Source organism: Pinus tabuliformis, chromosome 7, assembly GCF_031772625.1.
Source record: "Pinus tabuliformis cultivar Carrire ecotype Pingquan chromosome 7, CPIR1, whole genome shotgun sequence".
Taxonomy (NCBI): Eukaryota; Viridiplantae; Streptophyta; class Pinopsida; order Pinales; family Pinaceae; genus Pinus; species Pinus tabuliformis.
In genome coordinates, this window is record NC_142293.1 from 1,239,695,105 (window position 1) to 1,239,767,193 (window position 72,089).

The following is a 72,089-nucleotide window of genomic DNA, read 5'->3' on the forward strand; positions in this document are numbered from 1 at the left end:
TCCTTGCTGCTTCCTTGATGTTGATGATGATATAAAGAATATAAAACTTCTCTTTGATGAAGATAATTTTCTTCAATAATGATCCTCGATCTCACACAGAGGGATATCCCTTTTGATGGTGAAGTCTTGTTGATGAAGATCAATGATGATTTCCTAATTATGTTTTCTTTGTAGATTTTGAATTCAAGATGATCTTCGCTTTGATGCATTCCTAGAGATTTGATCCTTGAGTGTCCCTTGATAATATGCCCTTCCTTGACTTTGTTACCTTAGCTCTGATACAATGTTGAGAAATATATGGCATCAAGATTAAGTGATTTCTCTTCTGTTAGTGATGCTTGTGAGTGCTTTTTACTTCTTAGATTAGGATCTTCTTTTACTTAGATTATCAGTGTTCTTCTTCATCAAACAATTACCGATGCATAAAATTTCATAAAGAGACAAGAGACATAAAATATAAGCTATCAGCCAGGCCCAAAACCTCTCCCTCTTGAGAGGAAAACCGAAACAAATTCTTCTTCTTATAGATATTCAATTGATGAATACCAAGACCAAGAATCTTGACCTATTTTCCACTCTAAGACCAAGACACAAGCTCCCTTGATGCGATCCTTAGTCAATGATAGTCAACCTTCTGCTCCTTTCTTATTTTCGGCTCCTCTTCAACTTCGACTTCATTTTTACTTCAGACTTTCGGCCCCTTTAAATTAGGTCCACAATCCTAATTCATAAATCCTAACATATGCACAATACCCTCTTATTATGACTTGATTCCCTTCTCTTTAGTGGGATATATTCTCCTTGGAAACTCGTCTAGAGATATACCCTTATCTTCTCTTGCTTTGACCTTTCTACAATACTTCAGCCTCTTCTACAACATAAACAATCCCCTTTCCTTGCACGTGTGAGTGATGTATAACCCTAAAACAGACCCAAACAATCCTCGCTCTTCCTTCCTTCCTTTATTTGGCTATACGACTTCCTTCCAAGTGATCCTCACACTTTTTACTACAGTTTTGTACTTGTCCGAAATTTTGTTCTGAAATGAAGATGTGTTTCCCTATTTATAGTTGTTGTAGCCTCACAATAAGCTAACTTTAAAGAGGGTGAGCCAACATGTCCTTTAGTGAAGATCTTTTTATTCCTTTTGAAGCCAGCTTGAAGGGAGATGCTTGTGCTTGTTTTGGAGGGCTATTTATACTTATCTAATGACTCATACAAAATGTAATATGCTCAAGAAGGGTCCTTCAAACATGACATAGTCTCAAATTGACTTTTATGACTGGATGACAAATCCTAAAGACTCACAATGGGTGCCATTACTAAAAATAAAATTTCTTGCTCATGAAACCCGTGAGACAAGCATTACAATACTAATTTTATTTTTCTTCTTTTCATCAATTACATAAAATCACAATTACACATGTCATTATGAAGACCAAACTTAGTTACATTTTTCAACAATGCTTTCCTTGTGGTTTGTGGATGTATGATCCTTCACCCAAGTACATAAGATCCAGATACACAACTTACTATCAATATCTTCTGACAACAAGAAAAATAAGCATTGTTGTGTAAATTTGAAGTGCATAAACACATGGTAATAAGTCACATTTTATTGCGAGAAATAATTCTATTATAATATAACTTATGTTTCATGTATGACATCAATCATCACATACTACGCATGATGTACATTTAACATTATAAAATGAAAAAAGGAAGTAGTGACAACGTAAATTACACATCAATGCAACCTAAATGCTTCACGATTATTACACAATATTGTTTGATGGTTATTTCCATGTCACCCAAATGCCTAGTTACACAATTAAGTTTCTTATATCTAAATTCAGTAGTTATAAACTTGTACAAGAATCAAAATCGCAACACTCAAAGGGGTTATATTCACACATGTTCTTGATTTCCTCTGTGTAACTTGGATGTCCTAGTTGAGCCAAAATCATGAGCATGACTATGATAAGCATTTTCCCAGAAGGAACAGAAAATTTATGGTGCTATCTAGGACCAATAGCATGTCTTCTTATTCCTTAAAAACACGATATTAGAGCCAAAGAGCTTGCTAAAACAAGTCTAGTGCACCTACTAACTAAAGCAATTTATATCTTCCAATGAAAGTATTGAAAAATGCAACTAGTGTTGGTCTTCATAATGGTATTTGAGTTGTGATGTAATGTGGTTGTAAAAAGAAAGAAAAAATATTTTATTATAAAAGAAATTGACTTATTAAAGCATGAGTTTCATGCTTGGATCAATGTTTTTAGGTCAAAGTCTTCATTGTAGGCTTCTATGGTTTATGTCAAGTGTCCTTGTCAATGTCATAATGTAACAACCCCTTCTTGGTGTTATAGACATTTTTGTGCCTTACAACATGAAGCATGAAATGTCCATAATCTAAGGGATCCAAAGTCCCTAAACATGTTGTTCCTACCCCTAGAGGAACAAGGTCAGCAAACCACAGCACCGAATATCAGTTCTCCACCTGAAAGCACTCAAAAAAAAGCTAATTCTGGATCATGTCAACTGCTCCACTGAGCATCTGCGCTGAATGTCAACTGCTCCACTGTCTACCTGCGCTGAATATCAACTGCAAAGAAGGCTACCTGCGCTGGGCGAGTTGGGACATGTGGCACAGTCATTCCTCAAGGTGTCAATGCCCAGGAAGCTTCCAAAATGACACTTGGATCAGGGAATTCGACTGGTGATGAGTAAGAGGATCTAGATCTCCAAGTGGAAGCAAGAACCTCCAAGTGGACTCAAGAACTGAAGAATAACTGAAGTGGGAGAGGACACTAGTCAGCTTCATGCCAGCTTCAAGCTGACTCATCCTTTCTCCAAAACTCCTATATATAGAGCTCTCTCATGAGGTCTAAGGGGACTGGAATCTTGTGAATGTAAGGAAGTGTTGTTGGTTTGAGTTTAGAACTATTGGGTGATTTGCTTTGAAGGAGGTGAAGAGGAGATTTCTTTCTGCTGGGAGGTGATGCTGGATTGGGCCTTTTATGGTTGTATCACTTCCTGAACTTTACTTCTTCCATTAATAAAGCATTTGAGGTTCTTCTATATGCATGTGTCTCAATGGTGTATTGTTATACTTGTATATTTGATTTATTCTAATCCTTGAATCAATTATGAATGTATGCTTCTTGTAGTTTCCCTCTCTTACCATTTTGCAGGATCTTGGTGTAGCTGGGCCAGTGAAAGAGCAAGGAGCTGGGAGCAAGCAGTGAGGAGAGAAGATTGGATCAACCATTAGCGAAAGACATCGGTTAGTGGATCTCTTTCTCCCCTATTTTACTTTCATAAAGAAGAAATCTTAGATAGCTTTACTTCGATTGTTGCTGAGGTACTATCACCCTTAGAGTGGGATAGGGTCATTCCGTATTGGATACTTTTCCCAACAACACTTGGGCATTATCAATCAAGAAACAAATTTATTTTCATGTAAAATAGGTTATTTAGGCCTCCACCAAGTCGGCTTCAACCTGCACAAGTCGACCTAATTAGGGAGGCATAATCCACTATAAAAGGGCAGCAACTTGACCCATTTGGAGTACATCATCATCAAGTTCGATATGTAGTAGCTGAAGGCAGAAAAATGGTGAGAATTTCAAGGAAGAGGAAGAAAACCCTAGTGAAGTAGAAGAAAGTCTTTATTGGGCAAAAAGAGTCAAATTCTCTCTCTCTACTCTCACACGTGCGAAATTATGAAGCTGTTAGGGAGGTCGAAGTTGTTGGGCTGCAGTAGGGCCAAAATTTTGAAGCTGGGAGGGCCAAAATTCTGGATTGTAGTGGGGCTGAAGCTAATGGACAAGAAGAGACTACTGAAGTTTGTTGAATCATCTTGGAAGGCTGACTTGGTGGAGGAGGCAGGTCTTTTGGTCAGGTCTTAGGTCTTGGTCTATTTCAATTTGATTAGTGGAAGTGTTTGATTAGGTTTTCCCCTAGAGAGGGGTTTTAGACCCGACTGAGTGCCTACATCTGGTGTCGTTGATCTTCATGTTTTGTTTTGATGATTGTTTGATTAAACAAAGATAGAAGAACATAAAGAGAAGATAATAAGTCCACAAGAATATTACATGTAATTATCAATATAAGAGAATCTTTCTGTGTTGATTTTATATAACAATGTTATGTTCTATGCTTAAGAGCAATTTACTTCAACTTTTCTTATTAGCCCAATATCAATTTCCAGATTAGAAATCACATTAACATGACAATAGATGTAGATAGAACATAAATAAAAACAATAGAAGACAAGCCAAGACAAGAGGACACAAGATGTGGCACATGGCAAGGAAAAATCACAATGTGGGGAAACCTCTTGATCAATTCTTCGTATTATTATTCAAAAGTTCAGTAGAGAGAGAGAGTACAATATACAAAATTCACTTGCCCAATCACAATCAAATCTGTCTAGTCAAACTGCAGTCAACAAGATGCCCTAACCAAAAAGTCAACATTGGTCAAATCAATAGAATTACACCTCCAAATCAGCTTGGTCAAACCCAGTCAAATCAGCCCAAAACAGTCCTGAAAATATCAATCAAACTTGATTAACGCAGAGTCAAACCTGTGGTCAACATTGGTCAAACATATCAAAATACCTCGATTTCTGTGCCCAAAAATGCGGTCTGCCCCAACAAATTTTCTCCAAGGAAAAACACAATCAAACATTGTCCATTGTTTCCCGATCAACGCTGGTCAATCCTTCTGCAATTCGATCAACACAAAAAACAAAAAATTACAGACTTGTCCTTCGCATGTGTGGAGGAGAGACACTGCCTAGAAAGCAATACACCCAATTAGATGAGGGGAGAGAGAGAGAATGTGTGTGATAAATGATGTCCAAATGAGGTAGATGCTCCTTCTATTTATATGCAACGTTGAGGGTGAAGAGACGTGTCTTTTGGGCTTCCGAGCTTACATTAGATTGTTGATCGACCTTGACAATTTGTCCACAGAAGAAATAAATTCATAATTCCATTTATATATGTCATAATGAGATGATATTTAGATCAATCCTACGCCTTTCGGAAAGAGGAATCCAATAAAAATATTAGTTGCATAATATGAGCTATCTAAGGTGGCGTTTGGCCCTAGTTGCCAAATTTAACACTCCCTCTCAACTAGGGAGAAATCCACCTGCCAAACCATATGATAATCTGTACCATCTCTGACATCCCTGCTCTATTATGCTTTGTTCTACTCTGCTCTGTTGAACCATGAAGAAGAAATGATAGAGAATGTGTCATACCATTCTCCATTGACCCAAATTTAGTCTCCAATAATTGAGAGTGTACCATACTACTCTCCACTGACCCGAAGTCAGTCTCCATTGATCCCAAATCAATATCAAACATCTTAGCATAGGGATTATGGTAGTACACGATGCGTCCATCGGTAGTACTATGGTCCCTATTCTCATTTCCCCTACTCATTGGCCAGATGAGAGGTACTTCCTATGAGTCGCGGACTACATGGTTAAGATGTATCGATAGGAGAAGGTGAACCACTCATCCTGCTCATATGCCATAGGAGAAGGTGAACCACTCATCCTGTACATCGTGTACCACTAGGGGAAGGTGACCCATTCACCCTATGGCCACTCATCGCACCAAGAAGTACCCCAAGCCCCTCGAAGCAACGAAAGCTCAATATCCAAATCAAATGGCACCCTCACAAGAGGGTCTCTCCACAACTCCAAGTTGTTCACAGAAGGTTGAGAATTTGACCTTCCCTAGGGGCTTCGTAAGAATATCTGCGATCTTATCATCAGTCCCAATATGACATAGTCTTATTGCTCCCGGTTGTACCATATCCCAGATAAAGTGGTACCTGATATCAATATGCTTGGCGCAGTCATGAAACATGATATTCTCAAAAAGACGAATCCCACTTTGGTTGTCACAGAATATCGCAGTGGTATCCAACACATGTCCAAACAACTCACTAAAGAGCTTCCTCAACCAAATAAGTTCACTGGAGGCCATACTAGCAGCAATATATTCGGCCCCAGCAGTGCTCAAAGCAACCTACTTCTGCTTCCTGCTCATCCATGATATCGAAGCAGAACCTAGAGAGAAGCAACATCCCGATGTGCTTTTACAATCCACCACACTACCAACCTAGTCAACATCAGAATAACCATGGAGCCTCACATTCTCGACAATGTATCTTAGTCCATAGGTGATTGTGCCTCGGAGATATCTCAAGATATTCTTGGCAGCAATCCACTGTATGTGATGAGGCTCGACCATAAACTGACTCAATGTATTCACTGCAAATCATATGTCCGGACGGTAGTTCACTGAGAACATCAAGCCCCCCACAAGTTGATGATACTCAGAAGGATTTCCCAAATCGGGCCCAACAGCACTTCCGCATAACTTCTTGAAGTTAAATTCCATCGGAGTAGTCACGTTCTTGCAATCCACTATCCCAAATCTTTCAAGTAGCTTCCCAATGTATTTTCCTTGAGAAAGGAAAATTTCACTTGGATTTTGCCAGGCCTCCAACCCTAGGAAATAATGCATCAGTCCTAGGTCCTTCATCTTGAATTCAGGTCAACTCCCTCTTACATTGATGAATGAGAGGGTTTGCACCTGCCAGAAAGAGATCATCCACATAAAGTACCAAGATGAGAGGTTTGTCATTCTCAACCTTAAAGTAAAGGTTTGGATCAACTTCACTTCTTGTAAATCCCAGTTTCATCAGATAGCTGTTGATCCTCTCATACCAAGCTCGGAGAACTTGCTTCAACCCATAGAGGGATTTCTTCAATCTTCTAACATGTGTCTGACGATCTTGAACTTCGAGCCCCTCGAGTTGTTCTACATAGACTTCTTCCTTAATTGAACCATGCAAAAAGGCGATTTTGACATCCATCTGATGTAGGTTCCATCCTTGCGAGGCAACAAGGGCTATAATCAAACGGATGGTGGTATATCAGGTAACTGGTGCAAATATCTCATCGTAGTCCACACCTTCCTTTTGAGAGAAGCCTTGAGCAACAAACTTGGCCTTGAACTTTTCAGCACTTCCATTAGCTCCATGCTTGATCATAGAGCCATTTCGAGGTGACAACAGATTTGTCCTTGGTCTAGGGACCACATTCCATCATTTTTCATAAACAACTCATACTCTTCGTTCATAGCATCCTTCCAAACTTGGTGCTTCACAACTTCTTCGAATGTGAAAGGCTCAATTTAAACAATGGTGCTCATGCTAGTTAAGTACCCTTGGTACCTATTTGGCTCCTTACTTTCACGAAATGTCCCCCTTGGTGGAACACATTTCTCGACATTTTTGAGAGTTTCCCTCAGCCATGAGGGTCTCCCTTTTGAGGAGGAGGGTTCATGAAGAGGTGGATCAATGGGATCCATTGGTCCTTCAACATCGGGCATCGAATCATCCAACCGTTCTCCCTATTTTCCTCTATCTGCTTCTTTGTCCTTCCTTGGAATAGGAAGGTTACTAATCTTCCCACAGGAATCATCTTCATCAAAGGTGACATCACGACTTATCTCCACTTCTCTTTGACCAGGCACCTAGATTCTATATGCCTTAAAAGTTTCACTGTAGCACACAAATGTTCCTTTCTTCCTAGATGCATCCAATTTGTTTCTCTTTTCTTTCATCACATGAAAATATATGGGACTACCAAAGATTCTAAAGTGAGAAAAATAAAGTTTCTTACCGGTGAAAACTTCTTCGAGAGTTTTGGAGTCCAACACTTGATGAAGGCATCTATTTTGAACATACATGAAAGTGTTGGTAACTTCCGCCATAAGAACTTCAGAAGGCTTTGATTATGAAGCATGGCATGAGTGGCTTCTACAATAGAACAATTCTTCCTTTCAGCAACACAATTTTGCTTAGGAGTATACGTGGTAGTAGTCTCCCTCTTAATGCCAGCGTCTCTACAATAGCAATTGAACTCATTTGATTCATATTCGGTTCCATTATCAGTCCTCAATATTTTGATATTCTTCCCTCTTTGATTTAAATTCAACCAAGGCTTTGAAAGAACTGAACCATGAGAATACTTCGTCCGTCTTCAAGAAATATATCAAGTTTTGTGAGGGAAATCGTCCACAAAGATAACATAATATAAATATCCTCCCAAAGATGTCACAGGCATTATACTCGATAGATCAGAATGAACCAATTGCAAAATGATAGTAGTCTTGATATCACTTGAGGGGAATGGTCCCCTTGTATGTTTTCCTGATGCACATCCTTGACAAACACCTTCAAGTTCTATTTTAAATTCAGGCATACTTGTCACCATCTTCCCACATCGGGTAGAGCCTTACAATGAAGATGAGCAAACCTTCGATGCCATAGTTCAAATTGAAGAGATGTGTCACAAGACATAGCTCCCAATGGGCTTCCTTCAACTTAATGTAGGTTGTCAACCCTGAATCCAAGAGTAAATGCTTCTTCGAAATTTCTATTCAAGACACGTACCTTTCCATCGATGAATGCCACCTTGAATCCTTTGTCCTCCATTGCCGAGATAGATACCAAGTTCTTCTTTAGATCGGGTACATATAGTACTTCTTGTAAATGAATGGTATTACCTTGATTCCATTGAAAAGTAACATTCCCTACTCCCTTCACGGGATAGGTGGCATTGTACCCAAGAATGATTTCCAAATTTGTATCATTGTCTATCAGATTTAAAAGAGCTTCCTTATACCCAGTGAAGTACCTTGAGGCACCACTATCAATCAACCAATTTCCCAAGGTATCCGGAGGAGAGGCAATAGACAGGGCAGATATAAGATAAAATTCTTTTTGCTTGTTATCTATAACATTAGATTCATCATACCTAAAGTTTCTTGATCTTTTGGGAGGTCGACCATTTCCATGTTGAATAGCGGGAGCATTCCTTTTTCCTTTGTTGTTGAATCTACCATTTGTTTGATTGTTTTTGCCCTTGAAATTGTTGCGGTTGCGGTTGTCATCATCATAAGGTGTATCCCTTCTATTAAGACACTCCCTGGCATAGTGACCAAACCTATTACAAATGAAGCATCTTCCCTTCCTTCCATCTTTGAATCATGATCTTCCTTGACATTGCTTCTTTGAACCTGCATTGTTCTTCTTTTTAGCACGAGCGGAAAATGCAGTAAGTTCATTCCTATTTGAAGACATGTCTCTCTCCATCATCCTTGTTTCTTCTTGAGTGCATCTAGTCAACAATTCATCAAAACCTGGAATCTTGTCATTGTTGAGGATAGTAGTATTGAACACATGCCATTCATAAGGGAGCCCCCCAAGGGCAATGAGAGTGAGCTCCCTATCAACAATAACTTCTCCAATTGAAAGAAGATTATTTTTTTATCTCGGTAATCCTCATGAAGTAGAATTGGATATCTTCACCTCTTTCTTTCTTTATGTCCTTCAACTTGTTCTTGAGGAAGAGAAGTTGGTTTGCATTGCTAACTTTGAACATGCCAACCACCCTGTGATACATCTCCTTGGATGTGTTCAAATCCGATATGTATGCAACCGAATGCTTTTTAATAGAATCCCTAATGATCTTCTTAGCTTTGACTTCACCTTTCTTGTACTTTGTCTTAGCGGCAGCCGGTACATTGAAAGAGGTTCAGTGATCTTTCCTTGCACATAATCCATAACATCATGTTTTTCCAAAGTTAAATCAAGAGACATCTTCAATGCATGATAATCAGACTTATCAATGAACTTATCATTAGGATTGAAGTAAGATGCAAAGGCCATTGACTCTTGTCCTTGTCCAACAAATCTCAGTGATTGCTCTTTTCACTCTTGCTTGGGCTTTGTCTTCACCTCAGTTCTAATTCCATGTTAATTTTAAATAACAATGGTATGCTCTATGCTTAAGAGCAATTTACTTAATTTTTTTTATTAGCCCAATATCAATTTCCAGATTAGCAATCAAATTAACATGACAATAAATGCAAATAAAACATAAATAAAAACAGTAGAAGACAAACCAAGACAAGAGGACACAAGATGTGGCGCATGCCAAGGAAAAACCCTAATGTGGGGAAACCCTTTAATCAATTCTTCTTATTATTCTTCAAAAGTTCAATAGAGAGAGAGTACAATATACAAAATCCACTTGCCCAATCACAGTCAAATCTGTCCAATCAAACTGTAGTAAATAGGATGCCCTAACCAGAAAGCCAATGCTAGTCAAATCAGTAGAATTACACCTCCAAATCAGCTTGGTCAAACTCAGTGAAATCGGCCTCCAACACAGTCCAAATCAACCCAAAACAATCCTGAAAATATCAATCAAACTCGATTAACGCAAATTCAAACCTGCGATCAACGCTAGTCAAACAACTCAGATTGCCTCGATTTCTGTGCCCATAAATGTGGCATGCCCAAACAAATTTTCTCCAAGGAAAAACACAATGAAACATTGTCAACTACTGCCCAGTGAACGTTGGTCAATCCTTCTGCAACTCGGTCAACCCAGAAAACAGAAAATTATAGACTTGTCCTTCGCACGTGTGGAGGAGAGAGGTTGCCCAGAAATCTGTACACCCAATCAGATGAGGAGAGAGAGAAAAATGTGTGTGATAAATGATGTCCAATTGATGTAGATGCTCCTTCTATTTATATGCAACGTTGAGGGTGAAGAGACATGTCTTTTGGGCTTTTGAGCCTACATTAGATTGCTAATTGACCTTGACAATTTGTCCATAGAAGAAATAAATTCATAATTCCATTTATACATGTCAAAATGAGATGATCTTTAGATGAATCCTACACCTCTCAGAAAGAGGAATCCAATAAAAATATTAGTTGCATCATATGCGCTGTCTAAGGTGGAGTTTGGCCCTAGTAGCAAAATTTAACATTTTGCCTTTCTGATTTTCTAACAACCCAAATTGTGGGGAAAAATCATCTCATCGAGTTGAAATACTCACTCAAATTATAGATTCTAAAATTACAGAAGTATTATGAGACGATTCTCCCAAGCATATTTTTTCAACGACTAATTAGTGATGCAATTTGATTTTACAAAGAATCCAACCACTGTCCATTTCAATTGACCAACATGGGACACATAACTGTCTGCATCTAACAAAATGAAATTGGAAACGATTCTCAGCAACAGATTGACAACACCCTTTGCCTAAGGACACGTAGATTATTCTATAAGTATCTGAGACATAAATTGAACATGTTAACATAGCAAACCGTTATACACTATGTTGCACTACTTTTGGGTACAAGGAACGTCGGGGACGGGAGTACGAGTCCCTGAAACGGCTAGAGTGCACCCCCAAATTTTTAGGGGACAGCAAGCTGGGGACGACATATATATATATATATATATATATATATAGCATAATACTATAAAGTATATTTGTACTTGTTTCAAGCTTGTAAGCATAACAAACTATACTTTATAGTATTATGTGCAACCCTTACCCTCGCCAATTAAAATCTCAAACAATTTAAAAAAGGGTTGAATGACATTCCATTATTGGCCACTAGACATGAGATTTAGCTTTAAGAAACTTAAGTGAAACTACTTTAAATTTGTAATAAGGTCCATGAACAGTCTGTCACATAGAACTATCTTTATAATAGTTTTTTTCTCATATTTCTTGTTAATGATGACTGTAAAACATAAAAGGCGTTTCCTTTTCAATAGGTTTTAAAAAAATTTACAGCGATGTCAAAAACCACTATAAAATACTTTGGTTTTCTAAAGATGTTAAATTCATATTCCAAATTAAGGGATTGAATCTAAGTTACCGGAAACGGCTACCCTAACCCCCGAAACAGCGTTTTCCCGTTTCAGATACGGATCCGGGAACGAAACGCCGGAAAAACGCCAGAAAAACGTTTTGGTGCCGTTTTTTGTTTTTGGATACGGGACGTTTTTTTCAAATGGCATTTTTGTAGAAAAAACATGTTTTAAAAATTTGAAAACGTTTTCTGAAATTCTAAAATGTATTTGGAAAAATTTTAAACGTTTTACAGCAAAAAAAAATGTTTTGAGGTCCGCAAATACCGCATCCATTTTTTCTGGCAGCCATATTCCATTATTGTATATCAAAATTTTTATCAGGGATCGCTTCTTAAACCGAATGAATGGTAATCTGGAAAATTTAATGGGCCACCTTCACATTACAGCTAAGCACCTTGCCAATCCGCATCGTTTATGCAACGACCGAGTATGATAAATTGGACGGAACCATGTTAAAACAAGTTATGAGCTCGATATTTCATGGGTGGTCAGCTAAAGGAATTTTTTGATATAATTAATGCATCGAGCTTAGAAGGGGCCAAAAAGTATTTCAACACTACATCTCTTTTCGTTGAACTCTGGTCTTTGAGGACGCGAATACAGGTTCAGTTTTCGGGTCCACGAAGATATGGTTTACAAGAGATGATTTAACCATGCGGTTGACCTAAGCGTTGTAGAGAGAGCCGTCCATATTATGGCATTTCGGTCAACCTCATGATGGGGCCATCCCCATTATCTAGTATCAAGGGCATTGATGTGGCCACCAAGTCCATCTAATTTCTTCATGTTGTGTTTTGTGTGGGCTCTATTGATCTATTTCGCCCATTCAGGATACTTTTATAATTCTCTCAACATATGTTAGAATAAATAAAAATAATATTTTATTTTGTGAGGTAGGATGAACTATTTATAGTTCTTTCCAACGTCTTGTAGAATAAATAAAAATAATAATTCATTTTGGACCTTAATGGCAATAAGCAAATCTTTTTCTGTCTGGAGAATCAGTGATTTGTTCTGGTGCAGATGTTTTTATAATACTATGCCATCATGTAGTTTTGATTAACGTGTGTTTGTTCCCAATGAAGTTCTTTCCAAGTTAGTAAATTCACTCTCTTGGTTTCCGATTGAGAAACCTCAAACCTGTTCTTGAAGTTATATAAAAAAAGTTAACTACTTGCCATTTTCTTGAAGTTTCATCAACCATGTTTTACTGTTTTTGGATGTATTAATATATTATGCTTTTCTTTGAGGCACAATTCAAATTTTATCGATAATCGTTAATGATGTTGACAATGTTGAATGGTTATGGCATATGTTGAATTGATGATGATGAATCATGATAGATCATAGATGATAATCTAGATTCTGAAATATGAATGGTAATATGAAATTCCTATTTTTAAAATATATATATATATATGTGTGTGTGTGTGTGTGTGTGCCGTTTCCTGCCGTATCGTATCCAGATTGTTTGAAAATTTGCGTATCCGTTTCAAACCCCGTACCCGTATCCGTTCCCGTATCCGTTTTCTGGTAACTTAGGATTGAATAGGAATTTATTTAAAAATTTAGTATCCATCCAATTCACTATTATCTTATTGTTTTCACAATGCTTGGGGTTGGGATCATGGAAGCAATGAACTTGAATGAGTCCTCAAAACACACATAAAATATATAAAAGTTGAGATGATTGAAAAAGTGAAAAAACAAGAAAAATAATCACAAGTATTTTCCACTTTCTTGACATGGAGGCTGATTTTTGTAATTTTACCATTGAAAATACAATATCTAAATCACTAGAAATCTAAAATGAAACCCATCATATAAAACCCATGTTTTGAGTTGCAATTAGTACAAAATATTTAGATTTAATGCATTCCAAAAAAAAATGAATGGGAAATTGATCATATTGTTCAATCATCAATGTCCATGATTGTCAAAACTAAAGTTGTGTCCTTGGATTATCCCTAAAACCTTCCCAAAACATCTCTGAAATCTTCCCAAAAAACCCTTGAAATCTGCCAAAGACATCCCTGAAATCTGTCCAGAACATTCTAGAAATTTGTTTGGAATGTCTTGGGGACGGCCAGCAAGTCCCCAAGTCCCTGATGTAGTCCCCAACAGTTTGGGGACGTTTCCTAAGGGTCCAAAAGTCCCCGGAACGCGAGGACGCAGGGTACTTGAGTATTTTTGGGGGGGCGGGTCCCCGTGCAACATAGATTATACACTATGACACACAAAGTAGAATGTCTTCTGGCCAATGTTATTAAACTCAAGCAAAAAGCATAAACGAGAAAAGTAAACATGGGATGTATATGCAGTCAAATGCATCCAACTATCCTATTAAAATCATAGAAATCATAGAAATCCAATATGTCGAGGAAAGGGAAGGAAGAAGAAGATTCACGACAATTAGAAAATAGGTTAGCGTCTTTCCTAATGAACTCTTTGATAGAGAGTTCACAAGAAGCTTAAATGGTTTAAGTTTGTTTTTAACTAGGCTAAGCCTAGGCCAAGGCCAGCATGTCTATTGTATGGAAGAAAGATCTACCCACAGTGGGATGCTATCACTAGAAGTTTGCGAAGCTTGGTTGAGCTTGGACATCTTTTAGGATAGTTTAATTCCCCCAAAAGTGGCTTCCATCCTCAACCCCTCCCCATGAGGTTTGATACTTTGAACTCGATATATAACTTAATCACTCGGTATATAACTTAAATGATTAAGTTATATCTCTAGAAAACTATAAGAACTCAAAGTTAGAAAAGTAATGGGCAACTAGTGTATCAATAAGTGAAAAAGTGAACTTGTAACCCAGTACCAAAAAAGGAAATGTATGAAAAATACACGGCCAATAACAGTGAAGGCTTATGTTCCTTGAAATGAGCTCATTTGAAAAAGCCAGGCCTGGCATTAGATCATTTTCTTCAGCCAAAAAAATTGAACAACAACTACCCGAGAGAAAATACCCTTAGCACAAGCAAATGCAAGTATCCTGAAAATACCCTCTGCACAAGCAAATGCAACTATCCTTTCAGCAAAATTTTCAGAGCTTCCAACGAAGAGCCCAGTATGCTTTCTTAGCTACAAAAGGAGTGGTTTCGATTGCGAGAAACAAGAAATTCTCCTTGAAATGTAATTCTTTATCAAGAAATTATATGTTTCTGAATGGCTGTTTTTTATTGCAATCGGACACCCAGGGACTTGGGCTTCTTTCATGAAACAGCTAGCCAAATTCACCAGAAAAACCCTGTCAGAAGCCACACAGAAAGCCAAAATATGACCAATAAGTGCTTCTCATCAGAGTTCAACCTTTCCCAGTGATGACTACCTTGAGAGCTGAGACAGATCAACCTCGTCAGTGATCAAAAAACAGGGTGCTGTCTTTATATTTCCCAGATCTGCGTATACTTGATCCGAAATATGTCAGTCTCTGTTGGTTCTCTACCAAAAGTGGATATTTAGCAATAACAACAATTATCGATCTTATTTTGACTAAAAATGAGATATTGACAGGCGCCTAGATGAAAAAACAAGCCTGAGACCTTGAGAATGGAGGTTAAACACCAACATAAAGCAATATTTGGGCCCATAAAGCATTCAATATTCTACAAAACCAGCCATGGAAAGCCCAATAACAAGCCAACACTAAGAAAACACACAACAACTATTGTTAGAACTATTCTGCACCACAGAAAACTGAATAATGACCAGTGCACTCATGATTAAAGCTATTGAATTTCCAACTCAGTAAAGGCCTTTTAAGGCTCATTTTAGACCTCAAATTTCCTCCAATGACGGAAGCCATCAGATACAAAGAATCTAGTTTGGATTCAACAGTCTATTATTCTGATATTTGGTGACCACTGATCACTGCTATGTAATCTGCCACCCACATCATAGTGAATCAGGAGAATCAAATTCACAAGAGGTTTTCAGTTGCATAGATGTAAGTTAAAACCAAACCTCACGGGGAAAAAAGAAACTAAATTGCTCTCTAGCATGCCAAAGAGGCAATAGTTCACTATACATATAATGATGAAGTCAACATTGAATATAAATTTTATTTTGTGACTGGCAAACGAGAAACAGCTCTCCAACCAATATCCCTCCGACAAAATCCCTCAGGCCAAACGATTTCATTAACAACTTGGTATGCCCTTTCTTGAGCCTCTGCTATATCACTTCCCATGGCTGTGACACCCAGCACACGTCCTCCCATGGCAACCATATTTCCATGTGAATCCAATGCTGTCCCCGCATGAAATATTTTAACTTTTGATGCGGCAGCCTCGGCTTCCTGAAGGTTCTTTATAATAGTGCCTCTTTTATAGTCTCCAGGGTAGCCTTTACTGGCAAGGACAACAACCAAGGCCGAATCTTTTGACCAATCCAATGTTACTCCACTCAATTGTCCTTTGCAAGCTGCAAGTAGAATTTGAACCAAATCTGATTCCAAGCGAACCATTAAAACCTGCACAATCGAATTCTACAAAAAGGTTTAGAAAGCTGATATCAAATCCAGAAAACACAAAACTACCAAAGTAAAGTACTTTCATCAAATGAAATCTGATCATCCTACTATAGATTACCCCATCTTGATAAAGAATTATGTAAATCAATACCATTAAATAATATAGAGTCAGGTTATTTTATGTGTCTCTACTTGACACAGCAGAACTTGCTTTGATGAGTTTCAAGGTCTGTATTTGTAAAATAAACAAAAACATCAATTGAGCCTTAAAAAAAGACTCAGCAACTTGCCATTATGTGCAATTGTTTTGCCATAAATCATTGCAGTGAGCTTATGATTGCAGCCATATTGGGATATTACTGATTTTCCAACTGACACATATCTTCAGCTTCTCTTTTTCACGCCTGTGAAAAACCTAATGGATAAATTCCTGCATCGCAGACATAACTGACTTACCCATCCCATCACTGCCTAAAATTAGGGACATGCATCTAAGGTAACATCTGTTTTTTAATGAACTGATATTGGAGCAGCATAGTTGTGGACATGAATCAAATGAAGAGTTGTCAAGCCTTCAAGTAAAGCATTAGAGACCATTACACTTTAGCTTTGGCACCAATACTTTGCAGACAGATTGGAGGCTGGAGCCATGGATAAATTAGACTCCCTGAATAGTTGTAATTCATAATACATGCAAAAAGCAGCTTCACCCTCTCGTTTTACTGTCATGAAATAATCCATACTTCCAAGACAATGACTATTATAATGTCCTTTCTCTAAAGTCAAGCAAATACATTATTCAAGGCGGAGTCCAACATACACGGACTATACCTCTATCCTCCGAGGACCTATAGGAATTTCTCATCTGCTAACACACTGAATTTACAGAGTAGTCTGCAACACAAACTCTGTCAAACAAGCCTTAGACAAACAAAAAAGAAAAGAAGGCACACTAACCTGACATTCGGGATCTCCAAATCTAACATTGTACTCAAGAAGTTTTGGTAAACTAGATTTGGAATCTATGATTAATCCAGCATAGAGTACCCCCACAAACCTACAACCTTCTGCCTCCATTCCCTTCACAGTTGGAAGAATAATTGATTTCATCACCACTGACTCGAGTTCCTTTGTCAAGATCGGAGCTGGTGAATATGCCCCCATTCCTCCTGTATTTGGACCTGTATCTCCTTCACCCACACGTTTATGATCCTGTGCAGAAGCCAGAGGAAGAGCATTTTCACCATCAACAAGAGCAAAAAATGAAGCTTCCTCTCCTTCAAGGAACTCTTCCACAATAATCTGATGACCAGCTGACCCAAAATTTCCTTTTACTAGCATGCTATCAACTGCACCATAGGCTTCTTCCAGGGTCTCTGCAACAACAACTCCTTTCCCAGAAGCCAAGCCATCCACTTTCACAACAATAGGTGCCCCTTGTTTCTCTATATAGTTTTTGGCATCTGAAGCATTGGTAAAAGTTTGGTACTGCAAATAGATCAAGTAAAAAATTAGAGACAGATTTCAAGACAGGATTGTTTAACTAGTAAGTCTATATTACAGTTGAAATTTTTTGTATGTGATAACTCTAAGATCGTTTAGCAAGAGCTATGATGTCATATTGATAGAGTTTATTACTCCAGCAGGTAAGTAAATGAGAAACATAACCAGATGAAAACATCATTTAGGTAGAGAACCTTGGCTGTAGGGATGCCATACTTGTCGCACAGCTTCTTCATGAAATCCTTTGACCCCTCCAAAGCTGCTGCTTCTGATGAAGGGCCAAAAGTAGGGATTCCTGCTTTAACAAGATCATTTACAAGACCAGCAACCAAAGGTGCTTCTGGACCCACGACAACTAATCCAACGCCCCACCTTTGACAAAAGGAGATAACCGCAGAACTGTTGCGAATGTCAAGATCCATTATACAAGTTGCATCTCCTGAATCTGCTATGCCAGCATTTCCTGGGGCACAGAACACTGCATCACAAGAAGATGATCGCTGCAATGCATAGCAAAGTGCATGCTCTCTGCCTCCTCCTCCAATAACTAATACAACCACGCCTTCTGCACCAATAAATATCTTTGATGTTTATCATTACAAACATCAAATACAAGCAAAATAGTTACATGCCCATGAGAAGTTTAAGGTCATTCTGAATTATACATTACTGGCATGAAAAAAATAGATACGTATCATAGCATTCTGTTCTCTCCCAACATCTACTAACCTGATTAGCACAAGAAATAAATTATGTTGTCCATGTTAGAGTCGATTCATATTTAAATATCTGATGAATGCCTAGTCACCAAATTGCATGACCACCTTCAGTTATCAAGTTAATAATCAATAATTCATAATTTGCAACAATGTATTGGGTAAATATTTCCATATTACCCTATTACAAAGCACCCACAACTATAGTACGAGTTAGTCAATAGAGAAAACTGAGTTCATTATAATTATAAGTTTAAAGTGCCAGACAAGACAGAAGATAAGATAACTTTTTTAATGTTGACAGATGACCAAAAAGGTAGGTAAAATGGACTCAAAAGCACATTCAGCAGTGACAAACTGTAGGGCCGCTTGTAAAAGCTAAACGCTAAAGGTGAAGCACAAGCTAAAAAAGCTAAACAACTGAAAGAATGAGACAGGTAAACAACAAAAACATAAGCCAAGCAATAAAATGATAAAAGGGTACATATCATCAGAGGCAAGTGCAGAGTGAGGGGAAAGCCCAAGAACCCATATCAGAACTAGAGAAAGAAGAGGATGGAAATGCCCCTGTGGGATCATTGACCATGGAAAGGAGCCAATGCATTTCTTCATGATGCCCTCAGGGGAGAGTCCAAATCTGAACGGCATGGACTGCAAAACCCTGGGAGGAAAACTGGAACAATCCATTGGTACTCTCCTAACACTTGATGCTGCTGGAAAGAACCTGGTGATGACAGACTGGCGCCTTCGAAGGAGTGAACAACTAGAATGTGTTGAAAGCTGAGATGTGATTTGTGCCAAGATTGGGAGCTGGAACCCCTTAAGAGCTCTGTGAGTGCTGAGATGTCCGTGGTCTCACAAGTTGGAAGTACCATGGGTCTCCACCTAATGCTTGCTGCCACCAGCAAACAGGACATGAGGAAAGAAAGTGATACACCTGATAGAGTCTATCTGGACTCCAAGGAACTCCTAATAAGATCTGATATCTATGTCGTAACACCTAGCTCATGAAAAGAGCTAGTCAACTATGATCTGTATAGAGAAAGAAAGGAGTGAAGGATCCCCTCGAGTCCCCATAAAGGCACTGAAGCCTTCCTTAGTAAATGGGGCATTTGAAAATGAGGTGCTCCTTTGATTCAAACTCCTGCAAGTGATGCAACAGAAAAAACCTCTCCCATCAGGGGATACGATGATTTGTCTCAATCCGACACTAGTGGGAGCACACTTTCAACTGGCCAAGAGGGAGCCTGAGGCCATGCATCCAATGTCCCCATGCAAACACAGGTATGACAATAAGACCATCACTCAGCTGCATGAAGCTCAACGTAGGTCATCTTAGGATTGAGGCCCTCAGGGGGGTGCAATCCAAGTGCTCTGGATGTATTGCCTGAAAATATCCCCTTAGATCATCATGTAAAACCCCTGATTAGTAGGCAGAAGGTGACCAAAAGCATCTAAGGATTACCTAAAATGGGGGAGATGGTCAATAGAGATGTCAACAGACTGAAGTAACAAGGAGGCCTCAGAAAACTAACACCTCTATCATGAGGAGACCACAGAAGCAATTTCTTATTAAGAGCAAAGGGCTAGGAAGGGGTAAAGAGAAGTTTAAAATTAGCATGAATTAACATAATTGATAATACAAATAAGTACAACTTCATAAGAGATATCAATATTGTCCTACTGTTATTCCAGCTATTAATTCACATCATGTAATGCAGCTCATATATTCTGGCATATAATCAACAACAAGATCACATTCAATAAGCTCTAGACAGTATTGCAGTTACTATTTTCTTGCCATTGCTACAATAGCATTACCATCACACAAGCAAAAGCTTCGTTTCCACCTTTCTTGTCCTCTGTATTACATTATGGAATACATTTATATGAGAGTTGCTTTTGTCAGGAAAGCAGTTCCTAACTTCAACTTCTAAAAGCACTTCTTGATGTCTTTATTTGTCGGTATCTTCCATTGCTTAGCCTCTTCTGATATTATCCACTGTACAGGCCAAAAACATACCTACTAAAGGATACGAAAGAAATTTCTAGATAATACCAAGCAAAAATGGAATACAAGTATCATTGCATCGTATAGGAGGCCACAATTCTTGATAAATGCTGTTTCTTCACTCTAATCCCACGGATAAGGAGTGACAAATGATGAGGGAGGCCAGCATTAAACTAGTGAAGCCCCTTACCCAGCTACAGAAAAATGATATTTTACTGTCTAAGTAGGTAGGAAGCTGGAACACCAGCCAGGATTGCTGTGAAGGGTAGCTACACAGCCCATAAGGATGCAATGACTTCAAAGAACCCTGAACTCAGAATGTTCCCATCTAACTGCTGACGGAGATTCTTTTTAGAGTTTACATGTGTTGCTAGTGGAGGCCAGCATTAGATTGCTGTGAAGGGTAGCTACACAGCCCATAAGGATGCAATGACTTCAAAGAACCCTGAACTCAGAATGTTCCCATCTAACTGCTGACGGAGATTCTTTTTAGAGTTTACATGTGTTGCTAGTGGAGGCCAGCATTAAACTAGTGCAGACACTTACCCCAGCTACAGACAACATGATATTTTACTGTCTAAGTAGGTAGAAACACCAGCCAGGATAGCTGTGAAGGGTAGCTATACAGCCCATAAGGATGCAATGACTTCAAAGAACCTTGAACTGGGCATGTTTTCATCTAACTGATGACAGGGATTCTTTTTAGAGTTTGCATGTGTTTCTTAGTCTGTGTTCACCTGCAGAAGTTGTGGTCCTACAGCAGTTCCACATTCCTGTTGATTCTTGTGCACAGCAGTGTGGATATGGGTGCATCAGAAGCAGCAGAACAGTGCTTTAATGAGGAAAAGGAAAGCGTGTGAGAGTGCTTTACATGTGTTGCTCAGTCCATGTCCGCCTTCAAAAGAGGTGTGCCTACAGCAGATCTTCATTGCTCTTGATTCTTGTGCACAGCAGTATAGATGTGTGTGCATCGGGAGCAGCAGTACAGTGCTTTAATGAGGAGGAGGAAGCAAAGTGAGAGTGCCAATGCATGCTGTAGGCATGCATGCACCAGCCTTAGACCATTTCCAGTTTAGCTTCTTGCTGTTATTAGACTACTCCAAATTTATCCTTTGCTTTAATTGAATGTGACTTTACTTATTTTATCTTTTCTAGATTTAGGAAAAGACCCTGCCTTAGGAAGTTTTCCAGATACAACTGAAGCAAATGCCCCAAGCATTGGAGGATTTTCCAGAATTAGAACAGGGCACTCTAATCCAGGACTTTTACTCATGCAGGAAGGGGACACTTCTCTGGGTTAAATTTAGGGTTTAGAGTTTTGCTTCTAAAACTTTGAAGCTTTATTTTGTAAAAACCTTGCCTTCTTCATCTATAAGAGAAGACAGAGTGGATGATCGTCATTCATCATTTTTATAGTTTGCTAGTGATTAGAAAGTGTGGTATGTAATTTTCTGTTTTACAGTTAACAGACAGAGTGTGGTTGAGTGCTGTAGGCTCTTAGCTCATCATTCAGTGTTTTCTCAGTTATCTTGCATTCTTACGTGCAAATTTGATAGGTTAAACGGTTTTAACCTACCTAAGGTTTGTAAGAGTGCAGATCTGCTTTCCAGGAATTAAGCATTCGACGACAATTCCTGCACTGACAGTGGAGTTTCAAATTACAAAATACTCTCTGGTGAAGATGCATATCAGATTCAAGTTAAAACTTGACGCAACAATTCGTCATATGATTCATGTTGCATTTCTTCATGGCAGAAGCATAAGACACTGTTAAAGGAGAAATAAATCAACCGCACAACTCTATAAAAGGACTGACTCACAAACAGTGGCCATCTAACTATTTTGCCCCTCTGCCATGGTTTTGTTTCAGTACGCTCCGGATTTACCCCATATTCTAAGAGCATAGGAATAAGTTTTGATAGAACTGAGGACAACAGTAAAACCTCAAAATGTCGCTGAAATAATATACGAAATAAACAGTAGCCCAAATTGCATATTTTTTGGATGTATTTTTCTCCTAAAATTGTTCAAACCAGACTCAGATATCGCTCGATTGGAATAGAAACGCAATGAGTGAAACGAAACTAGCAGTGGCCTCATTGCTGGCACCATGTCATTGTATAGTTGATGGTGCTTAGGAAACTCAATAACAACCTCAATGCTGCTATAAACAAACTCAGAAATCTGCGCATTTAATCCCTGGTGTGCTTCAGAATTACAGCCATCATCAATACTAAAATTGTGATTGTCTCTCTACATTTTTTTCATATATTTAAAGATGGGGGCCTCGCAAAAAATTGTTGAAGGACATAAACAAAAACTGATAGGTTTGCAAATGAAAAAGACCAAAATATTTAATTCTGCGCAAGCAGAATATTTGAGAACCTTGGTGTTTTAAAACAACAATCCTGCAAAATAAAATACAGAAAAGGAAGCAAGGTTTGTGAAATACCGCCTGATTCATCAGTGGAAAGCTCCCCTGGTTCAGCCTTAGAGGCCATGATACTTGAATCTTCAATCAAACTACTTGGGTTGTTACGTCTATAATCCAGAGCTCCTCCAAAAGATGTCGACGCATGTGCCCATTTTGAACATGTTAGCAAACTGGAGAAACTGTGAATGGAAAAAAATGATTTTGCCTTGAGTCTCGACCCATTAGTCGAAATCCTCTTTCGAAAGCTGCATCCAGGCCTGAAGGGCGATCTCTGGAGGCGATATAGGTGGTTTTCTCTAGCCTGCAGAGACCTTACACAGACCTCTGATGTAGAATGAAGGGTTCCAACACTACCAGAAACCGCCCCAGCCATTGTGCTCCGGCCTAAAGAACTTATCGAAAGAAGAAAAATAGGGAACAGGAATTAGGTGTTCAGAAAAATAAATAACAATAATCCCTAGCTGCTTAAACTCTAAACTCTGTGAGCCCTTTGGCATGAGAGGTTCGAGGAGGACCAAAACATTGCATTATGCTGCTGCGGAATTAATAATGTATAAAGAATTGCGAAAGGGTATTTCTGGACGTTGCCCGCGATGTGCCTTTGGCCCCGGATTATTATTGGGTTCTGCGCACTCACCTGGCCTGATTTCACATCAACTTTCAAATGGGCATTCTTATGCAGTTTCTCTGAGATTCCTACTAATTATTTAAGCAAAAGTAGGGTGAGGGTGAGGGTGGTTCATTGACATCACTGTTAGCGAATATCTGTTTGACCTTACACAGACCTCTGATGTAGAATGAAGGGTTCCAACACTACCAGAAACCGCCCCAGCCATTGTGCTCCGGCCTAAAGAACTTATCGAAAGAAGAAAAATAGGGAACAGGAATTAGGTGTTTTGAAAAATAAATAACAATAATCCCTAGCTGCTTAAACTCTAAACTATGTGAGCCCTTTGGCATGAGAGATTCGAGGAGGACCAAAACATTGCATTATGCTGCTGCGGAATTAATAATGTATAAGCAAAAGTACGGTGAGGGTGAGGGTGAGGGTGGTTCATTGACATCACTGTTAGCGAATATCTGTTTGACAGGATATGGATTGGGAATCCTCAACTTCATCTCATGCCACTCTCAGCTATGAAAGGATTTTAACTGAAACCCATATATGGCACACCATATTTCTATATATAGCGATCAGTGGCATCCGCTTCCTTTTATGACGATGGACTATTTATGATATGGGATCGCCGCGTTAAGCAACGGAAGTCGCATGGTTTTTAGCTGCTTTGTGGAATTCGCTAGAGGCATTTGACACAGAAGGGTGTAGGGTTTTAGGTCTTTTAGACTTTGGTGGTTGGTTTCATTAACAAGGTTGCAATGCAAACGCAATACCTGTCGAATAAATTGGTGAATAAATAACTGGGCAAGTATCCTTTAGCTGGCAGATAGAGAGAGGTAGCTCATTCAGAACCCTCGGCAATGGCGATCGGCACATCAAATAAATACAACTAATTTGGCTGGATATTAAGTGGAACGTTCCATCTTAGCTGGGCATTGCCCCCAATAAAGTAGGTATGTCATACTGTCTTGCTTGCCAACTCTGTGTATTTACAAGTAAATTGACGGTGAAGCAATTTACTGTAATTGTATTTTTGTAAGCTCTCAAGGGCCACTGTGTGTGTACACTCAGAAGTGGGTCTCTCTCCACCATGAAGTATGGTTCAAAATCTTCCCAACATATTTACAGCATTAAATCGCCAGTCATCGTAGAATAGTATGGATACATGGGAATGGTTTTTCACAATAATCAAAGCCACAACTTTCCCTTTATGGTATCAAAGTTAAGCGACAACTTTTCCTTTTATAGTCCCGAGGGGACGGAATCTGGGACGGAATTAATCCACAAAATTTATGATTTTGGCTAATGTAAAATATTCTATGTTAAAATGATTAAAATGAGTATTAGAGTTGCAAAAGGTGTTTTAAATTGAAATTAAAATATATATATATAAATGAATGCAATATCAAAAAATTAGTTAATTCAAATTTTATGACCACTCAAATTAAATGATTATTAGAGATGTAAAAATTGTTAATTTTGATAGATGTTTTAGATTTGAAATTAATTATATATATATATATATATATATATATATATTCTAAATGTAATATTAAAAAATTAATTAATTCAAATTTTATTATCACATTAATCAATTTGGTTCCTTCACCATTCATTTAAACAATTTTATAATTAAATATTTGAATAAAGTTGGGTTGTTCTATTGGAATAGTTTTTAAGTGCGATTTTTTGGACGAAAAAATTTGTTGTCAAATCTTGATTTGTGTTGTTTAAATTTATTTTTTGACTACATATATGTATTCAACACCCTCAAAAACTCCTAAGGCACTTTTATTATGAAAAGTTCACTAATCAAACTTGTGATTTCAATGAATTTTTGTTGGATTCTAGACAAATTAGATCAGAAAATAAACCAGAAATTTTTTCAAAAAATCACACTTAAAAACTACTTGATTGTTATTGTTTTGTTTATGATTTTGAGAGAAGGGAGCTTAAAGATCCCTTGTGTTTTAGGCAAACAACGGGGAAAATTTCCAGTTTGTTTTCGTGAACTTGATGTGGTAAACTTGTTTAGACTCTTTGAGAATCTTGTTTCTTATAGTAGACAACTCAGTGATGGAGGAAATGGATGGTGGTTGGTGTTGTAGAAGGTAGATATTTATAAATATGGGTTGACATAGGTATTTTTTTTTGCTTCTTGAATATTGCAGGGCCTCCTTCAAAAGCCATCCTTGGGTGTATGTGGCCTTCATACTTTTCTAGGGACCAATTGATCGCTTATTTTACAAGATTTCTGGAGGATATCTCCTCCTTCATGCTCTGGTAGACATTATCATCTAGGGATATGATCCATTTTAAAAATTTCTTTAGAATTTTTCTAGCGTTTGGAATCTATTTCTTCGCGGTATATGCCTCTCGGCTATCTCAGCATTATTTTATTTGGTTTTCTCTGCTTGTCTCAGGTTGGGATGTCTTTTTGGTCTAGAGGCATCTATCTTGGTGGAGGCTTACTGTTTTTTACTCTGAAGTGCAACATTTGGGTCCCACTCTAAAATCCACTTCGGACATGATTTCTCTGGACGTATCTATCCATCTGGCGGTTTATTTGCAGGATTCTGGGAAATCCTGGATACTGGTTGGATGGTTTTCTCCATAGCAGTGTGTGCAGACATATTATTCATGGTTGGTTTATTTGAGCCATAAGTGGTTTTTACGAGCCAATTATGTCACATTAATGGTGTTTATTTTGAATTGGCTACTAGTTGGTGAGGCTTATGTTTTCATTGACTCAGAGTTGTTCTCATATCTCAAATGCTACTTTTCTCTAGGATGAGTTGTTTCTCGAACATGAGGTGGCGATGTTAGTGGTGACAATTGTTTACATGGTCACTTAGATGCACTCCATGTATCATTTGATCTACTGGATTGGATGTTCTTGCTTTCATGTCCGAAATTATATTGTTGATGATACATGATGTGCTTTAGGATTTTTCCCATTTAATATCTCGATACTCTCCTCATATTTTGTTTTTGTTTGTGATCGGCTTTTATACCATACATTGAATGTGGTATATTGTCGGATCCATTTTACTCTGTGGACAACCTGGATGTTTGCCTCAGGGAAAGGAGGAACATTTATATTCCCTTTGAGAAAAGGCAGCTGGTTGGTGCCCCCATACATTATAATACATAGTTTTCCCAGTTCATTCATATATGTATATTTTATCCACTTAGTTGTGACAACTAGTTTGACAAATCTGACATTGGACATACATACATAATTCCTTTTGCTGGCCACAACAGGTGACAACGATTGTACTTTTGGCATAACACAAGTGGCATGAATGCAACGTCCCAATTCATCGAACTTGAAGGAACTGATATGTGCCATATTAGAGGTTGAATCAAAACACATGCACATTCTGTCTAAAGAAGGTTTTCTAAAAAGACCGAGTGGGGTATCTGCAGCCTTTTCTATTTTCGCTCCATTACATACACAATGCAAATAGGTCGAACGTAGTAGAGAATTTTTATGGCCGTTATAAAAATTGGGAACAAAATATACACAAGAAAAAGGGCTGATAAAGTAGCCACGAAGGTAAAACAACTGGTTTTTGGAAGAGACATCTATTGGGATTAGGTTTCAAGGCTACAAAAGAGGACATTCATCGGTCGCTGGGAATTTGGGCAGATGGAGGGGGAAGAGATGAATATGTGGGTGGAGAAACACTAGTTCTTAGTTTTAAAATATAAGTTTTTGGTTAGTGTTTTATTAATCAAATGGTTCGGTTTTCATTTCTTACACCAAGAGGATGCTAAGCGGATGACGCAGTCACCATGGGTGTAGGGACGCAGTTAATGGTACATTGGATTTAATCCATTAATTGAGGTCCATTGTAGATGTTTACTTTGCGTGAAACTTCCAGGCTTGCCTTTGGAACTCCGGTCGAAGAAAGCCTTGATCGAGATTAGAAATTTTATTGGCAGATTCGTTTACATAGATGAAGGGAGTCTTGGGGGTTTGGATAAAAGAATATCTTGGTTGCTTGTGGAACCAATTTTTGTTGGTGGACTTCCAACAGAGATTAACCTAATGTGAGGTGACTCTTCCATTAGGCACCAAATAGATTATTGGGGCATCCCATTTCGCTGCCTCACCTACCACCAGACGAGCCACCTACTTGCAAACTACTCATATAGATTTGTCAGGTTTTATGCAGGATAGGACATCAAGGGAATGAAAAAGGTTTCCAACATTGCTCCAAACATGGTGAAAAAGGTTCCTTCCTATCTGGGATCCTAGTGGAAAACTACAAGTATCGATGACAAAACCAATTTTCCCAACTCTCCTTTTGTTTTTGATAAATCAACTTAGTAGACATGTGATTTTGATGCTCATTTTACCAATTCTTCTCATAGGACTGATAGATCCACTGAGCCATTTATAAATCCCTTGATGCGTATGGGTTCTGAATGTAATTCCACCATCCATAATTCACTTCCCTTTCTACAGACATGTTCATTAATGCTACCCACTAACAATTCCTCATATTCATCGGAGAATGAAAATCTTGTGAACATCCATCCTTCACAAGATTTACCCTTGGATAATATATCCTCCCCTATTTGATTTTGGTCTTTGATCCAGGTGGATATTGGTGTCTACACGCATATTCCACTTGGACCCCCATTGTTGTTTCTTTTCAGTTTCCTTAATTGTAGCACAACTTACTATTTTTGGTAGTTTTTCAGGTCTTAGATTTTCGGAACCATTTTGAGGGACTAAAAGACGTTTTTAGGGAAAAGAGAGAGACCGGAAAAGTCACAAACTAGTTTACCAATTTGTTTCCGGCCTCCTCTTTGAGATCTTCAAAACAAAGTATTATGATAGCCAAACAAAGATCATATGCCAAAGTTACAACCCTGGGAAGTTGATGTACTAATTTACCCAAATGGGGCCCACAATTTTGGCACTTCATCTCCGAGGGTTAGGTTTTTGGATGTTTATGGTTTTTCAATGCTTCTTAAGAATAAATAAGCCTTTGAGCCTCATTGTAACACAATTTAGAGGCATGTAGCCACCACATCTCTTCTCAGAGGTAAGCTACCATCCCCTGAGTTAATTTATTTCCATTTTTGTATGTAAGCATATTTCAGTGCTTTGATATTAATGAAATGAAGTTTTATTTTTGCTCCATCTATGTGTTTATCTGTATATCTATATTTTTTTGTGTTCCTACATAAGTCTGGATCAGTGGTATCAGAGCGGTTTTCTCTTTCTATGTTTTCCTTTGCATGTCCCCAACGAGGTCAGGGTATAAGGAGTTAGGGCTCGAATTGGTTGAACCTTTACAAGACTAGCCTCATAAACCCTGATGACCTCCCATGGCGGAAGAGAAGAAAGACAAGGGGGCATGAGATCCTTTCAAAATATTGCTCTAGGAAGCCCTTGAGTGACAAAGGAATGTGATTATGGATAACTTTGCCCAAATCCTTCGATGGCTACCCACAGGCGACACATCTTCACCCAACAGCCACTCTGGAGGCGCCACTCTTTTTAAGGTACAAGTTAACTTTGACATTCCATATTTGAAGGTCATATAGATGCTGACGTCGTAGATAGATGGTTAAATCTGTTGAAAGGATATTTTTCAATTCATGACTTTTCCAATCAGGAAAAGATTACTTTTTCACTCCTCAAATCCACCCCACATGTCAAGGACTTGTGGGAAACCTATTGTGAACAAAAGGACAATAGGGAATACTCATTATTTTCAACCATACCCACTTGGAATTCTTTTCGAGACACCATCAAGGAACAATATTACCTTGTCAGGAGCTACGAAGATAAATACATAAAGTGGACCACGTTGCGGTAGGCAAGGGATCAAGATGTGTCAGAGTTCACAAATGTTTTCCATACTCTTCGCACGAAGCTTAAGGATTCTGAGCAGAATTTGGTACTTAAGTACTGCGACTACCTACACAAGTACATCCAGGAAGAGATGGAGTTCTTGGACATCTCCTTGCTTGGTGCCACCTATCAATATGTTGTCAAGATTGAGCATAAATTTAAACAGAAGAAGGAAGACTTTGGATCAACGAATCTGACGCAAGGGAAAGGCGCCCCTAAACCGTAGAACAAAATACAAAGCCAAGGCGGGGAGACCTAAGACAACCCGTCGAAGCCGCAAGCAAAGAAAAACACCATGAAGACAAAGAAGGACATAGGGAAATGGTGTGAGTTCCATAAGATCCCCACTCACAACACAAGTGAATGTCGAGGCAAGCAGTCACTAGTGGCCGAGTTGAAGGCTTCCGAATTAGATGCATGTTCTGACTCTGAGTCAGAAACTAACAAGGGGAATGACAAAGGGAAGCATATTATCGGTGTGGAGCCTAGTGCCACCGTTGCCACCACCAAGATCCAGAAGGATGAGCTCGAAGATCCAAAGGAGGGAGAGCAACTCTTCCACTCACAAATGTGAGTGAAGGGTTCTCCATCGTAGTTCATTGTCGACAACGGGAGCCAAAGAACTTCATTCCAGCAGAGGTTGTGAAACGGTTGGTCCTACCGACCACACCACACTTGCAGTCATACACAATTGGGTGGCTTCACCATGGGCGAGATCTTCGCGTCAGCCAACAATGTCACCTTCCCTACAACATCAATCTCTTCACATATGAGGTAAAGGTGTGATGTTGCTTCTCTTGAAGTTTGTGATGTATTATTAGGCCAACCATACTTGTGGAAGAAACATGTTATGTATGAGTCTAGGCCTCACACTGTTATTATTACTTTGGGCAATAAGTTGTGCAAGATATCGGAGGTAGCACCACCTACTACCATTTCTTTGATAACTGTGAAGCAATGTAGTAAGATCATTTCCCAAACCGGGAAATTTGTTTTCCTTATGATTCACCCTTAGGGAAATAAGAATATTGTGGCCACGACCTCTAGACAGGGCTCCTCCACACGAAAGCAACAAATGGACAAGGTTGTGGTGGAGTATAGGGACATCTTCACCTTACCCACAAGGGTACCTCTACACTGTCAGGTCAAGCACTCCATCGATTTGATCCCGAACATGCCGCTACCCGGTGGACCGATCTATTGACGTTCTATTCTAGAGAATGATGAAATCAAGAGGCAGATTCAGGATTTATTGTAGAAAGGGCACATCAAGTTGAGTTCATCACCCTGTGGTAGCCCGATTGTGTTGGTACAGAAGAAGGATGGGACCTGGAGACTCTGTATTGACTATCGGGCGCTGAACAAGATCACTATCTAGAATAGGTATCCATTCACACAAATTGATGACTTTCTGGACTAGCTCAAAGGGGCCAAATATTTCAGCAAGATTGACTTGAAGTCCGATTATCACCAGGTACTAATTGAACCCTCTGATGTGTGGAATATTTCCTTCAAATCCAAGGAGTACCTTTTCAAATGGTTGGTCATGCCTTTCGGGTTGACGAATGCCCCTACAACCTTCATGAGGCTAATGGAAGACATCATGCAACCCTTCATGGTGATGTATCTACATGACATTTTGATCTTCAACCAGAGCTAGGAAGAGTACCTCCACCATATTTGACAGGGCCTCCAAATCCTGCAGCAACACAAGTTGTGTGCCAATTTGGAGAAATGAACTTTTGGTATGACCCAGGTTCAATATATGGGGTACATCATTGATGAGCGGGGTGTGCATGTGGACCCAACCAAGATGTAAGTCATTCAGGATTGGCCAGCCCCAACAACTCTAGCAGAGCTCCACAACTTTATGGGTCTTGCCAACTTCTACTACAGGTTCGTGTTAGGGTTAGCTCATATCACTTGGTCTTTGAATCAAGTCACCAAGGGAGGAGCGAAAGAAAAGTTATTTTGGTCTGAATCCCAACAAAAGGCATTTGTCAAGTTGAAACATCACCTCTGCTCTACACCAGTGTTCACATTACCAGAACTGCAACAGCCATTTGAGATCGAGATAGATGCCTCTGACTATGTTATTGGTGCAATTCTTACTCAGCAGGGACATCCCATGGCATATCACAGTGAGACACTTTTAGACACAGTCCAAAAGTATCCCACTTATGACAAAGAGATGTATTCCATTGTGCGGGCCTGCTGACAATGGCAGCATTACATTATGGGAAAGGAAATGATCATCCACACAAACCATCGACCCCTGTAGTTCATACAGACATGGGGGAAGTTGCAGAACGATCGCCATAAAAAATGATCTACATACCTGCAACAGTTCCATTTGAACATTAAGTACAAGAAGGACAAGACCAAAAATGTAGCAGACTGCCTCAGTCGACTACTGGTCATGGCGTTGACCGATGTGCTCGACTCTTATGGGCACGAGACTGTGGGGTGGTTGCATCTTTACAAGTGCAATCCAGAATTCGGCAACACATACCAAACGCTCTTGGAAGGCAAGCAAGTTCCAAAATTTCACCTCCAGGATGCACTGTTATGCCACCTAGGACACCTTTGTGTTCCTTCAAGCGAGTGTGCCAACATGATTTCAGAGGAACACTACACTCGGGTCATTGGACATTTCAAGGTAGAGAAAACAATGGCAGTGCTGTAGAAGTATTTTTATTGGCCGAACCTTCGATAGGATGTTGGGAAGTACATCAAATCTTGGACTACTTGTGCCACTGCCAAACCAACCATCAAGAAGCAAGGCCTATACACTCCTATGCCTACTCCTAGTCCAACTTGGGAATTCATCTCCATGGATTACATGTCAAGCCTTGCTTCTACTAAGTATGGAAATGACTGTGTTTTCATGGTCGTCGAAAGATTATCTAAGATGGTCATTCTAGCGACCTACAAGAAGAGTATCACAACAGAAGCCACTACTAATCTCTTATTTGAACGAGTGTGGGTACACTTTGGGATCCCACAATCCATTATCTCATATCGAGACAATAGGTTCCTATGTACATTTTGGTCAAGTCTCTGGTCGATGTTGGATACCAAGTTCACTAAGCCCACAACTTTCCACCCCCAAACTGATGGCCAAAGAAAGGTCGTCAATAGGATGATCGTACACATTCTGCATATGTACAACTCGAAGCATCCACGCACATGCGATGATAGGCTCCCCTATGTCCAACACAACTACAATAGAGCTCTCCATAGCTCAACCGGCTACAGTCCCTTTCAGGTGGGGTTGGGATTCCAACTACTATGTCCCATTGATGTGGCCATACCATGTGCAGCTACTCAGGTAGATTCATCTCATGTCCAGTCCGAAGTTGGCAGGGCTAACAACTTCATTGAGCCCATTCAACACATCCCCCAGCAGTTCCATAACATATTGGATAGAGCCAATGCTAAGTACAAGCAGTGTCATGATCAGCATCGGGTGCCACACAAGTTCCAGGTGGGCGACAAAGTTTGTTTACATTTGCAGAAGGAGTGCTTTGTTGGGCTCCACCGCAAGCTTCGCCCACTCCAATATGGGCCTTACACTATCACTATGGTTGTAGGGTACAATGCTTCCAAGTTCAACATTCCATCATTTCTTGGTCTACACCTAGTGTTCAATGTGGACTGCCTTTGACCATACTTTCCACCATTACTGGACACATCAGAGATTGTAAAACAACTCACACCAACAAAGTTAAACCCACACTACATGGAACAAGCCACAATTGATCGGATCATGGACACATAGATCAAGAACACTCGCCAGCAGAAGATCCAACTGTATCAAGTTATCAAAGCTGGCCAACTCCTGCACCAAGGCAAGTGGCTCACCAGGGACCAAGTTTAGCAAAAGTTTCCCTGTCTCATGGAGGCACTCAACACAATGGGGACCATTGCTTCCTAAGGGGGAATGACTGATCTGGATGGACAATAGTGGCCACCTGCCTATTCCACTTGGACCCCCACTATTGTTTCTTTTCAATTTCTTTAATTATGGCACAACTTACTATTTTTGGCAAATTTTCAGGGCCTAGGCTTCTAGGGTCGTTTTGAGGGACTAAAAGACTTTTTTTAGGTAAAACAGAGAGACTAGAAAGTCCCAAATTGGCTTATTAGTTTTCTTTTGGCCTCCTCTTTGAGATCTTCAAAACGATGTATTATGATAGCCAAACAAATATCGTATTCCAAAGTTACATCCTCAGGAAGTTGATGTACCCATTTACCCAAACGTGCTCACAGTTTTGGCACTTCATCTCCTAGGGTTAGGTTTTTGGGTGTTTAGGGTTTTCCATTGTTTCTCAAGAATAAATAGGCCTTTAAGCTTCATCGTAACATAGTTTAGAGGCATGTAACTACCTTATCAGAGATAAGCTACCATCGCCCGAGCTAGCTTATTTCCATTTCTATATGTAAGCATATTTCAGTTCTTTGATATTAATGATTTGAAGTTTATTTTTGTTGCATCTATGTGTTTATGTGTATATCTATATTTTGTTGCGTTCATGCATAAGTTCATATTAGTGGTGTCAAAGTGGTCTGCTCTTTCTCTGTTTTTCTTTGCATGTCTCCAACCAGGTTAGGGTATAAGGAGTTAGGCCCCCCATTGGAATATCATCTTTATTGATGCAAATGGACTCTCTAGGGGTCTGGTTGCTTTGTGGAATCCCTTATTGGTTGACTCCCTGGCTTTCAAAATCTTTGCAGGAATTCTATTGTCTAGTTTCATTAGGGGATCATCGAACAAGATCCACATCCTAAATATCTATGCTCCATATGGTTCCAGGATGGATTTCTAGAATAGGTCAGACGAGTGCAACTTACTAAAGGTTGGTTCACTTATTGTGGAGGGAAACTTGAACCTTACGATATTTGGGGCTAAAATTTGGGGGTCTAAGAGTAAATTAGACCTTATAGGTCCTTTCTTTAGGGATCTTTTTGATAAAAAATTCCTTATGGACATCTCTTTGTGCCCACTAGTTCCAACTTGGCAGAATGGATGGTATACTCCGGATAGTATTGCAGAGCGGCTGAACTATTTCTTGGTACATAAAAATTTGATGGAATGACTAGGATACATGAAATCTTGGGTTTCCCCCACCCAATTGTTGGACCACTCTCTGGTATTTTTATAGTGGAAAGGTGATTATATTTGACGAGGAATCCCCTTCAAATTTAGTCACACATAGCTTAGGGACTAGGAATTTGTTCAGTTGATGTGACAAACCTGGATCTCTCTGCCTTTTTCTAAAGGATATACTTGGATGGGGTATGTGGATGCAAATTGCGGACTTTAAAAATGATGGGAAACTCAGAAAAAGCCGCAATAACGAGAAGAATTTTGGGACATTAAGAAGGAAATGTCAAGATTATATGACCTTTATAATTTGAGTTTCTTATCTAAAGAATATCAATCTTCGATTATGGAAATAGAAGCTCGCAAGCAACACATATTGCGAATTCAAGAGGGAACTTGGAGATTGAAGAGTCGCGCGACCTGGGTCGAAGTTGGTGACAAAAATACCAAAAAAAAAATCACCATTTTGCCTCTCATAGATAGCAGATGAACAATATATGGGAATTATTGGATGGTGAGGGGAAAAAACAACAAATTGCAAGACTTACACATGGAAGCTGTCAGATATTTTGGGGGACTTTTCCGGGTAAGGACGGGGGTCGATATCGACCTACAACTTGATTTTATCCATTCATATCCTCGTATGTTCGATGAGGAGGATGATTGGGTTGTTGGAGGTCCGATCTCAATGGAAGAGATTGAAACAATTCTCAAATCCTTTGCTAGAGACGAATGTCCTGAGCTGAAAGAATGGACGGTGGAGATTTTCATACACTTATTGGATATCATGGATTGCGATCTACTGATGATGGCGGAGGAAGCTAGGACTGATCACAAGATTTCGGGTTTCTTAAACTCAACCTTTATTGCTTTTATCCATGAGACTTCTAATGCCTCCACATTCATGGATTTTTGACCTATTTCTTGGTGTGACATCACATATAAGATGATATCTAAAATTATTGCTTCTCGTATTAAGGATAAACTATTTTTCTACATGTCTTAGGAACTGTTTGACTTCCTAAAGAATAGGCAAATTTTGGACATCATGGCCATTTCACAGGAGAGTATTCATTCCATCAAGGCACGTAGGCAAGAGGCACTTATATTAAAGCTAGATTTACACAAAGCTTATGATTGTGTTGATTGGACATATCTTAAAATGATTCTACATAAGATTGGCCTGTTAGTGGATAATATGGAATGGATTATGGCATGTGTGACATCAGTTAATTATGACGTTGTTCTGATAAATGGTGTGCCATATCCTTCTTTTAGAGTTACTCGGGGGTTGCGACAAGTCTCTATCCCCTCTATTATTTATTCTGGTTATTTATGGCTTGAGTAAGCGGATTTCAGAGGCTAGAGTCAGGGTTACATTTCCAGGTATAATGGTCACAAAGAAGACCTTTGTCTCCCATCTCATATTTGTTGATGATGTGCTTATTTTTGGTCAGGTCACTTTAGCCCAATGGGCACAACTACTTATGATCATTAATAATTTTAGGGATGCTTCGGGGCTGTGCATGAATAAGGAGAAGTCTATGCTCATTCATGCCTCGGAGGATCCTTCATAGATTTTTGGGATTGCATTCTCCTTTTCTATAAATGTCTCTAATCTAGATTATGGCTACAAATATCTCGATTTTAAATTGAAACCAAATCGATACAAAATTATGGAATGGCGATGACTTGTAAAGAAGTACGAGGTTATACTGAGCTCATGGGCTCATAGATGGCTAACAATTAGTGGAAGGCCGACTCTTGCACAATTGATTTTGCAGAGCATCTCTATATACTATATGCGCTTATTCCTTCTCCCCAAGCATGTCATAAAAATAATCAACTCCACTATCTCACATTTCATATGGTCTGGTGCTCGCGGACATGATAAAGTCCATCTGGTTCGATTGGCGGTAATCTCTTAGTGGAAAGATAAGAGAGGTTAGGGGTTAAATTTTTTAGGGTGATTCAGATGGTCATTGAATATAAAGAGCCCTTGGAGAGCTATATTTGGGTTTGGTTTATGGTAGCAAATCATCTTAGAAAAATATTTAAAGGACCAGAATCTAGAGTCTTGGATCAAAAGTAATGTTGGATCCATGAAAAAATGTTCATATATCTAGAATGGCTTCATGAAACTTAAACATTGGCTCCTTGGTAATCTATAATGGTATATTGGTTCAGATACAAACATGGAAATAAGTTTGGACCCAATACATGGTTTTTAGGGTAATCACATATTACCTAGGGAGATCAATCAACACTTACCTGATTTAGGGATCATACATCTATACTAGTTGCGGTCTAATGATGATATTATGGGTTTATTTCCAATTTGGATTAGATCTGTAGCACTAGGATTGGTGGATCTATGGCAGAAACTTGGGATATATATATATATATATATATATATATAGATATGGTGTGTGCAACATTTTCAGGATGGAGTTGGCTCTCTCATATGGAATGGTAGGACAACATTGGATAATATACCTACTAAAGAGATTTACTTTCTTATTACTCCTACACAAAATATTCCCCCGATGTCTGGATGGTATCAAAATATTTGGACTTGGGATATGCCACTAAAATTGGAATGTTTTAGATTGCTTGTGGGCCTCAAAAAGATACTCACTTAGGAGAATTTGGGCAAAGGGGCTTCTATGGGCTAGGGATATGCCATAAGTTTAAGGGGGATTTAGAAATTTCTATCCATTTATTCCTGTAGTGCCATTTGTTGTTTCCTTGAATTGGTGTATTACAAATACTGAATATTGATGTTGCCTAGATATGTTCTACTATTAATAAATGCATTATGGACTGGTTTTATAAATACAAGGTTGACAAGACACTCCCTCTTTTTACTTTTTGGGATCTGGAAATGCAAGAACACTCTTATATTTGATAATGTCCCCTTCTATATTAACAAGACTTGCAACAAAATATGTTCTTACTTCAAGGAATATAAAACCTAGGCTTGAATGGTGATTAACAATGTTTTTTCAGCCAATTGGATGTTGGAAGAAAATACCTAGTTGGATTTTTTGATGAGGCTACAAAAAAACAAGGTATGTGGATGGTGTATATATTGTTCTGGCTCTGGGACACTATTATCTTTTCAGCTGGAATAGTGGTGCTGGAACCAATTTCAGAGTGGAGATCCTGACTCTATAAAATCTACTATACTATACACACTGGTTAGCTCTTGAGTTTGTGTGTTTTTGGGGACTCAAAAATCTCAAATCACTAAGTAAATCACAGGTCCAGGTTTGATCCTCCACTTCTATCCACCACTTCTATCCAACTAGTTGCGTCACATCTAGAATTTGATTGGGTTTTTCAATGAGCTCTCCTTTGCCCATATTCATTGGGAGCATAACCTTACAATGGATGCACAATCAAAATTGGGCTTATCCATACAAAGAGGTGAGATAAATTTCCAAGTTTTTCGCTACAGAAGATTCCTCTACAATGGAAAAATTCTTGTTACATGAATTAACTTTTGGCCATGGTGTGCTCAGGTACATAGTTTCGAAGGCATGGTATATTTTGTTATAGTTTATGCTCTGGCTTTATATACAGGTTTGACAAACTTGGCATTTGTTTCTTAGTTTTTAAGTCCTGGTAAATTTTGTTTAATGCTTATTGAACAAGACTTATATATTGGGGTTATCACATTGGTATATTGTTTCACAAGCGTTGTTATATCAATTTGTCGATGCACTCTAGAATAGTTACTTGTCACAAAGATCTTACTCGCACAATGATGTATATGTGTTGTAGTTATATGGTCCCAGCGGAGCATACTGAATACAATATATTAGAATATGTAAATAAGTTTTTATATAACAGAAACACGTTATTTTTTTCTTCCTCAAAAATGAGTTGGCTTGTTTGAATAAAATTTGATTGTTTCTAATTCAAATGTCATCAATTTCCTTTTTTTTAATCTGATGCTTCTAGGAAATAAGTTTTATGTATGTGGCACATGGCTTAAATGCACCCAATCAAGGTGTCAAATCAATTTTAAGTTGAAGTTATGCGTATGCTACGAATAAGTTTATGTTCTTTGTGAGTGTATATTAGAATACTTAGAAACCAGCTTAAACATTCAAATTAGAATATGTTATGGTTTCTCTCATTGAATAATCCATATTGTAAAGGTATAACACCAATTTATTTAGTGAAGACGACTTTTATTGGAGTACCTAGATAGTGTCAACGATAAATGATGATAATCTTTGGATAATGGTCCATTGGATTTCTAAGACTACATTATTAATAAAATATTTCAAATCATACATATACTATGCATTGACTCATAAAGTAAGGATAAATAAGTACCATGAAGATATAAAAGAATTAGACATAAGTTGCAAGGGTTAACTCAAGTGGTTTAAAGTCAGATGTGAAGTTCTTTGACATTGTTGTTAGGGTTAACTCAAGTGGTTTAAAGTCAGATGTGAAGTTCTTCAACATTGTTGTTAGTTGTTGTTGATCACGGGTTCGACTCCCTTGGGGCAAGACTCCATAATCAGGGTTGGCAGTTTACTTGGTTTAGCATCTACAAAATGTGGGGCAGTACTCCCGGTTTACCTTGCATTCATTCAAAGTAAAAGGAAAAAAAAAATTAGGCACTGCCAAAGGACTATATAACTATACTATAAATAACACTGAGTAGAATAAGAGGAAGTCTAAAGAAGTTTATGACATAACTTTATATTGAATTAGATGAAAATGAACCTCCTTTATTGACTCAACTTTGACACACATTAAATCTAGTAAGAAATTAACAACACCATTAATTTAAAGAGTGTTTGGTTCCAATGTGATCACATAGATGTGGTAGGTGAAAGGTGATAAGACAAATAAGAAAGGAGTGCAAGGAGAGGTAAATTAGACTTTAAAAAATGCTAGTTGTGAGTGCACATCCATGAAATGAAGAAAAAGACAACCACGCGGTAAGAGGAAATGAAATTTGTTTTCATCTGCATGTCTCCAACAATTGTTATCAAGTACCACTTCCATGAAACAAATAGAGTGAAAATACCAATGGCCATTATTGAGGATCCTTTATCGCTTCATGCACTTTGCCTCTGTGTGCAATGACCATTATTGGTGATCCTTGATCACTTTATGCCCTTTTCCTTTGTGTCCAATTAGAGTTCATTTTTAGGCTAGAGTTAGTGTTCCATACCCAAAATCTCCATATTGTCGTGATGTTCCAAATTTTGTTTCATTTTATTGATATTCAAATGAATGGGCCATATGGAAATCACCAAGAATATAGTTCTCATAAATACTCCCAAGTTTGGTAGTTCACGGTGTAGGCTTAGACACATAAGTTTCTCCAATATTTTCCTTTTTCAAGAAGTTTTTCATGTTCATTTTGGCTATAAAATGCATTAGGGCAATTTCTTCCCTCTACGTAGGCTCTATACCATTGGTAGTCCTCTGTTTCCTTTTTTCTATCATGATTAAGAGTCAAATGTTAGTAGATAGTTTGAAAGAATTTTAAGGTCAGATGTTGTGCATAAGATTTATATTTAGTTAGGAAAAATGCCTTCTTCTGTAGGTAACTGCAAGGACCCTAAATTGTGCAACTTCTCTAAAATCTTCTTGCTCATTACCATACCTGCAACTTTGAGGTCACTGAGTAGAATAGAATGACTTTTAGTTTTCAAAAACAATTTGAATGCAAGCATTCCTTCAATGGATCTTGATATTTCTTCTAGCAACAACATTTCAAGACTTGTACCACCTTTCTTTGCTTGTGTTCTTAGTTGAACACTATTAACCTCAACAACAATAAACTTTTCTGCAACTTTAGGAGTGATCTACTTGGGAATATTCATTCACTAAGGCTATCGTTTTCATCCTACAACAATTTGAGAGGGTCAATACCACTTTCCTTGGCCACCTGAACTTGCCAAATTTAAGAATCTTTGCACAATAGATACTTCCATAAAATCCCCTTGACCTAGGAAAGTGCAGAAGATAGTTGGCCGTTTAGATTCCCACCTAAAGTTCAATAGATGATACAAAAGGACTCGTCATGCTAGTTAAAATATCTGCGCACCCTTTTAGTGTCATGACAATTTTTAGATGGAGAGAACTCATCACAACAGCGGTCATTAAATACACCTACCAAGACTCAACAAACAATAATATCACCTAGTATTGATAAAATATATTGGATTGACGATTGAGAAGGATTACTACCTTATCTCTGGTGCTTGTGTGCATAGGCCATATGAAAGTGGTAAATTCTCAGGCAAGGCGGGGTAGCAAACTACTCTAGTTCTACTACTATCCCCCAATACATTTTGTTGAATTTAGTCCAATTGGCTACTTACAAAATAAATAATAGTTATGCTTCTATGAGTCACATGGAATTGTTGTTTTTGATGGTTTTTGAATTACCGAAAACTTCAAAAATGTGATTTGATTGTAGACATAACCAACACACATTATTTTAGTAATACAATAACAAGTACACTATAAGCTATGAAGAAGCATTACCAACAACCATATGTATGAAAAAGAATGTAGTTGTTTCTTACTTCTAGGATTTGTTGCTCCATTGTTATTCCCTATATTCCTGATAGAACACCCATAAATGAAAGGTAATGCATACACATTTTTGTTGTTTTTATTTTTCCTACTCCATTTTCTTCGTTAACTAGGATTGACCTCATACTTGGCTTCGAGTTTCTCAAGTAGGCAAAGGACTTTACCGCACATGTATGTAATCAACATACAAGACGAGAAGACACCCGGTGTAGATGGTGCAACCAAAGGTATGCAAATATGAGAGAATATTAGCTTTGTGACTTAATAGAGGGTTGCACAAGGAGTGAAGCTTCTTTAATGCTAATTGAAGGGCTATGAGATGTATCTTTTTACTATTCTAGTGCATGCAGGAGGATGAGTCTAGTCTTTAGAGGCAAAGAGTTAAGAACCAAGCTTCAATAGGGTCAAAGCCAAGTATGTAGTTTGCAAACAATAAGCAACATGAGATGATAAGGTGAATTTAAGCTTGTGTTGTTTTACTAGTTGTGGGAAGTCTGAAAGATGGTGAACATGCCAATAGTGGTTTACACAACACCATTTGGGTTATGAGATGATAGGAAAGAAACTCAAGGTTTTATTTATTTATTTATTTATGCAATAAGAAAAAACATCTTATGTTGTGGATTAATGCTAGCTCCAAAGCTAGCATTAATGAATCTCAACACCCTCTGTTATAATTATATTATAGGTCTTATAGCTTTATTTGACATTAGTTGGCAATAAGACCCCAATTTATATGATCAATTGAAATGCGGAATAATAAAGAATTAAATATTTTTTTAAATCGTGTTTTTTTTAAACATTAGTTAAATGGATCTTATAGAAATAAGTCAAACTAAATTAATGCAAGTCAAAGTGATATTGATTCAGTCATCGGAGTTTCCACAGTAAGAGAATTGTTCTGCCAACGTTTCAAATCCCAACCGGGATCCATCATCAGGGCAACTTGAAGCTTGATAGAAGAAGAACAGCTTATTATGTTATAAATAGAGATGAGGAAAGAAGAGGGGAAGGTCGGCTCTCAATTTCTTGAGAAGTCGGCTGCCTCTTGATTTTTATTTTAATAATTTTTTAATATATAATTTTTAATTTAATTTTTTTTTTTTTTTTTTGAATATTACTTTAATAATTATTATTAGTATAAAATTAGGAGGTTCTTAATGTTTATAATAACAACATACTACTATATATTTTAATTAAAATCAATGAACTAATAACTCATTATAGTGATTAAAATAATAATTAGATATGTTAATTATTATAATTTTTCTTTTTTCCTTATAATAATAAATAATTAAAATAATAAATAATTAATATAGTATTAATAAAATAATTGGTAAAACTTGTAAAATCAAATAAATAATAAATAAAATATTATAGTTATTTTAATTATTATTATAAAGTAATAACATGTTATATTAATTATTTTTATAATAGTTAAAATTTTTTTAATAATGAATGATATTAATATAAAGAATTAGTACTTATAATTATTATTAATTGTTTAGAAATTAATTATTATTATTAATATGAATTAATTATTGATATTTATTATTTGTTAGTTAATGGTTAGTTAATGGGAAATTAATCAATTATTTATTAACATTAATTATTATTAATTAAAATCAATAATTATTAATTGTTATTAAAGAAAATGTTGTTAAAAACATTTTCTTTAATAACAATTAATAATTATTGATTTTAATTAATAATAATTAATGTTAATAAATAATTGATTAATTTCCCATTAACTAACCATTAACTAACAAATAATAAATATCAATAATTAATTCATATTAATAATAATAATTAATTTCTAAACAATTAATAATAATTATAAGTATTAATTCTTTATATTAATATTATTCATTATTAAATTTTTTTTAACTATTATAAAAATAATTAATATAACATGTTATTACTTTATAATAATAATTAAAATAACTATAATATTTTATTTATTATTTATTTGATTTTACAAGTTTTACCAATTATTTTATTAATACTATATTAATTATTTATTATTTTAATTATTTATTATTATAAGGAAAAAAGAAAAATTATAATAATTAACATATCTAATTATTATTTTAATCACTATAATGAGTTATTAGTTCATTGATTTTAATTAAAATATATAGTAGTATGTTGTTATTATAAACATTAAGAACCTCCTAATTTTATACTAATAATAATTATTAAAGTAATATTCAAAAAAAAAAAAAAAAAAAATTAAAAAATTAAATTAAAAATTATATATTAAAAAATTATTAAAATAAAAATCAAGAGGCAGCCGACTTCTCAAGAAATTGAGAGCCGACCTTCCCCTCTTCTTTCCTCATCTCTATTTATAACATAATAAGCTGCTCTTCTTCTATCAAGCTTCAAGTTGCCCTGATGATGGATCCCGGTTGGGATTTGAAACGTTGGCAGAACAATTCTCTTACTGTGGAAACTCCGATGACTGAATCAAAAATATTGTACCACAGAGGTCTCAAATCCAGAAAGTGATATTGATCGTTATATACCATGCCTTTTGATAGGTATAATAAGAACCATTTTTGAGTTAAGCCTTGGTTTAAGTTTTAATGGGTGTAGAGTTTTGTGTGAGAAGAAAGGTAGTGGGTGTAGAGCTTTATGTGAGTGTGATTGGGAATGTTCTTAATTTTTTTAAGATAGTTATTATTATTATACTATGAGGTATAAATGAGTTGATTTGTATGGGGTTTAGTATCCATCAAATCACTAATTCAAATCTCATAAGGAGTTTAAAATGAGAGTTATTTATTGAGAAGAAAAATTGTTGTTGGATCAAACCTTGCACAATCATGATCATTGAGCATAACCTAATTTAAAAAAGAAGAAGAAAAAATATTCTCTTCTTATCATTAAAAAAATACTTCAAATATATTTAAAAAATCAACTTGGTTTGAGTTGATATCAATAAACATAATTTATCTTTTATAATAAAAATTGTTGTGAAATATCATAACCACATAACCCACTTTATTGATGAATAATTTATAAAGTACATACAAAGTATTGGTGATGTGGAGGGAGTATCTAGTGCATTATAGGAGCTAAATAGGTTCCCACTCTTCCTTATGCTTTTTGGGTTCTACATTAATGGTCTATAATATGAAGAGAATGAAATGTAGAAAAAAATATAAACAAAGGCATACAAAGTTATTGTAAAGAGTATAAATAATACAATGAAACTCAAATTTCATTAATTGAAGAAATAGAAAAAACAAAATACATGCAAAACAATACAATAAGAGAGATTTGTAGTAATTTATTTCTAGAAAGAAATGTGTTAACTATGCTTATTTATAAGAAGACACTTACGAGAGTTCAAAATTGTCTTATAACATAAAATATAAAATCCTAAGTCACAACAAACTATAATATCAAAAACCCAAACCCTAGGAGATGGGGCAACAAAAGGAATATGGACCCTAAGGATCCTAGTTGATATGCCAACTTCCTCAGGCCACAACTTCTAGATACAATCTATCTTTGGGGAATTTATTAGACTGTTACAAATTTTATTCTATCCTCCATGTGTTTGGAAAGCTTCACAATAGATTTTGAGGTTATGTTGATTAATAAAGTACATGAGGAATGCCCTAAAAATGCATTGAAACTTTATGACCTGCAAAACTATAGTAGAGTTGCCAAAATTGAGAACCATTATGAGTCAGTGGAAGAGGTGGGTGGCTAATATCCACCTATTCTATTTATCCCTCCTTGGGAAGCAATAATATCCATTGTGTCAAGTTCCTTTGTTAGTGTTGAAATTTGAGAGCAATAGAGAATTTCGTAATTGCTTATGACTATTTATATATATGTTTTTCCATTTAACATTTAATTCTTTCATTAGTTCATCAAGTAATTATACAAACATAATGCACAAAAGACAAAGAACACCGAATATTAGGCTAGAGGCTAGGGCAAAACCCATAAGGGGAAAACCCATCAATCCTTTCCTTATAGATCATTTGTCAATAAGAGAAATCCAAGTCAAACTAACCAAGGTTCCAAGTGTTAAGTCAACCCTCCAAACTTTGCCATGTTTTGTCCACAAGATAGTTAACCAATATACTCCTTTCATGTCCTTTAGATGCCTTGTTTCATAGAGATAGGTAGCTCATATTATACAAAATGATGACCTTCCTGTAGCATGATTTTACATAGAGATTGTAGCTTGTATCACAGAGATTGGTAGTATGAATTTAAGAGATATATGTATTCCTATAGCTTGCATCACAAAAATATGTGTATTCATGTAGATCACATCACAAAGATATGTGTAGTTCACATCACAGAGAGTTTTTGCCTTATAATTACATTAGTCACAAAGTCTCAGACCTTCGTAGAGCAAAGATGTTTAGCCTCATAAATTTTCTTGGATTCCATAGAGAGATTAGCCTCAGAACATGATCGAACTTGTGTCTCCTTAGATTCTATGAAATTGGTTTCCAAATGTTGGAAGATAGGTGCCAATATGTACTTGTTTCCCTGTCTGAAAAGGTGCTTCTCAGAGAAGAGCCGACTTGATAAATTGGAGAGACTAATGACACTTTAAAAATACAATTTTTGTTTTTTTATAAGGGTCACGAAGAACGTGCCCTTTTACATTTTATTTTTACCAAAACAATGCATGAATAACATGTTTGACAATAATAATAATAATAATAATTTCTTCTTTTGTTTGTACTTACTAATACATAACAATACAATGAAAATTATGAAGACTAGACCTAGTTATGATTTCAACATTCCCTCTTAAATAGGAAGGTATTCATAATGACTTATCCAGATATTCTCAAGTTGAGAACTTCTATAAGAAAGAACTTAGATTGATAGGCATCAATGATTATTACATCATCATAACTAGCATTGTCAATATTACTGTGATATTTCTTGGAAGGTGTACCAAAAATACTTCACTTAAGTCACTAGGTGACAAGTGACCCTTGTTATCACTCCAATATTTCTCTAGAGTTGTTGGAGAAAGAAATAATTAGAGGTAACCACAAACCAACTTTGGAGATTAGGATCTAGCCTTCCTAATTCTCAAAGAGGGCTCTCTCCTTTTGATTTAACTTTGTTTAGTTATTTGATTTTAGGCTAGCTATGATTGTACTTGGGTTTTGATTTGGATTTGGTGGTGGGATCACTTACTTAGATGAAAAGAGGGGTGTCTTTTACCATTGGGCTATGGGGTCAAATGTCAGGAAAACAAGACTGAATCAAGTTCTAAAAATAGTGTCTATAGGGCAAGACAACATAGTTACTTCAAATCTCAAGGCTGGATGGGGAAGTGGTTTTTAATCGGATTCAAAAAGCAATTAAGGGTTCCTTGGGCCGGATTATGAAGAAAGTGCAAGAGGTCAACCAGGATGGGAGAGAAATTAAGGATTCTCAGATCTGGATATCAGAAGAAAATATGTAAATGATCAATTGTTCAAAACATAGTGTACTTAAACAAATTCTGAGATAAACTTCTAGTTAATTCATTCAACTTTAGATAACATTTAAGTTTGTGAAAAACATAAGAAAATAACAAATTTGACAAAGAAAATACTTCACTGTAATGCAATCTCTTTATTACTTGGTCCAGTCTGTTGACTTGAAAAATTGGTACAATAACCCTTAGGTTTATGATCAAAATAACTTTACAAATGTATAGCAATCCACCCTCAATACTTCGAATTATGAAGTATTTATACAAAAATAATTTACAAAATATCCCAAACTGTCTTGGGAACTAATCTAGGAGAAAGAAATATCTTCATGCAAGAAGATAGAGACAGCTATTGAACTATTGTTTGCTGTCCCTGTTTATTAGGCTGTGATGTTTTTAATCTTTGATATTTTTCCTTTTAATCTTTGCTTTGCTGTTTGGTCTTCACATTGGATATTCTATTTAATCTGACCTTTCAACTGATACACTTTCACCTGATACACTTTGACCTGGCTGACCTATCATTATCCTTTTACTGTGCTTTTTCAATCTTACTGTATATTTTTACATTTTGACTATGTATTTCTACAGTAAGTCATTTAATTTCTCCCATGTTTCAGCATCTGGTAATTGGATATTCATCATTTTCCTGTAAATCTCATCTGCCTCTGTATACTTGGTAAAAGTAGGCTTATTCACAAAAAGGTGTTTTACCTCATGTTGGAGGTAAAACAAGTTCTCAAAAGTTTGGTATAAGACCTTGTCAGTTGGAATTCCTTTCATAGATGAAGTGTTGACTTGATCTTTGGCCACTTCTCTGATTTTTCTGTTGTAGTCCTCCTGTGTCATTAACTTGTCGTTTATTACCAAGGGATTGGGTAGACCCTTTTGCCTCAAAACTTCAAACTTAACCATGAATCTGCCTATAGCCAGTCGCATGGTTTGGCACTTATCTTCAAGGTTTAACATTAAATTCCTCTTGGTGAGGACCCTTTTCACTTCTAGTATTGTACTTGTTTTGTCAGGTATCTCTAATTCCTGCAATTCATACTTAGTTTTGGAGTTGAGGAAGTGAATGATCCTTGCAGCTTCCTCTGGCATGTCTCCTAGTTCTGCTTTTACTCTTTGTATGGCTTCTGTAGCCTGTTTTATTATGTCAATCTGCTCAAAAATTACTTAGATGGATGGCCAAATATCATTGACAGAGTCAATGATATTGGCCCACAATTATTCCTTAGCCTGTCCAAGGGGTTCCTCAAATTTAATTCCTTCTCCAAGTTTTTTATTCTTTCATTCATCCTGGTGGCTTTCTGCAATTCTTCCTTGTGCATAATCTAGGCAAGCTTGTAGTCTGTCTCTAGACTGGTCACATTTTCCTTGAGGTTGTTCATTTCAGTGGTCTAAATGGATATGTCTTCCATTGCCTTGACCAATCTGTGTGCCTCATCACCTGTTGACCCTGTTGCTGATGTAGACGGTGTAGAAGCTGGCAGTGTTGTAGCCATTGGAGCTGTAGGAGCTAAGGATGCTGCCAAAGTGGAAGGTACTGTAGTAGTAACTGTTGGGATAACAGTGGCAAGGGCAGTCTCAAGACTAGCTTGTTTCAACTGTATCAAGCTATCCAACTCCTTTTCCATTTCCTTTAGCTGATCATTCAATTGAAGCACCAGGTCCATCATTTCCTCGTGATTTGTTTGGCTCTCCAGGACCTCTTTTGTTTGTGGGTGTTCTGAATGAGGCAACTTTAGTTGTTTCTTGAGAGCTTCTATATCCTCATTCTTCTTCTTGATAAAATTTTCAGTAGCTTTGGTGTCATTTGGATCATGGCCCAGCTTAGTTACCAAGTCCTCCAATGACTTGATCCTGTTGTCTTTGGCCTGTGAGGAGGCCTTTTCCAATTTGTATTGGGCTATAACGTTGTCTAGTGAATTCTGCAGCTTGTCTGCAGCCATGGCCTTTCTTGTCAGGGTGGAGTAGATCATCTCTCTAGCCTGTTTGTGAAATTCTATCTGGTCAATGGGATGAACATCCCTGGCCAACACCTCAAAATTAGTTTTTCTGTAGTCAGCTAATCCAGATTTAAACAGGAATGCAACAAACTATAGAGATAACCATAAACACAGAGATGCAATGGAAATTATACTTCATTTCATTAATGTAAAATACTGAAATATGCTTACAAAAAGCAATGGAAATAAACCAGCTAGGGTGATGGTAGCTTATCTCTGAGAAGTGATGTGGCGGCTACATGCCTCTGAACTGTGTTCCAATGAGGCTCGAAGGCCTATTTATTGTTGAGAAACAAGGGAAAACCCTAAACATCCAAAAACCTAACCCTAGAAGATGAAACGCCAAATTGTGGGCCCCGTTTGGGTAAATTGGTACATCAACTTCCCAGGGTTGTAACTTTGGCATACGATCTTCATTTGACGTGTACAATATCTCATTAGAAAGATCTATCTGAGAACTACAACTTTGGGGAGAGCAACATTCGTCCATGGACCCATGTTGCTCCCAATTTTCCCAAAAACGTCGTTTATGGCCTCAAAACTGCTCCGGAAGTTTAGGACCCGAAAAACTGCTAAAAATAGTAAATTGTGCTACAATTAAGGAAACTGAAAAGCTGAAAGAAACAATGGTGGGGGTCCAAGTGGACTTGGTGGGTGGCCACCAATATCCACCTGGATCATTCCTCCCCCCTTATGAAGTAATGGTCCCCATTGCGTTGAGTTCCTCCATGAGATGAGGAAACTTCTGTTGAACTTGGTCCCTGGTGAGCCAGTTGCCCTGGTGAAGGAGTTGGCCTGCTTTGACAACTCGATATAGTTGGATATTCTTCTGGTGAGTGTGATTGATCTGTGTGTCCATGATCCGATCAGTTGCAGCTTGTTCCAAGCAATCTGCATTTAACTCTGTGGGTGTGAGTTGTTCTGCAATGTCGGAGGTGTCTAGTAATGGTGGGAAGTATGGCCGAAGGCGGTCCACATTGAACACTGGGTGCAGGCTAAGGAATGGGGGAATGTTGAGCTCAAATGCATTGTCTCATGTAGCCTTGGTAATGGCGTAAGGACCACATCAAAGTGGTCTGAGTTTTCGATAGGCTCCGGTAAGGCGTTCCTTTTGCAAATGCAATCAGACTTTGTTGCCCACCTGAAACTTGTGTGGCACCTGATGTTGATCATGTCGCTGCTTGTACTTGGCATTTGATTTCTCCAGAATGTCGTGGACCTGCTGGCGAATATGTTGGATGTGCTCAATAGAGCTGTTTGCCTTATCTGTTTCGGACTGGACATGAGCTGAATCTGCGTGAGTAACTGCAAATGGCATGGCCACATCGATGGGACATAGTGGTTGGAATCCCAAGCCCACCTTAAAAGGGTTGTGGCCAGTCGAGCTGTGGAGAGCCCGGTTGTAGCTGTGTTGAACATAGGGGAGGCTCTTGTCTCATGTGCGTGGATTATTTGAGTTGTACATGCGCAAATGTGTACAATCATCCTGTTGACAACCTCTATCTGGCCATCAGTTTGAGGATGGAAGGCTATGGACTTAGTGAGTTTGGTGTCCAGAATCGACCAGAGACTGGACCAAAATGTATGGAGGAACCTGCTATCCCGATCTGAGATGATAGACTGTGGGATCTCAAAGTGTACCCACACTCGTTCAAAGAGGAGTTTAGCAGTGGCTTTTGCTGTGATATTCTTCTTGCAGGCCACCATAATGGCCATCTACGAGAACCTATCGACGACCACAAAAACACAATCATTTCCATCCTTAGTGGAAGGAAGGCTTGACATGTAATCCATGGAGCTGGATTCCCAAGGTCAACTAGGGGTAGGCAACGGGGTATAGAGGCCTTGCTTCTTGATGGTCGGTTTAGCAATGGCGCAGGCAGTGCATGATTTGATGTACTTCCTGACATCCTGTCGAAAATTCAGCTAATAGAAATACTTCTATAGTACTGCCATTATTTTCGCGACCCCGAAATGCCCAGCGCCCGACTGTAGTGTGCTTCCCAAATCATCTTGGCATGCTCACTTGAAGGAACACAAAGGTGACCTAGGTGGCATAATAGGGCATCCTGGAGGTGAAAATTTGGAACATGCTGACCCTCCAAGAGCGTCTGGTATGTGTGGATGAATTTTGGGTCGCTTTTGTAGAGAAGTGGCCAATCAGAAGTCTCGTGCCCACAAGAGTTGAGCACGGTGGTTAATGCCATGATCGGTGGTCGACTGAGGCAATCTGCAACATTATTGGTGTTGCCCTTCTTATACTTGATATTCAAATGGAACTGTTGCAAGTATGTGGACCACTTCTGATGACGATCATTCTGCAATTTCCCTTGGGTCTGTATGAACTGGAGGGGTTCGTGGTCTATGTGGATGACCATTTCCTTCCCCAAAATGTAATGTTTCCATTGTCGACAGGCCTATGTAATGGAATACATATCTTTGTCATAACTGGGATACTTCCGGACTGTGTCTTAAAGTGTCCCACTATGATATGCCACTAGATGCCCGTGTTGAGTAAGGACTGCCCCAATAGCATAGTCAGGGGCATCTGTCTCGAACTCAAATGGTTGTTTCAAGTCTGGCAATGCGAGCACTGGTGCCGAGCAGAGGTGATATTTCAACTCTGTGAATACCTTCTATTGATATTCAGACCAAAAGAATTTTTCTTTCGCTCCTCCCTTGGTGACTTGACTTAAGGGCCAAGTGATATGAGAAAATACCAACACGAACTTGCGGTAGAAGTTGGAAAGACCTAGAAAGATGCAGAGCTCTATTAGAGTGGTTGGAGAGGGCCAATCCCAAATGACTTGGATCTTGGATGGATCCACATGCACCCCCTATTCATCAATAATGTATACCAGATACTAAACCTGGGTCATGCCAAAAGTGCATTTCTCCAAATTGGCACATAATTTGTGTTGCCGCAGTGTTTGGAGAACTTGTCGGATGTGGTGGAGATGATCTTCCCAACTCTGGCTGAAGATCAGGATGTCATCCAAGTATACCACTACAAATGAGTTGGTGAATGGCCGCAAGATTTCATCCATTAGCCTCATGAAGGTTGCAGGAGCATTCATCAATCTGAAAGGCATAACCAACCATTCGAAAAGGCCCTCCTTGGCTTTAAAGGCAATCTTCCACACATCAGAGGGTTTGATTGGTACTTGGTGATATCTTGACTTCAAATCGATCTTGCTAAAATATTTTGTCCCCTTCAGTTGGTCCAGGAGGTCATCAATTTGTGGGATCGGGTACCTATTATGGACAGTGATCTTGTTCAGTGCCCGATAGTCAATACAGAGTCTCCAAGTCCCATCCTTCTTTTGTACTAACATGATCGGGCTCCCACAAGGCAATGAACTTAGACAGATGTGACCTTTTTGCAGTAGCTCCTAAATCTGCCTCTTGATTTCATTGTCCTCCAGAATGGAGCGCCGATAGATTGGTCCATTGGGCAGCGACGCACCTGGGGTTAGACCAATGGAGTGCTTGACTTGATAGTGCAGAGGAATCCCAGCGGGGGAGGTGAGATGTCCTCGTACTCCTCCACGACCTTGTTCATTTGTAGTCATCGTGCGGAAGGGCCTTGTCTAGAGGCCGTAGCCACCGTCTTCTTCTTTCCTTGAGGGCGTATCATCAGGAAAACAAATTTCCTGGTTTTGGAAATGAGCTTACTGCATTGTTTTGCAGTAACCAAGAAAATGGCGGTAGGCAGTGCTACTTCCGGTATACTGTACAACTTATTTCCCAAAGTAATAATAACAGCATGGGGCCTTGATTCATATACAACATGTCGCTTCCACAAGTATGGTTGTCCTAATAGTACATCACAAACTTCAAGGGGAGCAGTGTCACACAATACCTCATTCGTGAAGGGCTTGATGTTGTATGGAAGGCGACACTGTTGGCTCACGTGAAGATCTCGTCCTTGGTGAACCACCCGATGGTGTACGGTTGTGGATGTGTTGTGGTCGGTAAGCCCAGGCGCTTCATGACCTCTACCGAAATGAGGTTCTTTTGGCTCCCGCTGCCGACAATGAACTATAGTGGGGATCCCTTTACCCACATCTGTGAGTGGAAGAGACGCTCCTCCTCCTCTGGATCTTCGGGTTCCTCATTCTAGATCTTTGTGGTGGCAACAGTGGCATTGGGCTCCGTATCGATAATCTGCTTCCTTTTGTCATTCCCCTTGTTGGGTTCTGACTCAGAGCTGGAACATGCAACTGATTTTGAACCTTTATCTTAGCCACCAGTGATTGCTTGGCTCGACACTCACTTGTGTTGTGAGTGGAGATCTTATGGAACTCACACCATTTTCCCGTGTCCTTTTTAGGCTTCGCGGTGTTGTTCTTTGCTTGCAGTTTTGGTGGGTTGTCTTGGGCCACCCCTCCTTGGCTTTGTCCTTTGTTCTGCGGTTTGGGGGCACCTTTCGCTTGCTTTAGATTCACAGATCCAAAGTCTCACTTCTTCTATTTAAACTTTTGCTCGACCTTAACGGCATATCGGTATGCTGTGCCAAGCGAGGTGATGTTCAAGAATTTTATTTCTTCCTGTATGTACTTGTGTAGGCAGCTACGGTATTTGAGTATCAAATGCTACTTCGAATCCTTGATACCCAAATTTGTGCGAAGGGTATGGAAAATATTGGTAAACTCCGACACGTTTTGGTCCCTTCCCTATCGCAATGTGGTCCACTTTATGTATTGATCCTCATAACTTCCGACAGGGTAGTATTGATGATCTGATATTCACCCTATGAGTGACATCAGTTAAAGATTTAATGAACAAAGGTATTACAGACTCAAGTGCTGGTGTGTGTTCTGTGTTATTTAAGCAACGGATCGATTAGATTGCCAATACATAGAGAATTTAAATGGAAAGACAACAGAGAATACAGTAAGCAAACACAAAGACACAAGAAATTAATAAGGAGTTCACCCTATTCTCCAGGGCTACATCTTCGGTCTAGCTTTCAATGGTGGCCTTGTTTTATTGTGCCTTTAAGCAGAGAAATTACAATGTAGGAACTTTATGTGAGTTCTCCTGAAGTAGGTTTTGCTTGGCAGGGTGGTTCTTGGATTCCCCAAGCCACTGGAGTGCATAGACTCGGCTTGCCTACCAGCTTTGCGGCCTTCTAGTATATAGTGGAAAGATCCAAATGTGATGCTCAGTCTTGACAGTTTCCTCTACAGGATGGTTTGAATCTTCAAGCTCTTTGGTGCTCGATGCTACCCTTGGTCAGCTCGATCCTCTGTCTCTTCTGCTTTTGCTTCACTGTTCTCTGTGTTCCATCCTCCTCCCGGGATTCTGGTTCCTTTCTCTGTCTCTCGACTTCGACTAACTGTCTAATTTCTCTCTCTCTCTCTGACTCGAATGTCTCTGTTCATGGCTTTTAGCCATTCATTCCAATGCACGTTTGGTTCCTCTTCCGCCTCTATTGATTCACCTTCTGCAGCTGTGCTTGGAGTTCCCTATTCAGCGTCATCATCAGCCTTCAGAGAGTGGCCACTTGTCCTCCTCTAAACGGATCCAACCTACTTCATCGGTTCGTTTCTTCAGTTACGTCATGGATGAAGTATTTCCTCCACCGTGGCAGTCAAACGGATTCCAAATTCCTCTAAAGCACGGCGTATTCCTTCGTCGATTCCACTTCCTCCAGCGGGCACGATCTCAGCCCTCCGATCTGAGTCCTCCAGATCCAATGTCATATGCACATTTCACGCGGCTGACTTGCTCGATCGATAGCACGTGATCAACGACGGTTTTCTCTCACCTTTGCCTGCCACGCATCGATCGATGTATGGGATCACTCCGCTCTCATCCAAAACCTCTTACCGTTTAAGGGCGCCCTGATCAAAACCGTCGGTTTCCAGAGTGCGGGTCCCGCCGTTGTGTTTTAGCGCTTTTTCCCTTTTCCGTCCGCGATCCTCTGGTTCCCCCACGCGACCGAGTGCTTGGGCTTTTCCTTCATAGCCTTGTTCGCCCAGCGAATCGCGAATCAAAAACCACCTCTTTTTCCCGATTCGGGGCTCCCAGGGGCTACTTTGACCTCCTGCGCAGTCTCTATGGGCCTCGGTAAGCACGCTTTGACCGAGGTCCTCGTTGTTCCACATTGGATGCCATTGCCATTGGTTCAAGGTGTTTTTGATTGCTTTTTTGAATTCTTTAGAGATTTGTTCCCACCTGATACAATCATGGTTCCTTGACAGTCATCTATGGATCCAATTCAGATCATGAGCTTCCCACTGAAAAAGCTTTTGGACCACCAAAAGTTGGTTTTCAAGCATTGACTAAGTGAGGGTATTGCTTTCTCACTTGTCCAATCTCAATCCACTTTGCACGGATTGGCTTCAAACCTCTGAGCCCAATCCTAAGGTACTCAACATCTCCCCTATGCATCATCCTCACCTTCCTATCCAGCACTATGTCTTCTTGCAATTCATTAAGATACTCTGGTAGTAGGTCATCAATAGAAGGCAATTGAATCTGCTCTTCAGGGTCCTTAATCATTGAAGGTTCAAACAATCTCAAGCAATCTGCATTTACAACTGAGTATATGTGCATGTAAGCTGGTAAATCAAGGCGAAAAGCATTTTCACCAATCTTCTCAAGTATCCTAAAAGGCCCATACCTGATAGGCTTTAGCTTTTTACCTTCACCTTGCATCCGGTCCTTGAGCATATATAGCCAGACTTGGTCTCCAACTTGAAAACTATGCTCCATTCAATGCTTATCATGCCTAGCCTTGTACTTGGCCTGGCTCTTTTCCAGCTGCTCCTGTACTTCCTGGTGGATCTCCTGGATTTGTTCAATGAACCTAGTTTCCTTGTCCACATCATTGTGTCCATCAACCATGGTATTTTTACCAAAGACAAAATCCAAAGGAGACCTTGGTGTGAAACCAAAACAGGTCTCAAAAGGAGATCTCTGTGTAGAAGAGTGTTTGGCTCTGTTGTAAGCATGCTGCACATAACACAAGTGTTCATCCCAAAGCTCAGGATGTTTACTGCAATATCCTCTTAGTAACTGGATCACTGTCTTGTTAACTACTTGTGTCTGGCCATCTCTTTGTGGATGAAAAGCTGTGCTTTTATTCAACTTGGTGTCCATCAGTTCCCACAGACTAGACCAAAAATTCACCACAAATCGGGTGTCTCAATCAGATACAATGGAAGTGGGTATTCCAAAATGAACCCATACATGTTCAAAGAACAATTTTGTAGTTTGTTCAATGTAATCTATTTACTACAAGGTATCAAGATACACATTTTGCTGAACCTATCCACAACAACATATAGATAGTCATGACCTTTCCTAGATTTAGGTAGTCCTCCCACAAAATCCATGGAAACACTTTCCCAAGGGTGAGAAGGAACTGGCAATGGAGTGTACAAGCCTAGTTTTCTATTGCTAGGCTTGCTTTTAGCACACATGGCACACCCTCTTACATATCTAGAAACTGTCTCATTCATTTTCGGCCAATAGTAGAATCTTTGCAGCTATGCAACTGTTTTACTTACCCCAAAGTGACCTGATATCAGAGAAGTGTGTGCTTCCCTAATTATCTTTACTCTCTCAGTTTGTGGAATGCAGAGTTTCCCACAATGGTATAAGAGTCGGTCCTTCGTATGATAGTCCAATTCTTCTACTCTTTTTCCTTGACTCAGAGTTGCATATACATCTTTAAAGTCCATATCCTGAGCATACCGTTCAATGTGGCTTTCATGTAGCACTTAATTATGCTTAAGTATGGTAGATGCATTTATAATGGGTCTAGGTAACATGTCTGCAACCTTGTTATGTATGCCCTTTTTATATCTGATGACTAAATGAAAATGTTGTAGAAACCCCATCCATCTGTAATGTCTTGATTGCTGCAACTTATTTTGGGAGTGTAGATATTGAAGTGGTTGATGATCAGTATGTATTACTGTCTCTTTTCCCATTAAGTAATGTTTCCACTTTTTCACACTATGAACTAATGCATACAATTCTTTGTCATATGTAGGATAGTTAACTATTGCAGGATTAAAAGTCTCAGAATGATAACTTATGGGTTTACCGTGCTGTGTCAACACTACTCCCATGGCATAGTCACTGGCATCAGTTTGGATCTCAAATGGTTTTTGTAAATCAGGCAGTGCTAGTATAGGTGTTTTACTGCTTTTCTCTTTCAAGGTGTCAAAGGCTTTCTGATGTTTGCCTCCCCACTAAAACACCTTATTCAATCTCGTTAAAGCATGTAAGGGAGCTACAATCGAGGAGAAGTTAGAAATGAACTTCCTCCAATATTGTGCTGCTCCTAAGAAGCTTCTCACTTCTGTAGCAGACCTGGATTTAGGCCAGTTCACAATGACTGCCACTTTAGAGGGATCTATTTTCAATTCACCTCCCCTACTATATGACCCAAGTAGTTTAGAGATGTTTTGCCAAATTCACATTTTGAGAGTTTAACATATAGTTTTTATCTTTTCAAAACATCTAATGTCTGCTTAACATGCTTTAAATGTTCTCCCCACGTTTTACTAAAAATCAGAATGTCATCCAGATACACAATAACAAAATCATCAAGAAAAGGTCTGAGTACATCATTCATTAATCTCATGAAAGTAGCAGGAGCATTAGTTAAGCCAAAAGGCATAACTAACTATTCATACAATCCCTGCTTTGTTTTGAAAGTAGTCTTCCATGCATCTTCTCTGCGACTCTGACTTGATGGTATCCACTGTGCAAATCTAGCTTGGTGAAATAAACAGCTTCTTTTAATTGATCTAGAAGATCATCTATGCGAGGAAGGGGATAATTATTTTTTATTGTTATCTTATTCAGTGCTCAGTAATCAATGCACATTCTCCACGAGCCATCTTTCTTTCTCACCAAAATGATTGGTGATCCACATGGTGATGTGCTAGGCCTGATGAACCCTTTCTCGAGCAACTCCTGCACCTGCTTCTTGATTTCAACATTCTCTAAAGCAGACAACCTGTACATCCCAATGTTAGGCAATGGAACATCTTGCAATAAAATAATATCACGTACTATTTCCTTGGGTGGCAGACCTTTAGGTTCTTGAAACAAGACATCATACTCTGAAACAACCTTTTCTATATCAGCTTACTGTTCAACATTACAACCCTCAAATACATTGGTTTTATCAGGTTTCTTTTCCTTTACAACCATCAGCGAGAATTGTTTGCATGAATTTATCATTCTTTTCATCTGTCTTGAGTTTATGAGAGTATAATTATTCGATTCCATCTTTAACAAGTAGATACTTGTTCTCATCTCTATAGAAAATAGCCTTTCTATCATACAGGTAAGGACTTCCTAAAACAATTCCACATATATCCAAAGGAATTATGTCTAACTCAACCTCATCTACAAATGCTAACCCAAAAGAAAACTTGAGTTTGCACTGTCTAGTCACTTGTAGTTGTGCTTTACCATTCAACCATCCTAATGGGTATGGTTTCTTGTGAGGTTTAGTTGCTAATCTCAATTTCTTTACAATTGCTTCAGAAATTAGATTTACTTGTGAGCCACTATCAAACAAAGTATCAAACTTTTGATTTTTGGAAATAACTCGAATATGGAAAAGCTCATGTCTTTTTCTCTCATTTTCTTCATCAATAACAGATTGAGTAGAATTACTAGTAGATGCTTCAGAATTCTTACCTTTTATACCTGTGGCTGCTATAGTTGTTTCATCTCCCGAGTCTGACCCCAAATATTTCTAAATAGCTGCAACTGTCTTCTTCTTCTTGCCCTCGGACTTCTTAGGTCTCAGCTCTGGATGCAGAATCCAACAATGCTCATCATCATGCCCATCCATTTTACAGTGAGTGCATGAGGCTTTGGCTTTCTGTGCAGTGTTAGCCTTCCTTTCTTTCCACTTCTTCTTTTTTTTCTCCTTGCTCTTGCTTACAGTAGGTTGGGATGGTCCCCCAACTTCTGGATTTCCATTCTTTCCTCTAGCCTCTAGATGAGTAGCTTGTACAGATACCTCATCTATACTAGTGGGATTAAACATGAGGATGGCATGCCTCATGTAGCTGTGTAGACCACCAATGTACTTCAAAAAGAGTCTCTTGTGAGTCTAGTGAGATACCCAACATCAATGCTCTCTTTCTGAATTCTTGAGTATACCCTTGCACACTTTGCCCTTTCAACTGCCAAAGGGTTTGCCAACTCATCATGGCTTGTTGCATGTAGGCCAATGGATAGAACTGCTTCTTGATTGCAAAAATAAATTCACTCCAGACAGAGATGGTCTTACCATGTCCTTTCATATCAGCTTGGGTTCTACCTTCCCGCTAAACCAAGGTAGTGCCTCCTAGGCTTAGGCTTGCCAGTTGAATCTTACTCTTGTTTGAGTTTATATTCTGTACCCTGCAATACACATCAATTTGTCTAATCCAGCTATCCAACTTTTCAGCATTTAGCTCTCCATCATATATAGGCAAATCAAATTTAACATCTAGCTTAATCAAATATGCTTTCTTATTATGCACAAGGCTATTAGGAGGTGTGAGAAAGCTTTCCTCTTTCCTCTTTCCTTTAGAGTGGTCATGGAAGTGAGACTCATCGTCTTCTTTATCTTGCTTAGAGTTTGATGAATCTTCAACCTTTTGCTTTCTAAAGTCTCTGTACATTTCTTCTACCATAGACTTTATAGCTAGGAAAATTTCTATGAATTGAGGGTCTGGCCCTGCAGAACCTTCCTCTGACATTGTCTTTCGAGAATAGATTCTCCCAATTTTACGATTAGTTTCCACCAACTCTCCTTCTCCTAATTTGAGATTTGATCTTGTGAGCATTCACAACTAAACCAACACAAGCTTGTCTAACCTTACAACCTAGAGCTTTGATACCGCTTGATCTGATATTCACCCTATGAGTGACATCAGTTAAAGATTTAATGAACAAAGGTATTACAGACTCAAGTGCTGGTGTGTGTTCTGTGTTATTTAAGAAACGGATCGATCAGATTGCCAATACACATAGAATTTAAATGGAAAGACAACAGAGAATACAGTAAGCAAACACAAAGACACAAGAAATTAATAAGGAGTTCACCCTATTCTCCAGGGCTACATCTTCGGTCCAACTTTCAGTGGTGGTCTTGTTTTATTATGCCTTTAAGGAGAGAAATTACAATTTAGGGACTAAATGTGAGTTCTCCTGAAGCAGGTTTTGCTTGGTAGGGTGGTTCTTGGATTCCCCAAGCCACTGGATTGCACAAACTCAGCTTGCCTACTAGCTCTGCAACCTTCTGGTCTATAGTGGAAAGAGCCAAATGTGGTGCTCAGTCTGGACAGTTTCCTCTACGGGATGGCTTGAATCTTCAAGCTCTCTGGTGCTCGATGCTGCCCTTGGTCAGCTCAACCCTCTGTCTCTTCTGATTTTGCTTCACTATTCTCTCTGTTCCGTCCTCCTCTTGGGATTCTGGTTCCTTTCTCTGCCTCTCGACTTCGACTAACTGTCTAATTTCTCTCTCTCTCTCTTTGATTTGACTGTCTTTGTTCATGGCTTTTAGCCATTCATTCAAATGCCCGTTCGGTTCCTCTTCCACCTTTGTCGATTCACCTTCTGCAGCTGTGCTTGGAGTTCCCTGTTTGGTGTCAGGAGTGGCCACTTGTCCTCCTTTAAACGGTGCCAGCCTGCTTCGTCGGTTTGTTTCTTCAGTTACGTCGTGGATGAAGTCTTTCCTCCACTGTGGTAGTCAAACAGATTCCAAATTCCTATAAAACGTGGCGTATTCCTTCGTCGTTTCTGCATCCTCCATCAGGCGCGATCTCAACCATCCGGTCTGAGTCCTCCAGATCCAACACCATACGCACGTTTCACGCGGTTGACTTGCTTGACTGATAGCGTGTGATCAACGGCGGTTTTCTCTCACCTCCGCATGCCATGCATTGATTGATGTATGGGATCGCTCCACTCTTGTCCAAAACCTCTTACTGTTTAAGGGCGCCCCGATCAAAACCGTCGATTTCCAGAGCGCGGGTCCCACCGTTGTGTTTTAGCGAATTTTCCCTTTTCCGCCAGCGGTCCTCCTGTTCCCCCACATGACCGAGTGCTTGGGATTTTCCTTCATAGCCCTGTTTGCCCAGCGATGCACGATTAGCGCTAATCACACATCAAAAACCACCTCTGTTTCCCGATCCGGGGCTACTTTGACCTCCTGTGCAGTCTCCATGGGCCTCGGTTAGCACGCTTTGACCGAGGTCCTCGTCGTTCCATGTTGGATGCCATTGCCATTGGTTCAGGGTGTTTTTGATCACTATTTTGGATTCTTTAGAGATTTGTTCCCACCTGATACAGTCATGGTTCCTTAACAGTCTTCTATGGATCCAATTCGGATCAATTTCTCCTTGATGGCATCCCATAATGAATTCTAGGTGGGTGCAGCTGAAAATAGTGAGCCAGTACTTTCATCCTTCTACTCATAGTAGGTTTTCCACCAGTGCTTGACAGGGAAAATTTTAAGAACCCCCCCCCAAATTTATAAATATAATAATTGGGCGAATCTCCATGGTTTATAGGAAAAATGGAAGGCGATTTTATCAATAATATAATATGTATATATAATTTTCTGGCGAATCTCTCACTAGGCATGGCGAATATTTTACTCAATTATAAAATCTTGTAAGAACTTGGCAAGTCTTTCACTAAATAATAAAACTTTGTAAAGTCCTAGTGAATTTTAGCATTGTGAACTCTTAGAGAATTTTTTGAAGAAGTATAAAACCATATATGATAAGAACCACATGGTGGCAATATCACTATTTTTTTTCACATTTCCACGACATGGAACTTGTCTATAAAATTATAAAAAAACCAACCAAGTCCCTTATAATATGTAGGTAAGCTTATAACAGAGTCTGATACCTCTATTATGCTTGTCTTCATTCAAGTGTCATAGTTGCTATACTTAACACTGTGAATCACAACTCTCTCAGAACTCAACTCTATAGTGTACTTAAAACCTTTGGAAATTGAATCTGACAACTCTATAAAAAGGATTAGTGAAATAGAAGCTTTTGTGAATGAGCCCACTAACTATCACTGCTAAACAATCAATCTAGACTATGAAGTCTTCCATCTTGATCACAATCGTGCTCACGATCAAGGGAGTGCGATCACCTGGCCTGACATAATGGCCATCATAGCTTCCCTGCCAATACACAAGTATGTTCCTGTTTGCAGTTAGAAAAATTACCCAAATTACAATCTATTTACTCCAGCCTATGTTGGAAAGTTATAGAAGGATGACTAGTGCAATCAATCCATTCCTTTTAGCCCTGGATTTGTTTCAGTTTAAAACAGAAGTATACAAATATACTTGTCCAATGTCTACTGCTACTGAGCATTAGTTAATTCATAAGAAAGTATGTAAACACACAAACATAAATTCACACTCATGAATATCCCAACTTTCTATCAAGTTCTATGACTAGTGATGGAAATCACAATTATTTTCAAAATCCTGGAATCATGCCTAAGCATCCTCTATGAATGACCCAATGCCTTCCTGGTTAGTTGTCTACATTAAAGTTGCAACAAACAATATGACATTAGGCATGGCTTGAAAGTAACAAACCGCTGCAGAACTCAGGCATAGATGGCAAGTGCAGACCGCGTTTTCAAGATATCGGTTAGAAAATCCATAGCATATAATAGCACAAATTGAGAAACTCATAATGTCCTGTCTGTTGAATATTGTAGCCAATTTTCTCACAGATTATACTGCAGAGCATAAAACTGCTGATAAATTAACATAACACACAGGCTTCATATTCCTTGTATATGGCTTCATATTCTTTGTTTTTCTTCAAGTTTGTTGCTTTACAAGACTTAAATTATTCCTTCTGAATTTGTTTTACAAGACTTAAATTATTAAAGATAATAACAAATCTTCCCAACCATTCAAGATAAATCTGATTTAACTTGAATGCACATATTCTTTATTTCCATTATCTAAATGTTTTACTGTCATGAAAAATATATATTTCCATCTCAACATGAGCTAGCAAGAGTGCCTGTATGTAACATGATATAGTGGATGAAGGAGCCAACAATGAACCACAAAAGGAGCATATTGTTGCATCTGAAAAAGCTTATGGGGTAATGCTATTTCCTTGTAGTATTTAGTCATTTATTTCTAAATCTAGGGTATTGAATCTAGCAAAACATGATTTGAATTATAGCTGTTATCTTAGGATAAAATAGGGGCTACTTGTTACTTGAAGAGGATAGCATTTCTCTCTATCCGTATAAAAAAAATTCTACTCATGATGTCATTTTATGTTAATTGGATATTGACAGTTTGTATTTAATTTATTTCAGCGTTTTATTCTAGTCATTCATATATAATCTCTTATGTTATTGGTCATACATATATTATTGTTAACCTATTACTATTTATGTAGTTCAATCATAATTATTCTTCAATATGTAAGAGGATGGCACATAGATATAGGCATCGAATCTTCTGTACATTCATTCTGAAAATCTTAATATAATTCTCCTATTCTCTCTCCTACTTTCTTTGTGAGGCCAGTGTATGTACATTTTTAGAATATCTCTTCATCATCTCATCTCACCTATTTGAATCTTTGTTAATTTGGCAAGTTCATATTCGGCAAATTGTGCTATGAATGTTTAATGCTTTCTTTGTTCAACACTTTTCATTGGAAACTAGACTTCTATTAATGTTGAAACATTATGCTGCCTCTCTATTTTTCTATTAAAATGTATGACTGAATTCTGAGACTGCCAAACCTCAAGCTTTGTTGCCAACAAAATGCCTCACTAGGCAGAGTAATTAACCCCTTAAACTACATGTTCCACAATCTGGGTAGACTAGGGTATGAGGGACTACAAAGCCCTTAACAAAAAAAGGAGGATACCTGCATGTTTACTGTTTGATCCAAACACTTTAACATAAAACAAAGGATATAAAAACTTCTGCATGCATTCCTTCAATGGACAGAGTTAACATGGCAGTGATTCAGGAAAAATTGAAAAAGGCGCTTTACACAGTTGAGTGCTAGTAAGGGTAGCTCTACTTGTCAGGAATATCAAGAACCAAGTAGCTCACTGTAAGAAAATGGTTAATGCTGAGGATGGTCCACCAACAGTGTTGTTCAACTAAATGAAGAGTTGAACTGTAGGCCGCTGCTCACAAGTTTGGAGGACCTTGGAAATGGTGTTCTTCCCAAGAGTTGAATCTCGAACAAGTGGCACCAGCCTACATGGTCCTTGACTTCAATCTGTGCATAATGTCTGGCACTTTGATCTACAGAAATGGCATAGAGGTGGTATATAATGTAATTGTGTCCTTCAGAACATAGATTGGTTGTCATCAATGTGCCACCGCAATGGCCAACTGGTCAGGAAGAATACACAGCCCCTCTTCTATTGCAGAAACCCTGTTACGGGTTAACAAGAAGAAAGAAAAAACCAAAAAAAGAAGATCAAAAATCCAACTTTAGCCTGAACAAAAATGTGGCCATGCAAAATAAAGAGGGCCTAGTGCAATACTTGCACCACTCTGAGAAATGAATTGGATCTTTTTAAAGGTAATTGCTGGTTTAGCCATTACCTTTAAAAACTAACCAAGGGAAAACATTTACAGAAGTTCTAATATTGTAAGCCTTACCATTTCCTTTTCATTTGTCAAGTTTAATTTCCACATTTTTTATTTCAATGAAACATTAAAGGCTGCAAACTTTGTGGTTATGATCCAACTGGTAGAATAAGGATGACTTTCTATGAAGCTCAAACCACTCACAGGACCCTTTAATACCACGGGGTCTACAAAACCACAAGACTGACATAATAGATTTCATGCTTCAAGAAAACAGAAATACTTCAAGCTTGACTTCCATTACATTTTTTTACACGCACTATATGGTCTACCCTGTCCTCTGAGATGGACAGAGGTTCTTTGTGAAGACACACCAAATACAACTGAGTGATTTATGGCACAATGATTAAATAATGATAAGCCAACAAAATATGTACTATTAAACATAAGATATGCTCACTCAAGGGAAAGATTACTAGCCGAGGATTTATACTCCAAACACCTAATTGGAAGTTGGTTTATGTGGCCTCAAACCAAATGCACTTGGACTCATATTTTTTCCTTGACTAACCAGGGGAATGCCCGAATGCTTTTCCCCTCTGTGAGGGCTATGTGTCTGTCTGATCTCACTTATACGGGGGCTATATATTTGTTTAGCTTCTGCAACTTGGGGACTTAATGCAGACTCGGATCCATGAATTGGTGTGCAATCACTCAAGCTAGTTATCCGTGGACTATATGTGTGTTTGACCTCACCGCGACTTCATGTAATCATCTCATCCAAAACTTCGCCATCATTTGCACCTGTTCCCATGCTTCCTAGTCCGAACCCCTGAATTCCAGCTTCCTGCAATCAATATATGTTACAGTTCAATTTATTATTGTTAATGTTGCAGGGCTTATGAAATAGAATTGAGTAATATTTTTAAAATTTGTTTGATATGTGTCTTGCACTCACTGTTATATTGCATGGCATTCCAGGGGCTTCTTCATACTCTGCTGCATCCAATTCTTGAAGATGTGCTCCTTTGAAAAACTTGGGAAGGATATACTGCCTCGCTGGGACTAACAAGTTACAACATGATTAGTAGTGGGAAGAGAACACCATCTATAGGCACCCATGTGATACCAAAACATGCCAACAAATAACATGTCTGGAAAATGGTGAAAGTGGCAATTGTCTTGAAAGGCACCGTTTCAAGAAATGTAGCATGATACTCCTAAAGTTCTCTGTAACCATCAGTTCAACATTGATTAGATTTGAAAACTATATTACAAGCATTAAATTCAATCACATTATAGTTTGAATAAAGTTCATACTTGTATCTACGGCTTGGAGCAGTGAAAAGAAACAATAGCCTTTCCCAAAATTGATTTCCTGGCAAACTCTCTATGGCCATGAAGGCAAAGTAACCCCAAAGCACAGAAGTTGGGATCTTTCTAATGATGGGCATTACTGCAAGGCAGCCAACCACCATCAGAGATTGCAACAAATTACTCAATTGCTGTTCTTTCACCTCAACAAGAAGCAGGTCATCCACGTCCTTGTCAACATTAAAAATTGATTCATCAACTGGGGCATCCATATTCCCAGTACTTGCGGCCAACTGAATTGTGGACTCTTTCAATTCCTTAAGTGCCTGCATAAATGGTTGGGACATGACAAGACAAATAAATAAAGGGAGAGGAAAATTAGATAAAATGAAACACCCAAACTCAAAAATAAGACCATTACCAAGGCAGGTGGAGGCTGATAAACCATTGGGGTCTGCATTTGCTCATAGGCTTCTTGCATGTTTCTGTATAATTGCCCTAAGGTTGAATTTTTCTACATACTTTTCCAGATTGTTGTCACTAACTTGCTAAGCACCAACTGTAACAAAAGTACTTGTAAGTTACTCGTCTATAAAATGTCTGAATTGTGTCTTTTCCCTGAGAAGCTGCAATTGATAATTCCAATATATTAGTACCTGATGTTTGAGGGTAGCTAAGCCTTTCATGTGCATTGGAGATTCAGGAATAACACCATTTGAAGGAGGTATGCCAACAATACCACATAAAATAGTCTGTCACAATAAAAGGAAAATTTATGAATCCACTAGAGATTTTTTATGGAGGTGAAAACAAAGAATGAAGAGTTAGATCAAGATGTCTTCAGGAGAGCAAAAGCTCTTCCAGAATAGGGTATCCAGTGATAGTTGAACCTAAACATGAACCCTGACAAAAATTACAACATAGTTCTAAATAATATATATTTACTGTGGTAATGGGCCTTGACACAATCTCTGCAATAATGGCCCTGCTTGATACAACATCATTTTTCAAGGGTTTTTTGTGAAGTTTCCTTTAAACTTTTCTATGCAGACTTCTTCCCTTTCTTCTTAGTGATTTCAGTGTAAGTGCTCGGTATACACTCTTTTAAGTGAATCTGTTCCAGCAATGTTCTTTCTGCAGTAACATTCCACCAAGAAAGTTAGCCACTTTATCAGTGGCATTCACACTGGTCACAAATGGCTGAAACATTTTTTTCAACCATTGGAACAGTGGCACTACGAACTTTAGGATCAATTCTATCATCAACTGCTCCAAATTGATCTTGCACATCCTGAATACGTATCGTATAAACAGTGATATACACAACCAATCATTTAAAATGCATACAGTCATTTCCTAGAATAGAGAATCCTTGTTCTGTTAGAGAATCCTAGTCCAAATCTTACAAGAACTAATCAAACTTTTAATTTGAGGACCAATATGATCTGCAATAGTAAAACTTATAATGTACTGCACATCTTCATTGTGCGCCAAAAGCTTTACTAATTCTTTAGCAACAATGAAATTTGTCTTCTTACCCTCCACAAGTCTTAACAATCAATTCTTCAATTATATGTTTAGCACCCTTCACTTGAAGATAGGATAATTCTTCCCATCAAGCTTAACGTTGGGTAGAGGGATGCTTTAAAATTAAGATGAAGCTATCCTCCCCCTTGCTCAACAATTCTCTACAGATCTCAGAACAGAACCAAAGGTAATCTCAGGAACAACGTACTATACTACTATGACAAAGAACCACAATTCTGAAAGAAACATCAGTTTGGTTAGGATCTTCAAACAGCTACCAAGGAATCAAGTAAATGCTGCTCTGCAATTCCAAGACTTCAAGTATCCAGATGCATTGCATTGCTCTATGGCACATCAATGCAATTAAAGGTAAGCCTTCTAATGGTAAGGCTTACAATATTAGGCAGAGTAATTAACCCCTTAAACTTCATGTTCCACAATCTGGGTAGACTAGGGTATGAGGGACTACAAAGCCCTTAACAAAAAAAGGAGGATACCTGCATGTTTACTGTTAATGCCTCACTAGGCAGAGTAATTAACAAAATGCCTCACTAGACAGAGTAATTAACCCCTTAAACTACATGTTCCACAATCTGGGTAGACTAGGGTATGAGGGACTACAAAGCCCTTAACAAAAAAAGGAGGATACCTGCATGTTTACTGTTTGATCCAAACACTTTAACATAAAACAAAGGATATAAAAACTTCTGCATGCATTCCTTCAATGGACAGAGTTAACATGGCAGTGATTCAGGAAAAATTGGAAAAGGCGCTTTACACAGTTGAGTGCTAGTAAGGGTAGCTCTACTTGTCAGGAATATCAAGAACCAAGTAGCTCACTGTAAGAAAATGGTTAATGCTAAGGATGGTCCACCAACAGTGTTGTTCAACTAAATGAAGAGTTGAACTGTAGGCCGCTGCTTACAAGTTTGGAGGACCTTGGAAATGGTGTTCTTCCCAAGAGTTGAATCTCGAACAAGTGGCACCAGCCTACATGGTCCTTGACTTCAATCTGTGCATAATGTCTGGCACTTTGATCTACAGAAATGGCATAGAGGTGGTATATAATGTAATTGTGTCCTTCAGAACATAGATTGGTTGTCATCAATGTGCCACCGCAATGGCCAACTGGTCAGGAAGAATACACAGCCCCTCTTCTATTGCAGAAACCCTGTTACGGGTTAACAAGAAGAAAGAAAAAACCAAAAAAAGAAGATCAAAAATCCAACTTTAGCCTGAACAAAAATGTGGCCATGCAAAATAAAGAGGGCCTAGTGCAATACTTGCACCACTCTGAGAAATGAATTGGATCTTTTTAAAGGTAATTGCTGGTTTAGCCATTACCTTTAAAAACTAACCAAGGGAAAACATTTACAGAAGTTCTAATATTGTAAGCCTTACCCTTTCATTTCTATGCAATTAATTAACCTTGAGCATGGAACATAATTCTTCTTAATCTCCATGATATTCAAGAATCAAACTCCAATGGCAGCATTGGCTTCAACACGTCTTCCTTTTATCCCTTCAAATCTGCCATGGGTCATGATGGCTTGATCAATGATCGCATGCTCTTAAGACCATACACACCCTAATACCAATTGAAAGAAAGAAATAATGATCTAGAAACGAGAAGAAGAAAGAAAGTGGTGTAAAAGACCCAAAATCAAATCGAGCAAGTGCCCTTGATTATATAGGATATTAATCATAAGCACCTTATAATAGTCAACCCTAACATGTGACCAAGTTCATAATACATATGATAAAAACTGTATTACAAGATACACATGAAGATGTTCAAGGACTTAAGATTAGGAGTCATGACTAAGCCAAAAGGTTGACATTTATAGGCTTCCATCCTCCCAAACTAAGGCTTGGTCCCTTTTAGGGTTTAGAGAGGGTAAGTTATAGTTTATTTGATTCACCTCCCAATTTGGGGAATCTCCCTAAGGTTTTCCTAGACACTTTAGGACCTCTTTGACCCTAGCACTCTCTCTAGAGAGCTCTCCAAACCCTAGTTGCTCCTATTCTAGAGTGATAATGATGTTCTAATATGATCTTTCTTTGGCTCACAAGTACAAATTTGCCTTGGGACCTCTTTCTCCAATGCATAGATCCACTTGCCACTTCCCGTCTCCTCATTTCCTTATAGTATGCATTTGTTGTTAGGGGCTTGGACCATGTCAACCACACCACATGGTATCTCCTCATGCAAAGGGCTTTCCTTCAAATATGTAGCCTCAAACAAAGTGTCCTTGCCCCAAATATATCAAAGGTGAAACACACCTCCAAATATGCATAATATGCCTTGAATAATACATAAAAACCTCATAAAGGAGCTTTAACATCCTTTAATGTAGAATGTGTCTCGAGAAAAGTGCCCTTGCCCCAGATATCTAAAAATTGAAAGACACCTCCAAATATGTGGAATATGCCACAAATAATATGTAACACCCTGTAAAGGTGATTTAGAATACTTTAATAGCCTTCATGTAGAAGACATCCCTATTCAAAGGGGTGGTTACCAAAATGTTCCTCTTTTCACCCTTGAAGTAGAACATTTCTCATCAAGTGTCATCCTTTTAACCATACAAGAGCTTCTACCACCACATGGCATCATTCAAGTAAGGGTTTTCATCCTCTAGCCTCTTTCCTTTCCACCTATCATGCTCTAGGCATCGTCCTAGATAGGGTGTGTTACTCTCCCTACCATTTTTCATACTTTGGACCTCCAATGTGCAAGGGGATTCCTCCTTTTGGTTGTTTATGACCCCCCTTACCATAAATCATGTTCTAGGCTCCTAATGTGATAGGAGGCTCCTATTCTAGGGCTCCCTTCCTCATATTATTCACCAATGGGATCCAGAGCCTTAGCTTCAACATAGGAACAAGGCTCTCCCTCAGTGATGCAACAAAAGGTAATGTAATCATAACCCTAGTTCAAATATGTGTCAAGTGTGCCCAAGTGAAACTTCATGGTGAGATGTAATTTCAAAAAAACCCAAGAGTCTCTTGCATCCTAAAACTACCCCTGAACTCCATGAGTCTTCTCCTGTGCTTAGTGTGAAAGAAAAACCCATGAAAAATCTACATGACCCATACATTTTCAAAGGCAACAAACTATATAAGAGTGTAGAGAGATGCTATTATAAAACAATATCACCCCTAAATGGCAATACAATGTCACAAACTAGTGAAGGTGGAATCCAACAAGATTTTGGTGAAAATATCTACAAGTTGATCAATTGAAGGAACAAAATATCTACAAACTTCCTCCTGTATCTTTCCAAAACAGATCTCTGTCAAATATAAAATATCTCAAAGATTTCAGCTAAACAAACCTTGCTTTGGATTTTGTTAGATCAGCGAGAGCTTTGTGATGTTGTAAAACAAATACCACATCTTTGTGATGTTGTGATTTTGTTACATTCATGCATGCCCTCCCCTCGATGGGTAACTGTGCCTTCCTAATTGAAGACAATACATTCATACATGTGCTTCATCCAGTGATCCTACTAAACTATTGCGCCTCCATTAGAGGATCTCTTATGTGCCCTCTACTAAAGATCGACTTTCCTCTGTACAAGCTAGAATGTATTTGTTGAAGGATGATGTTGTTGTCGAAGGAGAACAACTACTGAGAAATAGGTAAAATCTAAGACTACCTCCACTCTTGTATCAAATAAAAGTAAAATTGTTGTCAAATTAAGCAATATTGTTAAGCAATTTTCTCTTTGTATATTCAGCAAGCCAAAAATGAAAAATATTATATCATATGTGGGTACATGGAGCAGTTAGAAATCAGTCTACTGTCGTAGACTGAAATGGAGTACAACCCTTTTACAAGGCCTATGGTACCAAGTGCAACATCTAATCTTCTTCTGGAAAAAAACTAAAAGAGCTTTATTTCACTTTGAATTTCAAATGCTTGTTAAATGATCAAGTGGTAGTTGCAAAGAACAACTCAAACTGGGTGATATCAAAACAAAATAATTTAGTATTTCCAAGACAAAATAACATTACTGATGTATCTTTGGATTCCATGAAAACAAAGCAATTTGATGTATTGAAATGATATTAGGAGATTAGTAAAGAGGATCAAATTAAGTGATGTTATGGCCATACCATTGTATCCATTTACGCTTCGAGCGAAGAGACTCAGCAACACCAAGAACATTGAGTGCCCTCCAAGAAAATGTAGTCCTTGTGGTTTGTAGAGAGTCTTCACACTCTAACATCGGGCTCTTCAAACCATCTCTGCACAAGGTCATTACAAATGTAAAAAATCAGCAAGACACAAATTTGGTAGTAAATATGACCAAAAGAAGAACTAGTGCAAACAATTTTCACAATCCTGTTTTTGAAACCAACATTATAATCTCCTTAGCATTATGATCAGCTGTCAGTGTTCTTCCCAAGTCAGCAAACTCAGCTCCGCCTTGAAAAAGTGTAATTGCATAAAAGGAATGTCGGTCTCATGCCAATAGGTCTCCTACGATGAATGCGCAGGAACCTAGTACATAGACCATTTTTCTCTTCGCTTAGCTACCTAGGGCTTATTTCCCTTTCCAAATATCAATAATTCTTTTCCAAGAAAACATAAAATAAGAATAATATTTTACTATATTCTAAAAGGTGAAGATGTTGAAATCATGCCACAAAGTGAAAGGAAATCAAATATCTTTCCTCAAACCACCAAATATATAAAGAAAACAACAATAATTATAAAAATAAAACTAGATCTGTCGATCTATGCATGAAATGAGTCAAGCGACTAAAAAAATATGACCAAAATAAACCAAAAATTTCAAACTTGACAAAATCCTCTAAACAAGCAGCAAACAAACTGCTAAAATTTTCTAAGATATTAGAGCTAGACATCAACGCAATTTCATGTACTTGAATAAGCCCATTGTTGCTTAGCGTTAGACTTCTTAAATTAGTTATTTATCATTTAATACTAGGACACTGTCTATGTGAAAAGAAATAGGTCCCAGCTTCATCAAATCTGACTTCATTTCAAATCAAAGATCAAATCCAAAGGACACTAACTCGTTACTCTTGGATGGTACTAATGTTAAA

The 72,089-nt window shown here is 38.2% G+C and overlaps 2 protein-coding genes across 4 annotated transcripts; both read right to left on the reverse strand.

Moving 5' to 3' along the window:
• Positions 1-15,505: 15,505 nt before the first annotated feature.
• LOC149251861 (phosphoribosylamine--glycine ligase, chloroplastic-like) lies at positions 15,506-24,715 on the reverse strand. Of its 2 annotated transcripts, none has more exons than XM_089459599.1 (4): positions 22,940-24,715; positions 17,955-18,325; positions 17,215-17,745; positions 15,506-16,257 (listed from the first exon to the last, which is right to left on the reverse strand). In XM_089459599.1, the coding sequence occupies exons 1-4, from the start codon at positions 23,292-23,294 to the stop codon at positions 15,847-15,849; spliced, it is 1,668 nt and encodes a 555-aa protein (XP_089315725.1). In that variant the 5' UTR covers positions 23,295-24,715; the 3' UTR covers positions 15,506-15,846. The 2 variants fall into 2 exon arrangements, with proteins under 2 accessions (XP_089315725.1, XP_089315726.1); XM_089459600.1 differs by having other exon boundaries at positions 17,955-18,341; positions 22,940-23,087.
• Positions 24,716-64,571: 39,856 nt separating this feature from the next.
• LOC149251862 (boron transporter 1-like) lies at positions 64,572-71,824 on the reverse strand. Of its 2 annotated transcripts, none has more exons than XM_089456586.1 (6): positions 71,379-71,824; positions 71,133-71,264; positions 66,140-66,235; positions 65,490-66,042; positions 65,128-65,399; positions 64,572-65,016 (listed from the first exon to the last, which is right to left on the reverse strand). In XM_089456586.1, the coding sequence occupies exons 4-5, from the start codon at positions 65,828-65,830 to the stop codon at positions 65,390-65,392; spliced, it is 351 nt and encodes a 116-aa protein (XP_089312712.1). In that variant the 5' UTR covers positions 65,831-66,042; positions 66,140-66,235; positions 71,133-71,264; positions 71,379-71,824; the 3' UTR covers positions 64,572-65,016; positions 65,128-65,389. The 2 variants fall into 2 exon arrangements, with proteins under 2 accessions (XP_089312712.1, XP_089312711.1); XM_089456585.1 differs by having other exon boundaries at positions 65,128-65,234; positions 71,379-71,820.
• Between the last annotated feature and the right edge of the window lie 265 nt (positions 71,825-72,089).

Excerpts from the sequence above, each read along its gene's own strand:
- LOC149251861 (XM_089459599.1), bottom strand. The coding sequence starts at position 23,294 with ATGGCTGGGGCGGTTTCTGGTAGTGTTGGAACCCTTCATTCTACATCA. Across the intron at positions 17,746-17,954 it reads ATGGCATCCCTACAGCCAAG|TACCAAACTTTTACCAATGC; the intron begins GTTCTCTACCTA and ends ATCTATTTGCAG. Across the intron at positions 16,258-17,214 it reads TTGGAGATCCCGAATGTCAG|GTTTTAATGGTTCGCTTGGA; the intron begins GTTAGTGTGCCT and ends TCGATTGTGCAG.
- LOC149251862 (XM_089456585.1), bottom strand. The coding sequence starts at position 65,830 with ATGTCCCAACCATTTATGCAGGCACTTAAGGAATTGAAAGAGTCCACA. Across the intron at positions 65,235-65,489 it reads GCTCCAAGCCGTAGATACAA|TCCCAGCGAGGCAGTATATC; the intron begins GTATGAACTTTA and ends GTAACTTGTTAG.